Genomic DNA, 72,089 nt, shown 5'->3' on the forward strand with positions numbered 1-72,089 from the left:
CCCACCCCCACTACTAACTTGGTCGCCCAGATAGCGGAAGCTATCGACTACCTCTAGTTTTTCACCCTGGAATGAGATAGAAGTTGTTTCCTGTTTGTTTACAGTCTTTATTGCACCTGAACATCTGCCACAAACAAAAACTAACTTGCTAGTTAACCTGCCTTTGATGTTGCTGCACCTCTTATGTGTCCATAGCTTGCACCGGGTACATATTATAGAGTTACTACTTACTCCTTTTCTACATACTGAGCAGGGCCATCTACCTGAAGGGGTTTGTGTTTTATCTACCTTCCTACTTATTAGGATTTTGGTTTTAGCTAGGTTGATTCTAAGGCCCTTCAATTCTAGACCTTGCTTCCACACTTGAAACTTCTCCTCTAGTTCTGATAGTGACTCCGCAATTAGTGCAAGGTCATCAGCATAGAGGAGCTCCCAGGGGCAACCTGTCTTGAACTCCTCTGTGATTGCCTGGAGGACTATGATAAATAGGAGGGGGCTGAGGACGGAACCTTGGTGGACCCCTACCTCTACCCGGAATTCATTGCTGTACTCATTTCCAACCCTCACCTTACTGGCAGCATCTCTGTACATGGCTCGCACAGCTCTCACTAACCATTCTTCTATCCCAAGTTTCCTCATTGACTACCAGATAAGGGATCGGGGGACCCTGTCAAAGGCTTTCTCCATGTCAACAAAAGCCAGGTACAGAGGTTTATCCTTGGCTAGATATTTCTCCTGCAGCTGTCTTACTAGAAACATGGCATCAGTAGTGCTTTTACCTGATACAAAATAAAATTAAAATAAAATAAAAATACAAAGGACCCATGTCCTTCAGTTTCTTCTTTCCTTTCTTCTTGTGATGCTGACCACTAGCTGTCTATTACTATTTTTACTTAATGTTTTTTTTACTACCTTTGGTTCTGGTCTTATTAAATAAAAAAAAAAACAGTACAGTTAAATCAATAGTTATAATCTTCGGGAAAAATGAAAATACAAAGAAAAAAATAGACATATTAAATCAGTGTACCTTACATCACACTTGGTTTCCACTTTAAAACTTCTTCAGAAGTAAATGAGAAAAGTAGATTTTTAACAGTACTGCCAAGAGAGACTGACAGATATACAGGGTGTTCAGGATAAATCTTACAATTTTTTATGTCTCCTTTTTACAGAAACAGTTTGATGTATTGGAAGATCAATGGCATCGGAAAGCATAAAGATAAATGTTGAGGTTGAGAAAAAGTTAGCTGACCTGGAGGATTGGAAACCATCTGAGTCAATTACTCAGAGCTACTTGTATTGTGACGATATGCACCAGGTATCCAAATGCTGACATCACGATTGCTGCTCAATTCCCTATGAACTTTGTAAAGGCTGTAAAATGTGACATGGATAGCTGCAACGGAGACTGTGAAGCTGTAGCCAGCATGAAGGGACACAGCAAGTGTTCTGTGTCTGTACACCAGAATTCATCTCCACATCTTTGAACAGGGGCTTGACTCAATTCAGTTGGGTATGTGAAGCTGCTGGAGATTGTAGTCAATCCCTGACTTGAAAGGATTGCTGCTGGAAGGCCAAATGTGTGGCAGCATGATTCAGTTCCTTGCCATGCCTCCAGAAAGTGTCAGAAGCGGTTGTCAGTGAATTTTTACGACTTTACCAACCCCAATTTTTGGCCTCTTAATTCTACCGATTGTAATCCCATACTATGGGATTTCATGTGAGGGGCATAGTTGAGAAAGGCAACAACTGTTCTTCCTGAAACACAAAGAACAAGCTGGTGGCCAAGATCAAGAAGGTGTTTGAAGATCTTCCCAGAGACACAGAGAGAAAGGCATGTGCCAGATTCCAGAGCCGTCCTGAAGCCATGGTGGGAGTTGAGAGCAGCTACTTAGAGTAAATTATCTCCCAGCAATAATCTAGTCAACATTTTAATAATATTTTTTTTAATACTTTTATTTTTGAATGGGATATTATGTTTTCTGTTCTTTTTATCCAAACTGTTGAACTTAGCCTGAACACACTATAGTAGTAAGAATAAGATATGGCAAGAAGATATGGTAATGAGACTATATAGAGGTGAAATTGTTGCAGGTGGATGAAAAAGGAGAGTATCAGATTAAATATAATTATTCACTTCCCGTTTTAAGTTGGTACATTTCCGTACTGTTTCTGAAATTAAAAGTATCTACTACTCATAGACGCACAATTTTAATTCTTTTGTTCTGTAAATGAATGCGGCCATGCTGGGATTTTATCGTCGTAAAAGGTTTATTTGATCAAATCGACTAAAGTAAGGGTAAGTTTTTCGCCTAGTTTTTTTATTATTACACCGCCTGTGTTCAGCGGGCTTTCGGAATAATTATTGCGACCTCATGGAGAAGGAAAAGGGCAAGGGTGGTGGTTTCCTTCTGTGAAAATTTTTTTGTTCAAAATATTTTGAAAACCCATACCCTAATTTCGTGTACTTTTCAGATAAGTTTTACTATTACACCCGTCACTTTAAAAATACGTAGTGGGGTCGATTTGATTGACTAAACCCTTTAAGGCAATGCCCAGTTTGGCCAAGTCAATTACTAAAGAATGAAAGAAATGTGTGTGTGTAAGAGATGTGACAGTTTCAGAAAGTAAAAATGTACCAACTTAAAGAGGTGGGAAGTATGCGTATTCTCTAGAGAAAATATTGGGTATCTCAAATAAATCAAAGCTATCTCATAATATACAGGAAACGCAGTGACGAGGTGACGTCGGTTAAGCCTACATTTAGACTCTTTTGTCAGTTTCAACGAACGCCTTTAGTCGCTCCAACGAAAGAAGTCTGAATTGTGTGCAAATAATTGGGTCTTATACTCTTAGCGTAAATTCCAGGTAAACTAACTGTGAAATAGTTACAACCATTGCTCAAACTGCTCGAAATAGCAGCCGAATTCCCTCAGATACACTATTCTTAATATAGAAATAGGAGAAAAACTACCCATTGCATACAGATTGTTTAATAGAATTCGAAGCTGAGAATTCGCTCTGTCGATACTAGAGTTCCTCATTAAGTGCGAACTGTCTGCAGATAACACGTAGCGAGAAAATGTAGCAGTAGACTGCATCAGAAGTATTGAACGAGTGTGTACGTTTATACTCATACACTATATATACATCACAGTATAGATATGATATAGCTATCGTCAGGCAAATGAAATTTATACGAATTCAATGAAAATAATTATGCGAATAGGTCTTATTCATGTACATCCGTTAAAACAAATTTTGGTGCTTATAAATGAAGTGCTTGCACACGAATTTGATTTTACCAGCAGAAGTAATGTGTTTATGATTTTTTTTTCTATCAATTATTGTGATCGTTAATGATTAATATGAAAAATATTAAATAAGGTGATTGCGTTTGTCTTACTTAGTCTAAAACGAAGTTACAGAGCGTTCATCCCAGTAGACTTATTTCACAGCAAAGGAATATGAGAATCGGTAGAGCATCGAATCAAATATTTTACAGTACGTAGTTTACATCTTTTTATATTCCGAGTTCAAATCCGACCTAGCCCTAAACACCAGGTGTGCGTATTTTTTTCCTTTCGCCAAATACTGAGTTAGAATCAACTGTTCCCTCCCCCCAAACGGATAGTGTGCTTATGCTAAAAAAAAATTAATTATTTATTGTATATGTAATAACAGTTGCAGAAAAAGTCTACTTACTTTATCAGTGACTTTAGGTCCTTTAGGTTTGGCTGTAGTAGACAAGAAAACCGGAATTAGAGAGAGAAACAACACAAACGACAACAACTTCATCATGATGTAGAAATATCGCCGACGCCGGTGTGAAATGTTACAATAGTCAAGCACTCGTTCCATAAATAAGTAGCACGGTGCTGTATGAATAGCGCGGTAGTCGGATCAAATAATCTAAATACTAAATTAGCTGTTATTACATTTTAATTCTCCATTAGAACGATTAGAGAAAACTTGGTTTCAATTCCTATATTTTATAAAACTTATGCTTCTGCATATGTTAACAACTTTTAAAGCGGAATTTTAGTGAAACGGTACATTTTTCTAGCTGCGTTTGCTGTAAGAAGATCTGTTACTTTTCGATTGGACGAAATTAACTTTCCTGTAACAGAGACACGTGTATGTTTGTCAGTGTCTCTTCTTGTTACTTATTCCTGTATCTACATGTCTAGTCTTATATATAGATAGAGAGGGAGATTAGATTTGTTTATATATAGGGATCAGTCTTCATTAGTGTATGTATGTGTGCTTGTCTATCTGTATTAACTATGTACCTATCTATCTATCTATTTATTTATCTGTTTACTTACATATCCATTTACCTACACACATATATGTATATACTTCTACATAACAGCCTATTATCAGCTCTAACTGTATATATATATAAACTTTTTTTTCGCTCCCCTGTATACCTTAGGGTTTGGGTATACAGGGGAGCTAGAAACAAGTTAGATGGCATTGTATGTAATGAAACCAATGGTACCTGCCCTAGATGTAGAAGTAAAAACTGGAACAGGATACAAAGAGTTTGTGACAAAGCAAACAGGGTACAAGACCAACAAATATCAAGGAGCAGCGTTTGTAGAGGTCAAAACCTATGGAGAACTAGCCCAAAGATTTAGGAAAGCTCTGGAGGAGGCCAAACTCAACATTAAGATCGTTGAAAAGCCAGAGAGCCCCATCAGATCACAACTTTGAGAATATGATTGATTATATGGGTGACTAGACTATAGCCAACACTGCCAGATATTTTAAGCGATGATTCCTGTCTTCATACCCTTAATTGTTTTATCTACCAAGGTACTGTCAATTCGGATAGCTGGTCCCTCTGTTGGGTCGACATTTGGTAGACTCTCTTTCTCCCATTCATTCTCTTCATTTAGCAATCTTTCATAGTGGTGTCTCCAAGTCTCTCTCTTTGCAGCCTCATTAAATGCAAGTGAGCCGTCATCCATGCAGACACATTTCTCTCCCATGACATCACAATTCTCTCTCACACACTGTCTTGTGACATGAAACGCTTCAAGTCCTTGGTCCTTACGGCGCAGAACATTGGCAAATTTTCTAATCTACTTCCCCTCTGGCTAAATAAACCTGTCACCTAGCTTCCTTTCTGACAATCTGATACAATTCCCTGCTATCACCCTTCCAGTCCTTCCATGCCAGTTTCTTTTCCCTAATGGTCCTGTCAACTACATTGTTCTGCCACCACATTACCTTGGGTCGAGAGGAGACTTTGCACCATCCACAGATCTGGTCAGTAGCCCTCAACAGGTGTCCCATAGGACTCTCCAGTTGTCTTCCACATCATGTGATGCTATATCCTCCTCTATTTCATCAAAAGCTTCGAGTCTCTAAATCTCTGTCCATTTGCAAGATCTTTAAGTTTCCAGACTTTCTTTTCCATGATGGTCGTCTTCTGGCCATCCGTTTAGCACTGATCCTGAAGTCGCTAACTACTAATCTATGTTATGGGTGCATTCTTCACCTAGGAAGGCTTTGGCATTTATAAGTAGCCATGTACATATATGTATATATGTATGTGTATCTATATGTATATATATAGGTATGTATGTATATATATATATATATATATATATATATATATAAAAAAATAAGCAACACGGATTTCAAAGGTGATTGCAGTATGCACGTTTCATGCTACTCCAATTTATTTAAGTAATGCGAGCATTACATTAAATGCAATATGAAGAGCAATCTTCAGCTGCACGAAAATGCAGAAAATTACAGTAGAAAAGACATATTATAAATGTGGCAACATTTCAAATCCAAGTGGGAGAGAGAATACATAAAAATCCAAGTGGGAGGAAGAATACATAAATCCATCTTGACATAGCCGAGTCTATCAGGCTAGTAATTGATTCTAGACAAAAGTTTTAACTGTCTCAGATTTTATTGTTTTTTATCTAGTGGTGATAGTATAAGGGACAATTACTTCTAAAGAGAGGGAAGGTGTAAGCAGTATGCATGGACAAGGCTATAAAATGTATTAGAATATAAAGGTTTCACTGGTCAGAGTAGTATCAGGTCATTTTACTACTATCAAAATGTTGAGGAATTAAAACCCTAGGTATATGGGTCAAATAGGTTTTTTTCTTTTAGTCTGAATAGAGTAACAGTATAGTGGTACAGATAACAATAATACTTTAACCAATATTTTCACAATAAGAGGTATGTTAATAAAATAAATAAAATGAGATGTAATTATTTTCTACAAAAATCATGAAATAATGTCAGTATTGAATTCAGGGGCTCTAGATAGGGTGTAAAGTTTAAGGATATTAAGTATATTGGGTTCATGGAAACTATTTTGAATTATCTTAAAAAAATTATAGCTGAAAATAAGATAATGATACTATTTAGGAGACACATAGGTAAGCTTTATTTATATAATGTGAATAAAAAATAAAAATTATTATCGGATTTATATTAGTTTATAATAATGTGTTTACTAAGGTTTAAGGGACTGAAAAAAGAAAGGATGTTAGGAATACAGGAATCTGATGATTGATTTAAGTAGATTAGATGTTAAGGTGAGAGATCAGGAATATATGTTATAAAGGTTCAATTACCAATATAAATATGTGCTAATTGATAGTCCTAGATGACCATAATAGAAGTAAAGTACTATAATTTGATAACTTTAGTTACTTAATAAAGGCCTATTTTTTTAAAAATTTAAAAGTGCGAGTAGAGCAGTGTACACATGATACCCTAAGGTCTAATCTATTATTGATTAGATTAGGATTATTTCTAAGTTTAAAAATTTCATATATTTCCATAGAACACAATTCACATCCATATCTATTATTTCTATAAGGTTGAGCTTTTCTTATAATTTCCCATTTAAGGCTAAAATTAATACCATTATCTTTTAACTCCCAAATTTTACTTGCCAATGTCGTACTATTTGCCTTATGTCTAAGTCTAAACGAAGACCTATGGTTATATATTCTCTGTTTCAGGTTAATACTACATCCTATATAAATATAATTCTCGGTTATAGTACTAATGATGCATCTGTACACTACGTTACGGGTGCAACAAACTCCAAATAAAGGACAATGGGACTTTTTTCTACAGTTGCACATGATGGGGTTATTTCTAATATCTCTATTATTATTATTACTACAATTATTTATACTAATATCATTTATCAATTCTTCAGTTCTATTATTAGGTATATATTGATTATTACCATCATTATATATATATATATGTATATATATATAGATAGATAGATAGATAAATATGTATGCCCGTATATATGTGTATAGATGTATGCGTATAGATGTATATGTATAGATTTATATATATAGATTTATATATATAGATTTATATGTATATATATATATATATATATATATATATATATATATATATACTACATATGTGGGAAATTGGTGTGTGTTTGTTTGTGGCTTTGTTAGCTAACTCCTCCTATATCGTTTTATTGATTTTAATGAAACTTAACACGTGAGTAGAACTCATGTCAGAAAACCTTGTGACATACTTAGATTGTTGAAAAGATTGATAATACAGCCTTTGGAAAGGACCTTTATATCTCTCGTATATAACTAATTTTTGTTTTTAAACACCCAAGGGAAGTAAGTCATACCACCTACAGAATATTTTTTTAAACACTCAAGGGAAATAACCCATTTCATTGTTTATTTTTGATTACTTTGAACCAACGATCGGCCAACCTAATTCGCATTTCACTACTCACAGTTTTGAACTGCTAAACATCATTATTGCACTTCCTTAATTTGAATCTCTTCATTCATACATTTCTATACATACAAACTTTTTTGAATGCCCATTACTCCAATAATTCTGCATTTTTAGGGTTACACTTTCTCCATGACAGTAGATAAATTTTTTTCCACAACGTATCTGTAGCAGCTTCATACAGACATAACGTGGATTCGATCCTCGATTGCCAAATTTCACTTAACACTTCAACAGTGCTTTTCTCATGGTAAAACAATAGTTTTTCTATGAATAACAGCAGTTATACCAGATGCCTCCACTAAGCAGAATAATGTCTTTGCCACTTGACCCTTCTAATCTCTTCTAGGCCACCAGGGGCTGAAATGGAGATAACAGATCTCCAACGAAATCTTTTGTTCTCAACAATATGTGTATCCTTCTTGCTGCTTTTCAATAGTTATAAAAACAAGAACTCCGTAAGCTAAAGGCAGTTACTGAGAGCGACCATCAGTGAGCGTGAACGTTATTATCGCACTTTCTTCTGACACTTTAGTCATATATTTCTATACACATATACTACATTCATAAATTAGCCTTCATAAAGTTCACCTTTAAAATGCCACGACGAGTCAGAGTACGACTGGGTGCTTCTACTTCACAAGCTGTGCTAATGTGACTACAGCGATCTCAAGTAAGTCTCTAATTCGTTATGTTTCATATTTACAAATTAAAACAATTATTTTTCGTCTATTCTAATTCAGTATCTAAACAGTTATATACATATTGCTGTAATTAATTTGCACATTGTGTTAATAGACATTTTTTCAACATCTCCAAATAACTAAATGCTGCCAATGCATGCAGGATTTTCAATTAAATTTCATTACACTATAAATGCCCATAACTCTGACGTCAAACATACAAATCAATTGATGTTGTTCATTACCCTGTTGAATTCCTCAATAGCCTTGCACCTTCAGGTCTACCTACCACCACATGAATTGCATCTAAAGGTTGGAGCCCCAATTATGCTTTTAAGAAACCTCGATCCTCCAAAGTTATGCAATGGCACAAGACTTATCAAAAAAATTGATGCAGACAATGTTGGAGGCAACAATACTGACAGGGAAAGCAAGTGGTGAAGATGTTTCCATTCTAAAGATTCCTTTGATTCCTTCCAATACACAAATTGATTTCAAAAGGCTACAATTCCCACTGAGATTAAACTTTGCAATGAGCATCAACAAAGCACAGGGTCCGACATTGGAAGTGGTAGGCTTTAATCTTGCAGGACCTGCTTTTTCTCACGGACAGCTCTATGTTGGACGCTCTAGAGTAGGAAATCTGGAAACTTTATTCATCTATGCACCCAACGGCAAAACCAAAAACATTGTGTATCACGAAGCCCTGCAAGACTGAAGTTTTGGAACGATGATGCCTCTCCCTCAGACAACCTCTCTTGCCAACCTCCGACAACCTCTCACCCCAACCCCTGAAAACCTCTCTCGAGAACCTCTCTAGACAACTTCCGATGACCTCTCTTGCCAGCCTCCAACAATCTCTCCCTCCTCTAGCTGACAGTTTTTGTATCTTTCTGAGACGGAAAATACACCTTTTGTGACAGTTATAATGAAATTGCTTTTTTTATATCAGAGTAATAAGACATTTCAATACAACATCTTTACCCCCAGAAATTACCGGGTACACCAGCTAGTGTATATATATGTGTATATATATATATATGTATGTGTATATATATATATATATATATATATATATATATATATATATATATATATATATATATATATATATACATCAATATATTATAAATTAACTACCAACAAAAATAATTGGTAAGCTAACTCAAAAAATCATCACCAAAATAGCAGAAAAAAACGACAGTGAAGGTATGCAGACTCTTCAAGAATCGATCCTTTTGGTTATATTAATAATAATAAAGGAGTTACGACGCAAAAACGTATAAATTCAAATGAACATATTTATCTTCTTCAATATATATTTCAGTATAAAGAATTCATTAAGAAGCTTAAATCAAAATTGCTTTACACATCATTCGGGAATAAATATAACATCAGAAAAAATACATTCCGTTTAAAAACACAAACCGTTCATGGCGAAAAAATTTCACAATTACAAAAAAAAAAACCGAACAAAATTTTTACAGTTTTAGCAAAAAGAACGCTATTACCTACATACAGGCATCCGCGTGTGCGCCCGTACACACACGCACACACGTTCATACGCGCACACACGTTCATGCACGCACACACGTGCACTCTCACATGTATATGTATGCATACACAAAGAAGCAAAGTTCACAAATCATAAACACATACACACACACACATACATACACACACACACAAATACATCCACATATATATATATATATATATATATATATATATATATATATATATATATATATATATATATATATATATATATATATATATAAATATGTTAAAAAAACCTCAGGATCTTGTTCAAAACGGGGGCACCAGTTTTCATTTATGTTTTATGTAGTGTTTTTGGTACCGAAAGATTTTCAAACTTCGTATACTTATCTATTTTGTGTTATAGAACAGAAAAAAATTTTTGTATTCGGATTTATTTCATGTAAAAAATTGTCTTATTTCGATAATTTCAACCAATCACTGACAAGTATTCAGCTGTTTATACTTACTCCTTTTGGCACTTTAAGCGGCGTAAAGCGTATTTAATCTCCATTACTTCTGACATTTTGCAGAGCCAACACACGTCTTTTTCTTGTGCTAAGGAGGATATGTAGTGAAACTACCTCCCGCCATTAGATACAAACTACTATCGCCATTACATACAATCTTCTCATTTAAATATAAATAAATGCGAGCGTAGTAGAGAACCCATTCCTTGTCATCACGTGACTGATTATTATTCGAATCGGCAACTTCTTCGAACCTTTCCCGCCAGAACGCAAACTGACCAATCACGGCCCCTAATAAGGTCACGTGATAGAGTAAAATTCTGAAGCCATCTGGGAGCCCTCTTAACGCCATATATAGATCAACTCATACCCCACAATTTGTCTCGGTCCAGTTTCTCTTTGAGAACTGTTCCGTGTACCACACGACAGCAGCAGCAGCCAGCGACCACTTCAGCAGCTTCGTCCAGCCACGATGACCTCCGCCGTCTCCACATCAGCAACAAGAGTCTACTACTACTATCCAGCATCATCATCATGACCAACACGATTCTACGATTACTACTAACCAGCAACAATCTCCACCAGCGTCTACACGACCTTCTATGTACACCAAACCTCCGCGGCACATCTCTCTCTTCGATTCTGTTAGGTGACTCAGTTTCACCACGGTAAATAAACAGACAAGAGTTCTTAAACAGACAAGAAATTCTCAGCCAGCGACGAACATCTGTATAACAAGAATCACGGCCCGGCATCGATGCCACGACATCACAACTAGTGATCAGCTCTGCCAAACTCAGCCAACTCACTTCACATACAGATTCATATTATTGTGTACCCAAGAACTGGTATAATTGTTCACGTGTTATTGACTCTCTTTTTCTCTGCTGTAATATTTCTCATACACACATGTATCACTCACATACACACTTTTCTTTGTATGACGGCCTGTCTTTGATTATGTTATTATATGTCGCATTCACACTCTCACACAAACATACATCTTTAACGCTACAATAAATATCTCTGTTATCCATCTAATACGGTTGTGGTCTTTCATTACTGGTCATCTATGTTATCGTCGCATAACATATCATGTATATCATCTTTGATATATATATTTGTATGTTCGACCGTGTGACGCGTTTAAATAAAAGGAGTCCTCTGTTTTTCCATTCGTCACCATTTCTCCTTTTTGAGTTCGCACGGTCGTCCCTTACAGATATATTAATTTTTCCATCGAGATTTTGTTTGCTGTTGCGGTGTGAGTTCGTGTCTGTCTAACTCTCTGTATTGTATAACTGTTTAAATAACTGTTGGTATACAGTTATTTTCGCCCTACGGGGCGAAAAATTCCCTGTAAAAACTTTATTTGTGTTTTTGTCTTTTGACAAATATGGCTACTCTAATTGTAGCAGAAAGTGTCCTTCCCATGGAGGAAGAAAGTGTATGTAAAAGTGTTTCCAAAGGAAAACCAAGTTTTGCACAGGCCGTTGGAGGTGACTCCATTGAAATAAAAATGACAAAAGAAAGTCTATATACATACCGGAAATATGTACAAAAGGTGGATGGTGAAACGAAGCTAATTCCACCACCCGAGGCAGTCAACGCAATTAAGGAAAAAATTGTGGTGTACAAGGTATTCAACATTAAAGAAAAAAAAATTGCAGAGGCGCGTAATGAACTGGTGGAGCTGTGTTTGGCGCCAATTTGGTCGAAAGTCATTCACGTAAACCGCGGTACAAGAAGTGCAACTATCGAAGTTCACTTCGAGTCGGCGGAAGTGGCAAAGGAGGTATCGACAGAAACCTTGAAAACAGACCTAATTATGCTGCTGCCCACTTACATGGGAAAACGAACAGCACGTGTAACTGTAGAAGACATACCATTTAGGTATGACGTAATGTGGGCGGCAGCGGCCGTAATCTTCGACGTGGAAGAAAATATAGAAATTTTAAGCACAAGGAGAAGGAAAGCAACCTGTTGGAAAGGTCAGGTGCTTGAGATGATAGTCCAAGCGGAGAACAATACTCTGGAAAATTTGCCCGACAGGGTGTCTGTGGGGGAGGGACATACCATTCGCGTGTCAGTTGAGGGACGGAGACCCAGATGTTTCAAGTGTGGACAGAAGGGTCACGTTCGCTCGGCTTGCACAAAAAATAAACAAAACACCATTAAAGCGAGTGGCGACGCTCCTGCGAAAGTGGACGAGGGAAGAAGAGAGTCAACAGTCACAGTTGCAGTGGAAAGCAGGAAGACGGAAGAAAGTGGAAAGCAGCAGGAGCGAGTAGGCGTCAGGACGTCTGAGAAAATGGTTACGGAGGAGGAAAACGAACTAACACAAACGGCATTTAAAACTGTTACAAACAAAAGGAAGACGCAATCCACTCCAGACTCCCCTCCCCAAACACACAAAAAAAAAGCTGCAAACTTGCAGACAGAGAAAAAAAAAAAAACCTCCCACACCTATCCCGCTGGTACAACACTCATAGGGCAGAATTTTAAGACCCCCCCCCCCTAACCCTGTTTTGAAAGGTTGTAAAAAAAACGACAGGATAGTAGCCATAAACATGAAGAACGAGAAGGTGGTGAAATACACAAAGGCCCACCCTCGCATAAAGTTCTTCAAAAGTGGTACGGAGGACGATAAATACCGCTACGCGAGAGTGGCCGAAGAGAATTATAAAGAAAGACTATTTCAAGAACATGTTTTAAACAGTTTTATAATAGACGTCTCCAATGACGTCAAGGAAGGCAGATTGATTGTCAGCCCGGCAGCCACCCCAACCCAGAGCCCGGTGGCAACCCCGAAAAAGGGCCCAGTAGAAGCGGAAGGAGTAGGGGAGGATGGCAAACAAAAAGTGCCATGCTCCCTCTCACAACCGTAAGTGCTTACTTTTACCCTTATTTTTTCCGATGATTAAGTTGGGTAGTTTAAATGTGCGTGGAATGAGGTCGAAATGGAAACGAGCTTGTTTTCTGGACGACCTCATTTCACATAGAATAGATGTGGCTGCGATCACCGAGTCCAAGTTGGAAGGACCTGGGGCGTTCTTGCCCCTCCTCAATGGCTACGAGAAATTTATTTCGCCGTGCCGGAGGGGAGGTGCAGGCGTGGTGGTTCTTTTTAAGGAGGACTTGGAGTTACAGATTCGTACTGTCTTTCTGGACCCAGAAGGTAGGCTGGTCGTCCTAGATGTGACACATGAAAGTAAGCAGTCCTTCAGGTTGGTGGCTGCCTATGCTCGTAACGGACAAGGGCAGTCGGTTTTTTTTCGGAACCTGGAGTACTTCTTATTGACGTCTAAAACCATAGTTTTGCTAGGGGACTTCAACACTATTCTCGATGCGCGCGTCGATAGTGTGGGCTCCACCGATAGGAAAGGGAATCCTTGCCTCAAGGGTCTACTAGAGAGTTTTAATCTAGTAGACCGCTTCCGACTGGATGAGCCGAGCGTTCCACAGTGGACGTGGAGTAATAACGACGGCTCACTCAGATCGTACATAGACAGAATTTTTGTTAGGGAAAGAGATAAGAATAGTTTTAGCTGTCCACATTTTTGTATTGTGCCTTACTCGGATCATAAACTTGTGACGTGTAAGGTGCATATAGATAAGTGTCATAAACAGGGACCCGGGTATTGGAAAATGAACAAGTCTATTTTGACTTGTTTAGCTTTTCGTACCCGGATTAAGGAGTTAGTGCAGAGGGCATTATGTGGCACCATCATTAATAATAGATGGTGGCACGCCCTCAAGAGAGCCATCCGTCTTGAGTCCATTAGATTTAGCAATCAGCTAAGTTTAGACAGGAATAGAATAGGGGGTGACTTAGTCAAGAGTCTAGATGAGGCAATAGAAGCTGGCTCCGCATCCAAAGTGACAGCAGCGAGAACGGTCTTGTACCGTCACCTCAATGCCAAACACGAAGGGTGCCGAGTCAGAGCTAAAGTACGCGCTGGGAAACGAGAAGGTATCAACGTAGCCAGATGGGCTCGTCGTGTGGAGAGTCAGAAGGGCAAGAAGTCCTGCATTAAGTCTTTAACTGACGAGCAGGGGCGCAGGGTCTATGGACAGGAGGAGATGCAAAAGGCACTTCACCAGCATTTCGCTCGGGTGTTCGGGGAGAGCGGTTCGCTTGAGCGCGGGGAGCCCTTAAGGGATTTCCTAGCTGGCGGGCCTCGACTCTCGGCGCGTGAGACGGAATGCTGTGAGGGCCCGATCACTCCCGCGGAGGTAAGAGAGGTGCTGGCCGGATGCGTCGCGGAAAATGCTCCGGGACTGGATGGTCTGCCCTATGAGTTCTATCGTTTAATGCCGGACTTGTTTGGGGAGGTCCTGGCAGGCGTCTATGCAAACTGGCAGCAGAATGGGAGGATTCCCAGTTCTGTAAGCTGGGGAGTTGTGACGCTGATCCAGAAGGACCCAAGCAAGGGGGATAGCATTAGTAATTACAGGCCCATAACTCTACTAAACGTAGAGTTAAAGATTTTGGCCAAGGTGTTAGCTAAAAGGTTGACGGCTGTCGCGGAGAAGCTTGTCGGGAAGGCACAAACCTGTGCAATCCCAGGCAGGTCGATCCAGGACAACCTTCACCTTCTTCGCTACACCTTAGACAGGGTTGGGAAATTAACCGGTAAAGGAGGGGCATTGGTCCACTTAGACCAAAGTAAAGCTTTCGATAGGGTAGACCATCGGTACCTGGGGGCCGTCCTCGAAGCAGCTGGGCTGGGCCCAGGCTTTCGCGGGTGGATCTCCGCTATGTACAGCGGCATCAAGTCCACCGTCCAGATAAACGGTTACCTAACGGAGCCGTTTTCGATCATGCGGTCTGTTCGTCAGGGGTGTCCCCTATCCCCGGTCCTGTACGTCTTGGCCCTGGAGCCATTGTTGCGGAGGCTGGAGAAGTTGGGTGACATCCCTAATGAGATTGGATGCGGTAAGTTCACTTCTGCTTATGCGGACTACGTCACTCTCATCGTGTCTAAAGAAGCACAACTACCTCGTGTAGAAGAGGCTCTCCGAAGATACGAAGCGGTGGCAGGAGCAAAAGTTAACAAGGACAAGTCCATCGGTTTGCGCCTCGGCACCTGGAGGAACAAGCCGTTATCGTCCAGTGTCGTTGGACACTGGACAGATGGTCCTGTTAAGTTGCTTGGAGTCTGGTTTGGTTCAGACTCCCAGACGGAGAAGAATTGGAGCGAGGTAGTGAACAAGGTGGAGGCCATAGTTCGGAAGTGGTCCGAAAGGTTTCTGTCCTTGAAGGTTAGAGTGGAGGTGGTGCAGGTGTTTATAGCATCTGTAATCACCTACCGCCTGTCCGTTGTGCCTTGCCCCGATTGTTGGCTAAACAAGCTGGTAAGACTCCTCTTCCGCTTTTTGTGGAGGGGGGGAAAGCCACTTGTGAGGCGCTCCGTGTGCTGCCAGGAACCGCTAAAGGGTGGTTTGGGGATGCCCTGGCTAATGATGCGCAGACATGCGTTGAGGCTGAGACATCTCTGGTGCCACCTGGAGGGTGATAAGGTGTGGAGTCCGTTGGCGGAGGAGTTCTTGCCGCGACCGGCCTCGCTGGAAAGATTTAAACCCGGTCTCATTAAAAGACGTAATTTGACTTTATGGCAGAAGGCACTCTGGTTTATCCACAAGACGGGCAAGGCTGGCTGCGGGAATACCACCTCGGTGTTCTACAGAGGGCTAGTGGAGGGCAAAAACGATGACGTCCTAGGAGAGGCTCTGGGGTTCGACGAGAACCAACTTACTGCACTGTTTAGTAAAACCTTCAAGTCGGAGTACATGGATAATTTCCAAATATCTCTGACTTGGCAGTGTTACAGGAATGCTCTACCTGTTCGCGAGAAGTTATCCAGGCACGGTTTAGCAGTGCCACCGACATGTCCAAGATGCGAGCGGGACAGTGAAACTGTTCTACACGCTTTTGTACATTGCCAGCAGCTCTCCAGCTTGATAATTTATGTAGAACACGTGTTGTCGCATCTGGGACGAGTACAGCTGTCGGCTGGGTCTATGATAAAGATGATACCGCCAACTGGACTCTCAAAGGAAGGTGAGGCTTGTTTTTTCTGCACGGTAGCAGTATTGAAAGAGTGCATATGGAGGACAAGAATGGAAGGTTTGGGGACAGGGTCCTACATGTCCGGCCCTGGATTGCTGAATTACTTCAAATACCATCTGAAGAGCAAGATAGGGCTGGAAAAGAGAACCCTGTCAGCCAGAGTATATGAGCAGAGATGGAAGGAAGTGGTGAAAAAGGTGGGTGTAAGTCACCCAAACTAATCATCGAAAATAATAAAAGGCAAGCTGCTGGGCCTTATAGGCTGCCGGGTTGAAAAACCCAATCTTTTTGTTATTTTATATACGTGTTTAGGTATATGCGTGTGTATGTGTGGGTATGGATATGTGTGTGTATGTATGTATATGTATGTGTGGGTGTATATATATGTGTGTATATGTGTATGTATATATATATATATATATATATATATATATATATATATATATATATATATATATATATATATGTATGTGTGTATGGATGTGTGTGTGTGTATACGGATATGTATGCCTGTATAATTGAAATAGAAAAAAAAAAAAGTCAAAGAACATATATTGTACATATTAAGACCATCGTAATTTTTAAAAAATAATATCATAGAACTCGCACATTTTGTTTATTTGTTTGTCCTGTATTGTACCCATCTGTGTTTTCGATCCTTCGTGATCATAATAAAAATATTCAGAGGCAACACACGTCTTTTTCTTGTGCTAAGGAGGATATATTAATTTTTCCATCGAGATTTTGTTTGCTGTTGCGGTGTGAGTTCGTGTCTGTCTAACTCTCTGTATTGTATAACTGTTTAAATAACTGTTGGTATACAGTTATTTTCGCCCTACGGGGCGAAAAATTCCCTGTAAAAACTTTATTTGTGTTTTTGTCTTTTGACAAATATGGCTACTCTAATTGTAGCAGAAAGTGTCCTTCCCATGGAGGAAGAAAGTGTATGTAAAAGTGTTTCCAAAGGAAAACCAAGTTTTGCACAGGCCGTTGGAGGTGACTCCATTGAAATAAAAATGACAAAAGAAAGTCTATATACATACCGGAAATATGTACAAAAGGTGGATGGTGAAACGAAGCTAATTCCACCACCCGAGGCAGTCAACGCAATTAAGGAAAAAATTGTGGTGTACAAGGTGTTCAACACTAAGGAAAAAAAAATTGCAGAGGCGCGTAATGAACTGGTGGAGCTGTGTTTGGCGCCAATTTGGTCGAAAGTCATTCACGTAAACCGCGGTCCAAGAAGTGCAACTATTGAAGTTCACTTCGAGTCGGCGGAAGTGGCAAAGGAGGTATCGACAGAAACCTTGAAAACAGACCTAATTATGCTGCTGCCCACTTACATGGGAAAACGAACAGCACGTGTAACTGTAGAAGACATACCATTTAGGTATGACGTAATGTGGGCGGCAGCGGCCGTAATCTTCGACGTGGAAGAAAATATAGAAATTTTAAGCACAAGGAGAAGGAAAGCAACCGGTTGGAAAGGTCAGGCGCTTGAGATGATAGTCCAAGCGGAGAACAATAGCCTGGAAAATTTGCCCGACAGGGTGTCTGTGGGGGAGGGACATACCATTCGCGTGTCAGTTGAGGGACGGAGACCCAGATGTTTCAAGTGTGGACAGAAGGGTCACGTTCGCTCGGCTTGCACAAAAAATAAACAAAACACCATTAAAGCGAGTGGCGACGCTCCTGCGAAAGTGGACGAGGGAAGAAGAGAGTCAACAGTCACAGTTGCAGTGGAAAGCAGGAAGACGGAAGAAAGTGGAAAGCAGCAGGAGCGAGTAGGCGTGAGGACGTCTGAGAAAATGGTTACGGAGGAGGAAATCGAACTAACACAAACGGCATTCAAAACTGTTACAAACAAAAGGAAGACGCAATCCACTCCAGACTCCCCTCCCCAAACACACACAAAAAAGCTGCAAACTTGCAGACAGAGGGAAAAAAAAAACCTCCCACACCTATCCCGCTGGTACAACACTCATAGGGCAGAATTTTAAGACCCCCCCCCCCTAACCCTGTTTTGAAAGGTTGTAAAAAAAACGACAGGATAGTAGCCATAAACATGAAGAACGAGAAGGTGGTGAAATACACAAAGGCCCACCCTCGCATAAAGTTCTTCAAAAGTGGTACGGAGGACGATAAATACCGCTACGCGAAGGTAGCCGAAGAGGATTATAAAGAAAGACTATTTCAAGAACATGTTTTAAACAAATTTATAATAGACGTCTCCAATGACGTCAAGGAAGGCAGATTGATTGTCAGCCCGGCAGCCACCCCAACCCAGAGCCCGGTGGCAACCCCGAAAAAGGGCCCAGTAGAAGCGGAAGGAGTAGGGGAGGGTGGCAAACAAAAAGTGCCATGCTCCCTCTCACAACCGTAAGTGCTTACTTTTACCCTTATTTTTTCCGATGATTAAGTTGGGTAGTTTAAATGTGCGTGGAATGAGGTCGAAATGGAAACAAGCTTGTTTTCTGGACGACCTCATTTCACATAGAATAGATGTGGCTGCGATCACCGAGTCCAAGTTGGAAGGACCTGGGGCGTTCTTGCCCCTCCTCAATGGCTACGAGAAATTTATTTCGCCGTGCCGGAGGGGAGGTGCAGGCGTGGTGGTTCTTTTAAAGGAGGACTTGGAGTTACAGATTCGTACTGTCTTTCTGGACCCAGAAGGTAGGCTGGTCGTCCTAGATGTGACACATGAAAGTAAGCAGTCCTTCAGGTTGGTGGCTGCCTATGCTCCTAACGGACAAGGGCAATCGGTTTTTTTTCGGAACCTGGAGTACTTCTTATTGACGTCTAAAACCATAGTTTTGCTAGGGGACTTCAACACTATTCTCGATGCGCGCGTCGATAGTGTGGGCTCCACCGATAGGAAAGGGAATCCTTGCCTCAAGGGTCTACTAGAGAGTTTTAATCTAGTAGACCGCTTCCGACTGGATGAGCCGAGCGTTCCACAGTGGACGTGGAGTAATAACGACGGCTCACTCAGATCGTACATAGACAGAATTTTTGTTAGGGAAAGAGATAAGAATAGTTTTAGCTGTCCACATTTTTGTATTGTGCCTTACTCGGATCATAAACTTGTGACGTGTGAGGTGCATATAGATAAGTGTCATAAACAGGGACCCGGGTATTGGAAAATGAACAAGTCTATTTTGACTTGTTTAGCTTTTCGTACCCGGATTAAGGAGTTAGTGCAGAGGGCATTATGTGGCACCATCATTAATAATAGATGGTGGCACGCCCTCAAGAGAGCCATCCGTCTTGAGTCCATTAGATTTAGCAATCAGCTAAGTTTAGACAGGAATAGAATAGAGGGTGACTTAGTCAAGAGTCTAGATGAGGCAATAGAAGCTGGCTCCGCATCCAAAGTGACAGCAGCGAGAACGGTCTTGTACCGTCACCTCAATGCCAAACACGAAGGGTGCCGAGTCAGAGCTAAAGTACGCGCTGGGAAACGAGAAGGTATCAACGTAGCCAGATGGGCTCGTCGTGTGGAGAGTCAGAAGGGCAAGAAGTCCTGCATTAAGTCTTTAACTGACGAGCAGGGGCGCAGGGTCTATGGACAGGAGGAGATGCAAAAGGCACTTCACCAGCATTTCGCTCGGGTGTTCGGGGAGAGCGGTTCGCTTGAGCGCGGGGAGCCCTTAAGGGATTTCCTAGCTGGCGGGCCTCGACTCTCGGCGCGTGAGACGGAATGCTGTGAGGGCCCGATCACTCCCGCGGAGGTAAGAGAGGTGCTGGCCGGATGCGTCGCGGAAAATGCTCCGGGACTGGATGGTCTGCCCTATGAGTTCTATCGTTTAATGCCGGACTTGTTTGGGGAGGTCCTGGCAGGCGTCTATGCAAACTGGCAGCAGAATGGGAGGATTCCCAGTTCTGTAAGCCGGGGAGTTGTGACGCTGATCCAGAAGGACCCAAGCAAGGGGGATAGCATTAGTAATTACAGGCCCATAACTCTACTAAACGTAGAGTTAAAGATTTTGGCCAAGGTGTTAGCTAAAAGGTTGACGGCTGTCGCGGAGAAGCTTGTCGGAAAGGCACAAACCTGTGCAATCCCAGGCAGGTCGATCCAAGACAACCTTCACCTTCTTCGCTACACCTTAGACAGGGTTGGGAAATTAACCGGTAAAGGAGGGGCATTGGTCCACTTAGATCAAAGTAAAGCTTTCGATAGGGTAGACCATCGGTACCTGGGGGCCGTCCTCGAAGCAGCTGGGCTGGGCCCAGGCTTTCGCGGGTGGATCTCCGCTATGTACAGCGGCATCAAGTCCACCGTCCAGATAAACGGTTACCTAACGGAGCCGTTTTCGATCATGCGGTCTGTTCGTCAGGGGTGTCCCCTATCCCCGGTCCTGTACGTCTTGGCCCTGGAGCCATTGTTGCGGAGGCTGGAGAAGTTGGGTGACATCCCTAATGAGATTGGATGCGGTAAGTTCACTTCTGCTTATGCGGACGACGTCACTCTCATCGTGTCTAAAGAAGTACAACTACCTCGTATAGAAGAGGCTCTCCGAAGATACGAAGCGGTGGCAGGAGCAAAAGTTAACAAGGACAAGTCCATCAGTTTGCGCCTCGGCACCTGGAGGAACAAGCCGTTATCGTCCAGTGTCGTTGGACACTGGACAGATGGTCCTGTTAAGTTGCTTGGAGTCTGGTTTGGTTCAGACTCCCAGACGGAGAAGAATTGGAGCGAGGTAGTGAACAAGGTGGAGGCCATAGTTCGGAAGTGGTCCGAAAGGTTTCTGTCCTTGAAGGGTAGAGTGGAGGTGGTGCAGGTGTTTATAGCATCTGTAATCACCTACCGCCTGTCCGTTGTGCCTTGCCCCGATTGTTGGCTAAACAAGCTGGTAAGACTCCTCTTCCGCTTTTTGTGGAGGGGGGGGGGCCACTTGTGAGGCGCTCCGTGTGCTGCCAGGAACCGCTAAAGGGTGGTTTGGGGATGACCTGGCTAATGATGCGCAGACATGCGTTGAGGCTGAGACATCTCTGGTGCCACCTGGAGGGTGATAAGGTGTGGAGTCCGTTGGCGGAGGAGTTCTTGCCGCGACCGGCCTCGCTGGAAAGATTTAAACCGGTCTCATTAAAAGACGTAATTTGACTTTATGGCAGAAGGAGTGCCGTCAGGCACTCTGGTTTATCCACAAGACGGGCAAGGCTGGCTGCGGGAATACCACCTCGGTGTTCTACAGAGGGCTAGTGGAGGGCAAAAACGATGACGTCCTAGGAGAGGCTCTGGGGTTCGACGAGAACCAACTTACTGCACTGTTTAGTAAAACCTTCAAGTCGGAGTACATGGATAATTTCCAAATATCTCTGACTTGGCAGTGTTACAGGAATGCTCTACCTGTTCGCGAGAAGTTATCCAGGCACGGTTTAGCAGTGCCACCGACATGTCCAAGATGCGAGCGGGACAGTGAAACTGTTCTACACGCTTTTGTACATTGTCGGCAGCTCTCCAGCTTGATAATTTATGTAGAACACGTGTTGTCGCATCTGGGACGAGTACAGCTGTCGGCTGGGTCTATGATAAAGATGATACCGCCAACTGGACTCTCAAAGGAAGGTGAGGCTTGTTTTTTCTGTACGGTAGCAGTATTGAAAGAGTGCATATGGAGGACAAGAATGGAAGGTTTGGGGACAGGGTCCTACATGTCCGGCCCTGGATTGCTGAATTACTTCAAATACCATCTGAAGAGCAAGATAGGGCTGGAAAAGAGAACCCTGTCAGCCAGAGTATATGAGCAGAGATGGAAGGAAGTGGTGAAAAAGGTGGGTGTAAGTCACCCAAACTAATCATCGAAAATAATAAAAGGCAAGCTGCTGGGCCTTATAGGCTGCCGGGTTGAAAAACCCAATCTTTTTGTTATTTTATATACGTGTTTAGGTATATGCGTGTGTATGTGTGGGTATGGATATGTGTGTGTATGTATGTATATGTATGTGTGGGTGTATATATATGTGTGTATATGTGTATGTATGTGTATATATATATATATATATATATATATATATATATATATATATATATGTATATGTATGTATGTGTGTATGGATGTGTATGTGTATACGCATATGTATGCCAGTATAATTGAAAGGGGAAAAAAAAAAAGTCAATGAACATATATTGTACATATAAAGACTATCGTAATTTTTAAAAAATCATAGAACTCGCACATTTTGTTTATTTGTTTGTCCTGTATTGTACCCATCTGTGTTTTCGATCCTTCGTGATCATAATAAAAATATTCAGAGGCAACACACGTGTGTTCGTTTTCCCTAACACTAACCCTAACCTTAATTGACTTGCTCCTTCCCTCAAAAACCATGCCTTGTGCCTATAATAGAAAGGTTTATTAGCTACTGCCAATATGCTTCAGCCATTTTTTGACAAGGAAATAATAATTTTATCACCGCCGAGAATCGTTTGTTTACGTAGTCAGCACTTAATTTTCACGGCTGAATGGACGTCAGTCATTGGTTGAAATTACAGAAATACGACAACTTTAACATGAAATAACTTGCGATGTACCTTTTTTTGTTAAGAAGACTAAGAGAAAAAGATGTTTTATATGACACATTCTACCAGTGTCCCAAGTTTCAAAGTGTTTAGTTAAGAAAATACTGGTGCTCCCGTTTTGAACAAGATCCAAACCTCATTTTAAAATATATTATAAAATTATATATACATATACAAAAAAAACACCCTATACACATACAAACCACCATACACACACATATACGCATACATACATATATACATATATATACATGTACATATACATATACACACACACACATATACATACATACACACATATATGCATATATATATATATATATATATACATATATATATACATATATACACACACATACAAAACATCACACACACACATATACACATATATTTATATATATATATACACATATACATACATAAACATACATATATGTACATATACATACATATACATATATATATACATATACATATACATACATATGCATACACATACACACACATACATACATATATATATACACACATATACACATACATATATACACACATACAAAACATTACCCACACACATACACACATACACACACACACACACACACACACACACACACACACACACACACACACACACACACACACACACATATATATATATATATATATATATATATATATATATATATATATATATATATATATATATATATATATATATAACGTGAGAGAGTTAGGGGTTGGAGGTTCAACCCACTAAGGGATAGTATCTATCCAGTATACTGCTGGGAGGGTACCCAATTATTGCTACACTAGTGCTATACTAGGTGCAATCAATGGGAGCGGGTAAAAGTGGAGGTTTTACCCAAAATTTGTGTAACAATTAGAAAATGGAGGATAATATGCTGAACCCAACTACTTGCAGACGGTGTATCCCGTTGAATTCATTAATTTAATTCATAGCAAAAGTGGCAAAAAAAGGGAGAAAAGAAAAAGAAAGAAAGAACCAAAGCACAGGTGTCTATGGCAGACTATGTTATTTTGCCAACATGGTTTACATATAGAAGTACAAAATACATAAGGAATTAGAGGATGAACAGAAGTTTAATCTTACAGCTGTTTCGGCCTAGTTTTAGCAAGCCCCATTCTATCCGAATATTCCTTTCCGGAGTGATTATCGGATGACATTTTGAAATGGGGTTACATGCCCGAACCTCTAGGCCTCTTCAGAGATTCACAAAGGGTTACATACAAATGTAGAGCAAGAGGTAAAAACAGAGGTGTGGTAGAGACCAGAAGAAAAACAACAGCAAAAATAAGATAGAAATAAAAATAAAAAATAAAATTGAAATCAAAATATAAATGAAAATAAAAATAAAAATAAGGGTACAGCAGGAAAAAAAATAATAATAAAGAATACATAAATGAAGGTATAGCATGTGGGGCATGCAAAAATATAAAATAGATATATGTAAAAAAAACCCTTAAAAATACAAGGCACCCAAAAAGCCTACAAACATTATAGATAGGTCGCTATAGGCACTCCAATGCACATCTATATGTGTGGGTCCGTGTGCACAGCCTTACTCGGATGTCCCCTTACTCTCATGTGTGCATATACAAGTTTTTATAAGCAAACATTCCACCACATACGTTGTTTGTGGTATCAGCTCTATTAGCCGTATCTAGAAAGCTGTAAGTGATTTTTAGAAAGGAAGTTTTGTTGAGTGTGTGTGTGTCATTTCTGTATATATTGGAAGGTTCTATGTAGAAGTTCATTTTATACAAGTTATTAATGTTCTAGTAGCAATAACAGTGATGGTGACGATGATGGTGATATATATATATATATATATATATATATATATATATATATATATATATATATATATATATATATAAAATATAGCAGCATACCAAAAACGTGAGCGGGCAAGGCATTTAAAATCACAAGCATTATTAAACAGGAACTAGTTTCGGATTTAACAAATTCTTACCATTTGTCTATTCCTCATCAGCCTGATTTGTAATGAACCGTAATCATCAGAATCGTATACACAGTTGCCCACCGCCATGGGTGCGTGTGCATATGGTTCTGCTAATTACAGCTTAATGGTAAAATTCAAAAGTCTTCGTTTTGGCGCGCTAATTCCAGGAATATATCCGCAGAAAATATTTACTGCGTCTTTTATAATCAGTATGAGAACATGGGCAATGGGCTAGTTCCTGTTTAATAATGCTTGTTTAGGTGATTTTAAATGTCTTGACCGCTCACGTTTTTGGTATGCTGCTATATTTCATGTTGAGAACAATTTAGGTTTTAATAGACACAAGATGTGATCTATTTCTAGCGCATTAATTGTCCACGTTAGTGGTCGACGTTATTTTTTAAAATGTACCTTAATCCCCTGAGATTGCAGATAATATTTCTGAATCTCTTTGATTCTTTAGATGTGCTGGCCTACTGATAATTAATCGATATTAATTAATATATGACTAATTACCAGATTTTATAATAATAATATATATATATATATATATATATATATATATATATATATATATATATATATATATATACATATAAGTATATATACACATATACATACATACACACATACATATACATACACATACCCATATACATATATACACACACATACATACACATATATACACACATTTTTCCACGTATACCTATGCATATGTATATACACTTGCACATGTATATGAACAGATGTACGAATAAGTAAATAGAGCAATAGCAGAACTAAAAATACTAAAACCCAGACCTTAATACCCGATCATAACAAAGTTCTGCTATAGGAGAAATAAACAATGAAATTATCTAAACCAAAAATAAGTATGTTTGCGAACGTGAACACATCTGAACCCATTATATGTTAGTTTATTAATTAGTTTATGCTTAGAAAATAGAATAAAAAACAACTCAAGATTGCACAAGTTGCAATACCTCCTACCCTTATCGTATGGGAAATTCCTCCCTATAATAGACCATTCTAACGAAAAGTTCTTATTTTGTTCTTTTAACCACCAAATAAACCTACTAAGACTAGTACTAGCTATTTTACTCCTATCTCTAAACGTATTAAAGTGACAAGAAATTCTACAAATCTTATCCGAAGAACAACCCACATAAACACTAACATCTGTATCACTCTTAACCTTACACTGATACACTATATTCCTTAATCTCACGTTCGGACCCTCAAACTTTAACCTCCTGGGATTAATCTCAGTTACCTCAATCTTAGAACCTATAATATTATTACCTAAGTGAGGGTCCTCATCCCTATTCTTTCCATTCATGCCTGTCTTAAGAACTTTAGAATTATGTGCTGCAATAATCTGCTCTAGGTTCTTAGTATTGGAAAAACCAAACCTAACACTATGCGTATTAATAATTTTACCGTAACGCGAATTTGCAGGGAAATGCTTACTAATTACCTCCCTAAACTGAGCTACCAAATTCGACTTAACATTTTTACCAAATGGTAAAATAAACCAAAGATAACCATCATTAATATTATTAAAGCCTTTTGCAAAATACCTAAAACATTTAGAATTACGCATGACATTATTACGATTATATCTATGATCATAAATTTTTTTATTATTATTACTCCTAATCAACCTAAGCTTATTATTCCTAACATCCCTATCTACTCTAACCTCACCAGATTCAGGTTCAACATAATAAACCTTATCTTTAAAACCAGCCCTATTTAGAGCTTCATTATAAAAAGGAGCTTCATTATCGAAAACAACACGATTAGCTGATAACTTAGAAAGCCTAATCGAAATATTTCTAACTAAATTATCAATAATACTTCTAGGGTGGGTACTCCATCTACTTATATATTTCAAATTAGTAGACGGTTTATGGTACGGTCTATACGTATCGTTTTTTATATCAAGTGTCACATCTAAATAATTAGCTAGCGAAATATCATCATCGTAAGTGACACTCATTCCCATCCTACTAAAAAATCTAGATAACCTACCTTTAAGTCTCTGCAAACATTGGGTAGAATAATTCCTAATATAAATAAGACAATCGTCCCTATATAAACCGCCCCTAACCATAGGGAATTGATCAGCCAATTCATACAAAATATTGGAAGTCTTAGTTTAGGCTAAGATGATAAACTTACTACTAATTAATTTAGTGTTAAAAAAGGTATTGACTAAATTATCATTAAAAATTAATTGAATTAATATAAAAATACATATTTTTTTCAAACAATGATATAAAGTCATTTAACAAAGGTAAAACGATACTTATCGCTACGCTGCTGCAGTTTAAACTAAAATTTAGACGTTAAACTCAGAACTAGAGCGTTTATTAGAAAGAGGTCATGTGAAGATATTACGTTAAGAATAGAATAAAGAGATATAAAAACATGAAAGAAAGAATTATTTATAAAATCATGAATGAAAGATTTAAACTTTATATAACTTACATCATAATAAAACAATTAGCTATATTGTAAAACATTTTAATGAACATTTTAATGAACTTTAAATTCTAAGTAATTATAAATTTTAAATAATAAGACTAAGAAACATAACTTAAATAACATATATGAAATAAGCTAAGAGAGTATATCCACTGACAGCTTTTCGGTGCATTCAAAAATCACATAACCCCCTCAGGTTTGGGTCTAGAATGCTCCAAACGGATGCATAGCATGTTGCTTAGTTGAATTAGCCCATCATTTACTCCACAAATGTTTTGTTGTCAATGCTGCACTTTCCCATATCACCTGTTTCAACATAACTGTAATATATTATATACAAACTATGTCATTTTAATCCCGAGCAACGCCGGGTGTCTCTGCTAGTTTATATATATACATTCGTATATATATATATATATATATATATATATATATATATATATATATACATACGTATATATATATATATATATAGTTGAAAAATAAACTGGTAAATTGACATAATACAATGTCTGCAAGTTGATGAATACAACATATTCCCTTCTATTTTCTTATTGCTATATAAATTAAGGGTAAAATTACCTTTTACCCGCACCCATTTATTGCACTTGGTAAAAACACTAGTGTAATAGTTATTGGGTATCCTTCCGGCAGTATATTGGATAGATATTATCACTTAGTGGGTTGGATTCACATCCCCTAACTTTCTTGGATTATATAGAAAGTTAGGGGATGTGAATCCAACCCACTAAGGGATAATATCTATTCAATATACTGCCGGAAGGATACCCAATAACTATTACACTAGTGTTTTTACCAAGTGCAATAAATGGGTGCGGGTAAAAGGTAATTTTACCCTTAATTTATATAGCAATAAGAAAATGGAAGGGAATATGTTGTACTCATCAACTTGCAGACATTGTATTATGTCAATTTACCAGTTTATTTTTCAACTAAGAGGACAATAAAAACAATATACAAACGCATATGACATATTGTGTCATATCAGTAATTAAAATTAAAAAGGACATCTAGTGACCGAAGAAGGGATAATGTCTTACAGCTTTAGTTGCGTTTGGAAAGGAGGACCAGAGCATTGGTTCCTATCGCTATATTTCCAGCAGTCCTGTTTATGATGGAGGAATTTATATAAAAGGATATTTCATGAGCATTATGATAATAATAATAATAATAATAATAATAATAATAATAATAATAATAATAATAATAATAATAGGACCTTTTGAGCGGAATGGGCTACTCGACCTGAAGAAAATTCTAACTAGGCCCCCACATGCGAGGTCATGCGCTGTTTATCTTGATATGAGATCACCATATCGCGCACATATGGTTGTGATGCATGTGCCTGGTGTACCCTTATCAGACGGGTAGTCATGATGAGTATACTGGCTTCGTATATTTTACCCCAGTGTCACTTTGATGGCATGCACTGCTCTCTCACTCAATAATAATAATAATAATGTCCAGACTTCTATAACCTGCGATGAGATACTCCGTTATTTTCTGCCTATGGATAAGTTAGAATCCTGTTGGTAATGGGGAGGGATAATTTTTGCTGTTCAGTCCCCTCAACTGTCTTGGCTTAGCTACGGTTGGACAACCATTAACCGGTCAAATGAATTAGGCATGAGTATATATATACATACATATACACATACATGTGCGCTTATATATTTATATACGCGCACACATACATACACACATACACACATACATACACACATACACACATACATACTCACATGCCTGTATATACTTATATAAATGGAGTGTATATAAATAATACAAACACTAAATAAATTATCAAGTTCATATTCGGATATAAACAAATATCCGTGTGTATGTATACACACATACACGACCACACTATAATAAGGAGTAAAGTGACAAAGCAATAACACAGCAATACTATAAGACTGCTCGTATGCATAAACTGGTAAATTGACATAATACAATGTCTGCAAGTTGATGAGTACCACATATTCCCCTCCATTTTCTTATTGCTATATATATATATATATATATATATATATATATATATATATATATATATATATATATATATATATATATATATATATATATATATATATATATATATATTTATATACACATGTATATATATGTATATATACATGTGTGTATATATATCCTATATGGATCTTTTTGGTTTGACGGGAAACACTTGTTTTCTTAACGAAACACTTTCAAACTTGGGATACTGGTAGAATGTATCATATAAAACATCTTTTTCTCTTAGCCTTCTTAACAAAAATTAGTTCTTAATAAGTTATTTCATGTTAAAATTGGCGTATTTCTGTAATTTCAACCAATCACTGACGTCTATTCAGCTGAATACAGTTAGTGCTCTTTTTATAAACAATAATTTTTACCGGTGTCAAGAGTGTTATTCCCTGTTTAATTATATCATTATTCCCTAGTAAGAATTTAGGGTTTTAGGGTTAGGGTTCGGGTTTTAGAGTTAGGGTTAGGGTTTTAGGGTTGGGGTTAGGGTTAGGGTTAGGGTTATGGTTATGAGTTTTAGGGTTAGGGTTATGAGTGAGAAACTAACCCGAACTCTAAAACCCGAACCCTAACCCTAAAACCTTAAAGCTAAAACCAGTACAAACACACGAACGATGTCACAAATAAGAGTAACACGGGTAGTTGTTGTTGACAAACAACGGCACAAATTTTATTCAAGGGAAAAGATCCCATGACACCGTTGTTTACATTCCACGGCAGTAATTGTTTTCACCTCAATAGACGTCAGTGATTGGTTGAAATTACCGAAATACGACAACTTTTTACATGAAATAACTTCGAATGCAAAAATTTTTATCTGTTCTATAATACAAAATATACAAGTATACGAAGTTTGAAAGTGTTTCGGTACCAAAAACACTACATAAAACATTAATGAAAAATGTTGCCCGTCAAACCAAAAAGATCCCTATATATATATATATATATATATATATATATATATATATATATATATATATATATATTGGGTTGGCAACTAAGTTCCCGCCATTTTTAAAAATTTTGGAATTTATTGTGTTTTTAAATTTTGGAATCTATATTTTTCGAGAATTCTATTTTTGAACCATTTTCGAATCTATTTCGTTTCTTTTTTCTAGTTGATTTTAGTTAAATTTTGTTTATTTTCAGATCATTAAAATGGAATGTCGAGCATTTTTGACACCTCCTTTTTGCTTTTAATCAATGTTCTAAGGACGCAAAAGCTGCTTGCAACATTTGTGCTGTGTATGGGGAGGCTGCCATAGCTGAAAGAACCACTCATGATTGATATGCCAAGTTAAAAAAATGGAAATTTTGACCTCAAAGACTCACCTCGTTCTGGCCGTCCAGTTGAGTTCGAAGAAGAGCGATTAAACCAACTTTTGCATGAAAATTCTCGTCAAACAACAAGGGAACTGCAGAGAAAATGGAATGCTCTCACACTGTTATACAGAAACATCTTCACTCTATGGGAAAGGTTCATAAGTATGGGTTCCGCATGCTTTAAGTGACAACAACAAAAATCAACAAGCCACAATCTCCGCTGGTTGGCTTGTTCGTCACCGCTCAACTCATGGACACAAGCAATGATTTCTTTACTGAATCGTTACTGGTGACGAAAAATGGTGCCTGTACATCAATATGAAGCAGTGTAGGGAATGGCTCAGCCTCAGTAAACAAGCGATACCACGCGTGAAATAAGATCTTCATCCATGTAAAACGATGTTGTGCGTATGGTGGGACTGGGAAGGGATTATCCAATACGAATTGCTTGAACGGAACCAGCCATTCGTATGTTCAACAGATGGAATGACTCTCAACATTGCTATTCAAGAGAAAAGACCTAATTGGCAGTATAGAGTTCTTCTGCTGCACGACAATGCCTGCCCTCATATCGCCAATATGACCAAAGAAGCCATTCAAACGCATGACTGGGAAGATTTCTACCAATGAGGTATTGAAAATCTTGTTGAACGTTGGGCAGAAGTTGTAAACAACAAGGGTGAATACATTATTGATTAATTAGTTGTTATTTTTTATTAAACCTTTTAAAAAAATCTACATTTAAAAAAATGGTGGGAACTTAGTTGCCAACCCAATATATATATATATATATAAGGATTTACTTTTCATAATGTGATAAAAAAACCAAAGCTGTGTATAATATAGAACATTTATAAATAGAAGGTCTTATATATATATATAAAACAAATAATAAATAAGTATATGCATATATACGTACAAGTATGTGCATACCTACATCTACCTGTATATATAGGTGCACATCTGGGTACAGGACGTTGCAAACAAAACGTAGACAAAAAAATAATAATAACCAGAGTACAGAAAACACACAGGCCACATAGAGAACATTTTCCTTCATCAACTGCCACCATTCAAAGACAGGCGTTTCAAAGAGTTAGGGCAGGACGCATCGTTAAAATGGCTCTTCCCACAGACCACAAATTAAATTTGTACCATGGAGGAATGTAGTGGCGGACAGAAAACAAGACAGGAAAGCAAACGGAAAAGGCTATACGACTAGACGTGAAAAATTATGTGTATATTGAATGCTGTGAAGCAACGAACTGGAAGGAAGTGGGATGAAGTAGGTTTGTATGTTTGCTTAGCGATAGCCAAGGAAGAAAAGAATTAGTAGCTGGACACATGTGACCAGCGAGGGGTAAGGAGAAAGAGTGGTAGAGGGATAAAAAAGAGGAGGAAGTAGAAAATAGGTGAGCAACGAGAGAAAGAGAGGAAGAGAGATATATATATAGTGAGGTCGTTGCCAGTGCCGTTGGACCGGCACCTGTGCAGGTGGCATGTAAAAAACACCAATTTGAGCGTGGCCATTGCCAGTACCGCGTGACTGACCCTCGTGCCGGTGACACGTAAAAGCACCCACTACACTCTCGGAGTGGTTGGCATTAGGAAGGGCATCCAGCTGTAGAAACTCTACCAGATCAGATTGGAGCCTGGTGCAGCCATCGGGTTCACCAATCTTCAGCAAAATCGTCCAACCCATGCTAGCATGGAAAGTGGACGTTAAACGATGATGATGATGATGCATATATATATATATATATATATATATATATATATATATATATATATATATATATATATATATATATATATATATATATATATACATATATATATATATACATATATATATATATACATATATATATATATATACATATATATATATTATTTAAAAGAGTTCCAACTCTGTTTTTTATGTTTTATTTATATTCTTATAAAATTAATGTGGGATATAGAATATGGAATATATAATACTAGCAGTATAACCCGACCTTGTCCCGGTGTGACTTATTACGCCATCTACAATAAGTCTTGCTAGGTGAAAATCAACTAAAAAAGAAAGCCTTACAACGAAAAAATCCTTATGATGTAAATTTGTTCATAATTCAAAAGACGATGAAATTAATAGGGAAAGTCTGAAGGCTGTTTTGCGTAACATTATTAAGTGTACGTAAATTTCATCTGTCTAATTGGCTATAGAAATGCTTGTGCAAAACAACTTTTTGCGCTGCCCTGATTATACATAGCAGGGTAATCCCTTTTAGCAGGAGCTAGGACAGCAATTTGTGATGAAGCAATTGCTGGCGATCTGTTGCTGCCCTAACCCTAAAACCCTAAACCTGACCCTAAAATCGTAACCGTAACACTAACCCTAATCGTAACCCTAACCCTAACCGTAACCCTAAAACCCTAACCCTGACCCTAAAACCTTAACCCTAACACCCTAGTGAAAATCGTGGTATATTTACAAAACATTGACGAACATGAGTTATATTTTAGTGAATGATTGTGTACTTGCACGTGTATGTGTTTGAGAGAGCGAGAGAGGAGGAGAAAGGAATAGAGAACAGAAGAGAGAGAAAGAGAGGAAGAGAGAACGGAAGACAGTTATAAAATAGCAATGCGTGCGTGTTTATATAAGAAACACACAGAACGTAAATCTTATATCTATAATGTTAATGTGTGTATGTGTTTATGTGTATGTTGTCACAGATTACGTATGTGTGGTTGTCTGTGTTTTTACGTTTCTATGTTATGAAAAATATGTTAGAGGTAGAGGGATACAAGAAAACTATTAAATGGGAGAGAGGAAGAAGAAAGAAGACTTTGTATGTATCACTTTCTCTCTCTCTCTCTCTCTCTCTCTCTCACTCTTACTCTCTATATTTTATGTTGAACGCGTGATATATGTGTATAAGAACGCTGTTACAGGTAGAAGGGAAGAAATATAAAAGTTGCTAGAAACAACAGCCAAATCTCCCTTAAATCACACAAAGTAAACGGAATTTAAAAAATCTAATTGCTGCACTGGAAAGTTCACATCGAGAAAATTCCATTGATGTAAAAGATTTTACGAAAAAGTGGAAAATTTGGATTTCTATACACCTTTAAAAAGGCTTTACACAGACACACAACTTCAGCTTTAATATATTAAGATATACATACATATATACATATGTGTGTGTGTGTGTGTTTGTACCCCCACCATCGCTTGACAACTGATGTTGCTGTGTTTACATCCCTGTAACCTAGCTGTTTGGCAAAACACATTGATAGGCTTACAAAGAATAAATCCTGGAGTTGAGCTCTTCGACTAAAAGCGGTTCTCCAGCATGGTCGCAGTCACATGACCGAAACAAGTAAGACAATAAAAAACTATGCCATTTTAACCCCGAGCAATGCTGGGTATCTCTGCTAGTAATTTATAAAAGTGAATGCAAGTATGTTCCTGGTTGTAGACCACCATTTTGTACCTACATAGTAGCTGAAATTTTGCATAAGAGTACAACTTTTCAAAGAGAAGTTTATAGTCTTTGTGACATTTTTTCTGAAATTTGTTCTTAGCCCTTAACTGAAAATCTAAGAATATTGCATACTCCAAGCATTGCAATAGATATTGGAGAAAGTTACTGATTAGAAGAACAATTCATTATTTATAGTTATATTAATGAGTACAATATTTTTTTTTTAAAGTGCATGATTTCACAGATATTTTATAAAATGAGTTATATTTTTCGTTTATTTTTTACACAGTTTCATGATAATAAGTTGAAACATCTGGATGGCTTGAATGTAACAATTCTGAGTAAATTAACATTCCCAGATCAAATGCAACTGAAAATTGCTCAGCTGCTTTTTCGAACAATATTTTTAGAAAATGTAGGGAATTCATGTGTTTATATATTTGGTCTAAATAAACCCAAACTGCTACTACTAGGATTAATTCTTCACTTTCTCCCACTCTTTCTTTGTGTTTGTCTGCCGAGGTTGATTTTTGCCAGAAATAGGGAAAGAGGGCGGCTTATAAATGCCAAAACCTACCCTGGCGAAGAATGTACCCCACAACATAGATTAGTAGTTAGCGACTTTGGGATCAAGGCAAAATGGGAGCTCAGAATTAGACCGGCTTGGAGGAGAAGGGTGTGGAAGCTTAAAGACCCTGAAAATGGACAGAGACTTAGAGACAAGTTACTTGAAGCATTTAACGAAATAGAAGGGGATATAGCATCATACAACGTGGAAGACAATTGGAGATTTCTGCGGGACAACCTGTTGAAAGCCACCGACCAGATCTGTGGGTGGTGTAAGGTCCCCTCTTGACCCAGAGTAATGTGGTGGTGGAACAAGGAGGTAGACAGGGCTATTAGACAAAAGAAACAGGCTTGAAGGACTGGAAGAACGGTGGTAGCAGGGAATTGTACCAATGTGCCAGAAGGGAGGCTAGGCGACAGGTTTATTTAGCCAGAGGGGAAGCAGATAAGAAAAGATTTGCCAATGTTCTGCGCCGTGAGGACCAAAGACTCGAGGTATTTCATGTTGCAAGACAGTGTAGGAGAGAGAATAGTGATGTTGTAGGAGAGAAATGTGTTCGCATGGATGATGGTACGCTTGCACTAAATGAGGATGCAAAGAAAGAGGTCTGGAGATGCCACTACGATAGATTGCTTAATAAAGAGAATGAATGGGAGGAAGAGAGCCTGCCGTATGTCGACCCAATAGAGGGACCAGCTATCCGAGTTGATAGTACCAGGGTAGATAAAGCAATTAAGGGTATGAAGACCGGGAAAGCCCCCGACCCATCAGGAATCACTGCAGAGATGCTCAAAATATCTGGCAGTGTTGGCTATAGCCTAGTCACCCGTATTACGAACCAGGTGATACACGAAGGAGTCATACCCAATGACTGGTGTAGCAGCATCATAGTCAACTGCCACAAAGGTAAAGGTGATGCTTTAGATACAAATAATTACAGAGGCATCAAGCTGTTAGATCAGGTTATGAAAGTTACAGAGAGGGTCATAGCCCAACTAATTAGGGAGCGAATCAATTTAGATGAGATGCAGTTTGGGTTCGTGCCAGGTAAAAGCACTACTGATGCCTTATTTCTAGTAAGACAGCTGCAGGAGAAATACCTAGCCAAGGATAAACCTCTGTACCTGGCTTTCGTTGACATGGAGAAAGCCTTTGACAGGGTCCTCCGATCCCTTATCTGGTGGTCAATGAGGAAACTTGGGATAGAAGAATGGTTAGTGAGAGCTGTGCGAGCCATGTACAGAGATGCTGCCAGTAAGGTGAGGGTTGGAAATGAGTACAGCAATGAATTCCGGGTAGAGGTAGGGGTCCACCAAGGTTCTGTCCTCAGCCCCTTCTTATTTATCATAGTCCTCCAGGCAATCACAGAGGAGTTCAAGACAGGTTGCCCCTGGGAGCTCCTCTATGCTGATGACCTTGCCCTAATTGCGGAGTCACTATCAGAACTAGAGGAGAAGTTTCAGGTGTGGAAGCAAGGTCTAGAATTGAAGGGCCTTAGAGTCAACCTAGCTAAAACCAAAATCCTAATAAGTAGGAAGGTAGATAAAACACAACCCCCTTCAGGTAGATGGCCCTGCTCAGTATGTAGAAAAGGAGTAGGTAGTAACTCTATAAGATGTACCCGGTGCAAGCTATGGACACATAAGAGGTGCAGCAACATCAAAGGCAGGTTAACTAGGAAGTTAGTTTTTGTTTGTGGCAGATGTTCAGGTGCAATAAAAACTGTAAACAAACAGGAAACAACTTCTATCTCATTCCAGGGTGAAAAACTAGAGGTAGTCGATAGCTTCTGCTATCTGGGCGACCAAGTTAGTAGTGGGGGTGGGTGCGCTGAAAGTGTAGCTGCTAGAATAAGAATAGCCTGGGCAAAGTTTAGAGAGCTCTTACCTCTGCTGGCCACAAAGGGACTCTCACTCAGAGTAAAAGGCAGACTGTATGACGCATGTGTACGAACAGCCATGCTACATGGCAGTGAAACATGGGCTGTAACTGCTGAGGACATACGTAAGCTCGCAAGGAATGAAGCCAGTATGCTCCGTTGGATGTGTAATGTCAATGTGAATACCCGTCAGAGTGTAAGTATCTTGAGAGAAAAGCTGAACATTAGAAGCATCAGTTGTGGCGTGCAAGAGAGACGATTGCGCTGGTATGGACATGTGGTGAGAATGGATGAGGATAGCTGCGTGAAAAAGTGCCACACCCTAACAGTTGAGGGAACCCGTGGAAGAGGTAGGCCCAGGAAGACCTGGGCTGAGGTGGTGAGGCAAGACCTTCGTACATTGGGCCTCACCGAGGCGATGACTACTGACCGAGACCTTTGGAAATGTGCTGTGCGTGAGAAGACCCGGCAAGCCAAGTAAGATCGTTGTCAGTGCCCCTGGACTGGCTCTTGTGCGGGTGGCACATTAGATGCACCATTTTGAGCGTGGCCGTTGCCAGTACCGCCTGACTGGCTCCCGTAGGATTTTCGAGCGAGATCGTTGCCAGTGCCCCTGGACTGGCTTGTGCGGGTGGCACATAAAAGACACCATTTCGAGCGTGGGCGTTGCCAGTATCGCCTGACTGGCCTTCATGCAGGTGACACGTAAAAGCACCTACTACACTCTCTGAGTGGTTGGCGTTAGGAAGGGCATCCAGCTGTAGAAACTCTGCCAAATTTAGATTGGAGCCTGGTGTTGCCATCTGGTTTCACCAGTCCTCAGTCAAATCGTCCAACCCATGCTAGCATGGAAAGCGGACGTTAAACGATAATGATGATGATGATGATCCTTTCAGTGTCAATAAAATAAGTACCAATTGCACACTGGGATGGAATTACCCCCACCTCAAAATTACTGGCCTTAGGCCAAAATTTGAAACCATTGTTATTCCCACACCCCATTGTATACTATGTATAGTTTCCTTTCCTTTTTCACCATACACCATGTATACTTACCTTTTGTTTTTATTTATTTTACCATTTCATTATAATTAAATGCCAACACTTTATGTCTTTTGTATTTCCCCCACCTCCATCCTTGGCCCTGATGGCAAATAAACAAAATCATCATCATCATCATTATTATTAAGGTGGTGAGCTAGCAGAATCATTAGCACACCAGGCAAAATGCTTAGCAGTATTTTGTCTGTCACTACATTCTGAGTTCAAATTTCATCGAGGTTGGCTTTGCCTTTCATTCTTTCAGGGTAAATAAAATAAGTACCAGTTGAACACTGGGGTTGATGTAATTGACTTATCCTCTCCCTCAAAATTTGAAACCTATTATTATTATTATTATTATTATTATTATTATTATTATTATTATTATTGTTGTTAAGGCAGCGATCTGGTAGAATTGTTAGCACGCTGGATGAAATGCTTAGCAGTATTTCACCCATCGCTACGTTCTGAGTTCAAATTCTGCCAAGGTTGACTTTACCTTTCATTCTTTCAAGGTCAATAGAATAAGTAATCAACTCATCCCCTCTCCCAAAATTGCTGCCCTTGTAGCAAAGTTTGAAACCATTATTATTATTATTATTATTGTTGTTGTTGTTGTTGTTGTTGTTATCATCATCATCATCATCATCATCATCATCATCATCATCATCATCATTATCATTATCATTATTATTATTATTATTATTAGGGTGACAAGCTGGCAGAATTGTTAGCACACTGGACGAAATGCTTAGTGGTATTTTTGCTTGTCACTATGTTCTGAGATCAAATTCTGTCAAGATCAACTTTACCTTTCATCCCTTCGGGGTCAATAAATTAAGTACCAGTGAAGCACTGGGGTTGTAATCGACTTACCTCTCCCGTCAAATCTTCAGGCCTTGTGCCTTTATCAGAAAGAATACAAATAAAGTGAGTAAGATTATGTGGCAAGAAGGAAACAAAGAAATAATGTGTGTATGTGAGTGTTAGCATCTTGTCTTGACGTCATATGATAGTTGTAAACAAGTGTCACCATCATATAAGCAGTTCTTCATTTCCAATATTTTTGTGAAAAACGTCTCAAACCAGGGTAATGAATATTGCCTTACTTAGAAAAGATAAGTATTAGTGACATCCAGTCATAGAAAATCTGCCTCACTGAATTTGAATTCAGTCCAGTCAATGTGAGCATAGAAAAGTGATGATGATGATAATGATGATGGTGTGTGTGTGTGCACGCGTGTGTGTGTATTTGTGTTTGTGTGCATGTGATGTCTGTATATGTATACATGCACATAAATTTAAAACGCAAATCTGCTCAGCACTGGAGCAGGAACCCCATAAAAAGCACCCAGTACACTCTGCAGAATGGTTGGTGTTAGGAAGAGCATCCAATTGTAGAAATCGTGCCAAAACAGACAATGGAGCCTGATGCAGCTCCTGGCCTTATCAGCTCTGGTCAAACCGTCCAACCCATGCCAGCATGGAAAAAAGACGTTAAATGATGATGATGATGATGAGGAGGAGGATGATGATGATGATGATATATACCTAGACAAATGCAGCTATATCAAATACCATAAAACAAATTCTTGCTTTATTAAAATTATCTGTACTTCTACAGAATGTATTATAATCACCAAATGGTAATGAAGACCAGCTCCACTTGAGAAGGAGAGGTTAACTCAAAATTCATGAATTCTCTGTATCTGACATGCCATTTTGAAAAAAGATTAGATTATTGTCAGTAGATAAGAGAAAAATCATGAACACATTTTTCTGATGCTATCTTCAGTAACCAAGGGACTTAGACATATACAAAAAAAAAGTTGAAGACTGTGTGGTAAGAAGCTTGCTTCCGAACCACATGGTTCCAGGTGGGTTCAGTCCCACTGCGTGGCATCCTGGGTGAGCGTCTTCTACAATTGCCTCGGGCTAACCAAAGTCTTGTGAATGGATTTGGTAGACAGAAGCTGGAGCAAAATGATCTGACACATTTGTCGGTTTAATAAAAGTGAAATAGAGAAAAGAATGAAAAAAATGTTTTTATTGTCCAAATGTACACATAATGCCATTTTGTTTCAATTTGTTTTAAAAATTACATCAGTCAAATGTTTGCCGTTATTGTCCACACACTGAACAAGTTCGCGAAAGTTGTCCATAACTCAACAGGTCATTTCATGTGGAATGGCAACAATTTCTTGACAAATGGCATCTTTTAATTGTTCAATAGATAGAGGGCGATGAGCGTATACTTTTGATTTCAAATATCCCCACAGAAAAAATCACACAGGTTCAAATCAGGTGATCGGGCAGACTAACTAATATCACCATGCAATGAGATCAAATGACTGGGGAACATCTCCCTCAAAATTCCCATCGAACGTCTAGAAGTGTGGGCTGTTGTTCCATTTTGTTGAAACCAAACATTGTTTCTATCATCAAGGTCATTCAATCTGGGTCTCAAAAAAGTGTCTAGCAACATACAATAACAGTCAGAGTTAACAGTCACTGTAACATTGTTTTCTTCAAGAAAGTATGGACCCAAATGCCAAATTCTGCTGCCGCACACTATATTGGAAATTTTGCTTCTTTATGCTTCCACACAGGTGAGAATGGGCCTCGTCACTGTTGTTGAATTTCCAAACACAATATTCTGTGACTCTTATGGTCTCTTTTGCTGAGTTCCTGTACCAACAGCATTTTGTATAGATGCATTTGCAGATCCTTGTGAAGAATTCTTCTCAAACCTCTATTGAGAAGCCCAAGAGCAGTGGCGTGTTTCCATGCTGAACGTCATGGAGACTGTTGAATTGAAGCTCTTACCGCCGCCACATTTTCTGGAGTTCTGGCGGTCATCGACCGGCCGGTTGATGTTCGTTTCAATGCTGAACCACTAGGTCTGACGTTTGTAACCCTTAATAAAATCCTGTTTCAAGCAGGTACGGAATCATGTCTACCAAGCCTAAAGTGCGCTTTGCGCTGCAGTTACTGATTCATTGTTCTTGATAAATGTTTCCACAATGAAAGCGTTATGCTCACCTGTCCAATTCATATGGGTAATCTGAAACAAAATGGCATTATATGTACCTTTGGAAAATAAAAACACTTTTTTCATTATTTATTTTATTTCACTTTTATTAAACCTACAAATGTGTCAAATCATTTTGCCCCACCCTGTATATATAGAATTGATGAAGGAACAGCTAACACTCTGGAATTCTTGACATAGATCCAGAGGAAATATATCCCAACTGTGGACGACACCAGGTAGCCCAAACTATGAATGTGCTTTATTCAACACACTAATTGACATATACCCATTAGTCAAAAAAGTTACACACACACACACACACACGCACAAGCGCGCGTGCACACACACACGTGTATACGTGTCTTTGTGAATGTGTTTGTCCCCCACTATCACTTGACAACTGGCATTGGTGTGTTTACCTAACAGTTCAGCAAAAGAGACCAATAGAATAAGTACCAGGCTTTAAAAAAAAATAAGTTCCTGGGGTCAATTTGTTCAACTTAGAAACCCTTCACTCAGCATGATCACTAAGAACTCAGCATGATCACAATTAAATGTCTGAAACAAGTAAAAGATAAAAGAGGAAAGTTATATAATTGGGTTAATTTAAACAAAAAATGAGCCAAGTGAAATAACCCAGACTGGCCAGTGACATGTATTTAAACGATATAGACCAGGGGTTCTCAACCCCTTTTTTTTACTTATGAACTCCTTTGATTCCTATTTTATTTAAGTGGACTCCTATAGCCTTTCAATGTTTAAAAAATCCTATTGCATTTTTATAATTAAATGTTATTAGGACTTGTATAAAAATTGTTAAGATATTTTGTGTATAGTATAAGTATAACCAGTTTATTGCATATAAACTTTACTTCTGAAGCACAATTTCTTCATGGCCCCTGAAAAATTACCATGGACCCCCAATTTTCTATATTGCTTTTATCGGCCCCCTTCTATGGACCCTGGTTGAGAAACCCTAATAGAGACAATTACCCAGGTCATAAATGTGTTCTTTTTATATAAGCTGAAGTCCTCTGGCTACTGGAGATAAAGTAAGACAATTATCATATTGATTATAGCTATTGAGCCAGAAACTCGTGTCCACCACTGCCCTCTTTTCTTCAGACAATAAACCTGTTCTTTTTCTTAAAGGCATGTTAGTTTCTGGAGAATTCTTGATTCTTGAGATTTTTTTCCCCATTCTCAAGTAGAGCTGGTCTTTTTTGCCATTTGGTAATTAAAATACATCTTCTAGAAATGGGGATAATTTTAATAAATCAAGATTTTATGCTGTATGATATTTGATATACCTGTATTTGTGTATGTTATTCAAATACATACCAGTGGCATATATTTGAAGTTATTTCTCAGCTTATTTTTGTATAAATACCTAGCTAGTCTACTAGAGAGAGAAGAAGAAGGGGAAGGAGAGAAAGAGAGAGAGGGAGAACTGTCATGTACATTTGTTTATGTTTCAAATAAATCACTTAAGTTTAGATATACAGACATGTAGATTTATGTATGTATGTGAAATAGATAAGAGAGAGATAACTGCACACTAAATCACAGTATTAAACAGTCATGTTACCTTCCTCTCTTCCTTCCTCATTATTCTCACCACATCATTGCCATTAATATCATTATCATCATTACTACCATTATCATTGCTTCACTCCTTACCACATGCATAAGTGATGCCACAAAATGACGTGGCAGTACTTGTAGTTCCTGCTGCTGCTGTTTAGCACCAGAGCAGTCCTGTTGAAGAGACATAATCAAATATGTTTCATTTATGATCAGTTCATCTTTTGATTCAAACCATGTGTTTAGGGCAACATTATTCAACATGATTTTGTTTAAAAAATTTTTTGGGAAGATAATAAAGTGGAATTTAAAGCAAATTTGGCTGCTATTTCTACCAGAACAAGCTACCGCATAGAGGTCCTCTCTGCTACTTAGTTCCAAGTCATCTCTGATGAAGCAAATCTATGATCAATGTAGTCCAGCCATACCCATATTGCTGTGAGAAGTGGAAAAATTTGATGATTGGGAGATAATTTTGACAACAAATAAAATAATAGAGAGGAGACTGTAAATGCAGCAGAACTGGTATGGCAATCATTATCATCATCATCATTGTTTAACGTCTGCTTTCCATGCTAGCATGGGTTAGATGATTTGACTGAGGACTGGTAAACTGGATGGCTGCACCAGGCTCCAATCTGATCTGGCAGAGTTCCTACAGCTGGATGCCCTTCCTAACACCAACCACTCCGAGAGTGTTGTGGGTGCTTTTACGTGCCACCAACACAAGGGCCAGTCACACGGTACTGGCAATGGCCATGCTTAAAATGGTGTTTTTCATGTGCCACCTGCACAGGAGCCAGTCCAGCGGCACTGGTGACAACCTCACTCGAATGATTTTCTAATGTGCCACCGGCACAAGTGCCAGTAAGGCAACGCTGGTAATGATTACGCTCAAATGGTGCTATTTACGGGCCACTAGCACAGAAGCCAGACAGCTGCTCTGGCAATGATCACGCTCGGACAGTGCTGTTAGTGCTCCACAGGCACAGGTGCCAGTCATCAAACATGGTTCAATTACGGTTTCGATTTCACTTTCCTTACCAGGTCTTCACAAGCAGAGTTTAGTGTCCAATGAAGGAGAGGTTGGTATGGGTGCCAGTTGTCGAATTTGGTTTGATTTCGATTTCAAATTCACTTGCCTCAACAGGTCTTCGCAAGCAGAGTTTAGTGTCCAATGGAGTAGAGATACGAAGAAGTGAGCTGGCTACACTTCTGGCAGAGGCCACAGATTATGCTCTCATTTGGCTTGCCGGGTCTTCTCACGTACTGCATATTTCCAAAGATCCCGGTCACTAGTCATTGCCTTGGTGAAGCCTAAAGTTCGAAGGTCATGCTTCACCACCTCATTCCAGGTCTTCCTGGGTCTACCTCTTCCACAGGTTCCCTCAACCGCTAGGCTGTGGCACTTTTTCACACAGCTATCCTCATCCATTCTTGCCACATGTCCATACCAGCGCAATCGTCTCTCTTGCACACCACAACTGATGCTTCTTAGGTCTAACTTTTCTCTCAAGGTACTTACACTCTGTTGAGTATACACACTGACATTACACATCCATCAGAGCATACTGGCTTCGTTTCTTGCAAATTTACGCATGTCCTCAGCAGTCACGGCCCATGTTTCACTGCCATGTAGCATGGCGGTTTGTACACATGCATCATACAGTCTGCCTTTTACTCTGATGTTTCACTGCCATGTAGCATGGTGGTTCGTGCACATGTGTTTCACTGCCATGTAGCATGTTTCACTGCCGTGTAGCAACAGATGTAACAATTGAAATATGAAAGAAGTAAAATACAGGGGCAGTGATAGGTGTAACAATAGAAAGGTAGTAGATGTGTCAGTAGAAAGTGATAGTCATCATCTTCACCATCGTCATTATTATCATCATCATTTAATATCATGGGTTGGATTGTTTGACAGGAGCTGGTAAACCAGAGAACTGCACCAAGCTCCACTGTAAAATTTGGCAAGGTTATTATGGCTGGATGCCTTTCCTCACACTAACTACTTTACAGAGTGAACTGGGTGCTTTTTACATAGCACCAACACCAGCGAGGTCTGCTCTGATGTGGTTTTTATGGATGGATGCCCTTCCTAATGCCAACCACTTTACAGAGTGAACTGAGTGCTTTTTACGTGGCACCAGCATCAGCAAGGTCTTCTTTGACATGGTTTTTATGGTTGGATGACCTTCCTAATACTAACTACTTTATAGAGTGTACTGGGTGCTTTTTACATGGTATCAGCACTGACAAGGTCTTCATCAGAATGGTTTTCAAGGCTGAATGCCCTTCCTAATGCCAAACACTTTACATAGTGGACTGGGTGCTTTTTACATAGTACCAGTGCCAGCACCAGCAAGGTCTTCTTTGGTATGTTTTTAAGGCTGGATGTCCTTCTTAACAGCACCAAGGAGGTCACCAAGCAACTTGCAAGACAAAGATAGAGGCCAGGTGATGAGAGGTTAGAGTATAAGAGAGGAACAGAAATGGGTGTTTTCCTGTAGAGGAGATACATTGTTACCCCGGCTGAAAAGGAGAAAAAGAGAGAGAGAGAGAGAGAGTGAGAGCAAAAGTAAGAGAAATGGTGGCACTGTGCCAGGGCATACTTTCAAGGTAGAAGGTGAATATAAATGGAATGGTAGAACTCTTTTTCCACAACTCTTTTTCACTTGCGGTACACTTATATTCTTAGAGAAATTCAGCAGCACACCTGAACTAAAAACATAACTAAAAATATAGGGGAAAACATTATATTCAGGTTACACTGCAGTACACCTAGCATCATCACATGATACACCAGTGTGCTGTGTCATACCGGTTCTGGAACACTGTGGTACAGGACTGCCCAGAGTGCATGAGTAGAGAGTTCACAAAAGTGTAAAAAGAGGGGGAGAAAGGTGGGAAAGGGTGAAATGCAAGTGAGTGGTGAAACATGGATATATGGAAGGGGGGCAACAAGATAGCAATGATACTGTTGGCTGTGAGGAGGACAAGATTAACTGCTGGATTGGGGAGATGATGAGATGTAACAGTAGAGAGATGGTGATATGTTTGCCAATAGAGAAATGATGTGATAGATGTGACAACAGAGAGATGATTCTAGATACCATGATGGGCGGGGGGGGGGGGAGAATAGAGAGGAGGTGGTACATGTGACAGCCAACTATCCATGTAACAGTAAGGAGATGGTTCTAGATGTAACGGTAGAGAAGAGGTAAGAAATGAGAGTAGGTGGTGGTAGAAAAATGAATAGAAAGGTAACAGACAATATTAAATTGAAGAGATTGTGGTAGATGTGATATTAGAGTAGCAGTAATAGTTATAACAATAAAGAGGTTGTTATTGACATAACAGTAGAGAGGTGGTAATAGAGTTGTCAATAGAAAGGTTGTTGGAAAAATGTCAATACAGATAGAGCTCTAGATATTACAATAGAAAATAACTGTAGAGGAGACAATTGTTAGTCGGTTCTCTATGTGACAATAGAATATGGTGATAGATATACCAATAGAGAAGTTAAAGCTGTAGATGTGACAACAGAGAGATGATAATAGATGAGACAATGTAGAGACTAAAGTAGATGTTACAATATAGAGACTGGACTAGATGTGATATTAGAGAGGTGGCTATTTGATGTGACAATAGAGAATAATGATGTGATAATAGGAGAATGGTTAGATGTGACAATAGAGAGATGACAAAAGATGTCTGTACACATGTGGAGATAGATAAGCCAATAGATAGATGGCAGTAGATATGAATAGAGAGAGTGATGGATGCAACAATAGAGAAGTAGTGATAGAATACAGAGGTGGTGACCATGAGTGTCAGATGGGGTTGGATAAACAACTCAGTTGCTTCATTCTGGATCAAGCTTTCTAACATAAAGAAGACTTTAAGAAGAGCCAGGAATTTCAGGTCTCTATCCAACTCAGTAGTATGGCAAATTACTTAACGTAAACTAGTATCACAATACTCTTAACATAAACTAGTATCACAATAACCCTTTACTCTGGTTTCTTAAACCAGAGTAAAGGGTTATTGTGATCAGTGACAATTTATGATGAGTTACAACACATGGACTGTTATGACCTGAGAATCTTGGATCATAACTACCTAATCAATCAGTAGCAAGTAATTCACTTCACTTCTGTACAAATTCCATTGTAACAAGATGACTTCTATTTTAGATCCAGATATTTCTTCTGATGAAAGATAATGCTATAAGATAAGAAATTTAAAAATACTAATTCACATTCATATACATAAGTGCATACATGAACAAAGCATTACAAAGGAGGTGACAGAAGACTGAGATATGTGGTGCATTGCTGTACTCAAGGTGATCCACCCACCACAACAAAACTGTGATCTTAGAAACAAGGTGCCATGTAAAAAGTACTGGTGATGGTGCACGTAAAAAGCACCCAGTACACTCTGTAAAGTGGTTGGCATTCAGAGGGGCATCCAGATTTAGAAACCAAGCCTGAACACACTATGGAACTTGGTACAACCTCTGGCTTTTCCAGTTCCTGTCAAGCCATCCAACCCACACCAGCATGGAAAATGGATGTTAAATGTTGCTGATGATGATGATGAATTCAAAAATATCTATGTGACTTTTGCTGCAGTACAGGGATTTTAAGATTTTTCACTGTAGCATTAGGATTTTATTTTAAAATACTATTTTCACTGTTCTGGGAAATTGCTAATGGTTTTTTACATTGCCATGCATTACATTGATATATGGTGAGGTGGTGAGCTGGCAGAATCATTAGCATGCTGGATGAAATGCTTAGCAGTATTTCACCCATTGCTACATTCTGAGTTCAAAATCCACTGAGGTTAACTTTGCCGTTTGTCCTTTTGGGGTTGATGAAATAAAGTACCAGTTAAACACTGGGTTTGATGTAATCAATTGTACTCCTCCCCAAAAATTTCAGGCCTTGTGTCTTTAATAAAAAGGATTATTATAATATGGCTTATCTCAAGGCTTTTTCATTTTTATGTATATGGCTTTCATTTGAAACTGGACCGAAGGGTTAAGAATTTTTGTTTATCAACAGAAGCCACCCAAGTTACTTGTTGCATTACTGATTGCAAGGATGAGATAGAGAGAAAGCCATGTGTGCTCTCCCTCAACAGATGAGATGCCAACAAAGTCAAGAACTTAATAGTTATCAACACAGCTCCTCCAAACATCACATGGAACAAAGCATAATTTACTTGTAATTGATGATAGTTTGTGAGTTTAGACCAAGTTGTTTTTACATTGTACAGTATTACATTGATACTAGTGCCACCAGAACATGATTTTAGATCAAGTTGTTTTTAGATCACAAGTGAAAAACTTGCAATTCATATATCCTCAAACTGCTTCTGAAATTGATTTAACTTCAAAATTTTCTTTCTCGGAGAAAGAGGGTTTATAGCACCTTTAGACCATTAGAGGAATTCTGTGTGTTCATATGAGAAGTACCATCAGGGCTGGATTCATGTATGAGCCCTGTTAGCCTAGAGAGCCACTTTAACTCAGAGAAGCCTAAAGCATGGAGTTAATTAAAAAATATATCTACAACAAACAGATAAATAATTTGTAAATTTTTTTACTTGTTTAAATATTTTAAAATCCAATATAATTTTTTTAGAATTTTTGAGCTTTCTTTGATTTAATGGGTCCTTTTAAGCTTAAAAAGCCTTTAAACTCAAAAAGCCTTTAGATCCTTCTGAATCTACAAGGCTCTTTTAAAATTTTGGGGTTTCTTTAAACTGTTTAGGAGCCCTAGATTCATTAGGACCCTCTTTATTATCTTATTATGCTTTGAATTAGCAAAACCGCTGGGACCCTAATACCTATTGACCCAGAGATCCCATGAGTCTAAATCTTGCAACAATTTTAACTTCCACCACCTTTTCAAAACTACAGAGAACATCTACATGGGGATAGATGTAATGAGAGAGTTGGTAGTAGATTGTAGAGTAGATTGGTGATACTAGATGTGATAATATATAGGTAGTCCCAGGCATGGTTAGAAAATGGTGGCGAGTGTGACAAAAGACAGGTGAATGAATATGAATATGACAATAAAGAGGTAGTGATAAATATTACAGTAAACATGCTACTGTCTAGCAGTCTACTGTATGACACTGTATACTCTAGGATTCTGCAGTCTGACACTCTGCCGTTTGACAATTTATAGTCAACATTCTACAGAGTGATAATCAACAGACTTACATAAGTAGTATTTATAGGAAACTAGCAGCTAAGCCCGGTTTCACCTGGTCGGTTTGGATGATGTAGCTGTAAAACCTGCTCTGTGTAAGCATTCGACTTGTTTGGGCATGCAGAATGACTTTTTTCTGTCAAAACACTAAAAATAACTAACCAACAACAACAAAAAAAAAACCAACCAAGATTCAACCAAATCAAAAAATAAAGCCAAATACTAAGCGAACAAAGATGAACCATCCTACTTCCATTGCGTGCGCAGATGCACACACATTCACATACCCTACTTTTACATACACACACATATATTCACACAGAGTTGAAAGGCTGTTTGATTTATTTTTTCAGTATACAATTTTCATCATCTCACTACCAAGTATGACATCACCCCTTCCTTCCTTATTCATGTATCACCCCTTCTTTTCTCATTCATAAACACAAGAGTATTATTATAGTAGATTATCTCAGTAACCAGGGGAGCTATGAAAAATACAAAGCCCAGCAACACCACCAGATCATTCTACACATCTGTGGAATTATTCACGCAATTCCACCCAGCCATTTGACCGTGAATCCCAAAGCAAGAAAGAATCGCCCATGTCAAATTTATATGTATAGATGGGTAAGCTTGATTAAATTAACATTGGTTCACTACAAACACTTATTTTAAATATTTTAAAATAATATAAAGCAATTTCAGTCACAGCAAAGTTCATATTAATATGTTGAGGAACCAAACTGAATATTATAACCTACTTAGGTCTCTGTTTTAGACATTTCTATCCAATTTAGCTTGCTTCATTATATAGCTGTAAGCCTAGTCTTTAGCTAGTTGTATACCTCCTACATGCTAGCTCCTATGTCTCTCTATCTTCCCTTACTGTGTCTCAGATATAAGACCTTAAACAAAACACTTTTCTCATTTTTCACTGGAAGCAAATAAATCTATTGACTATATATATTCAAATAGTCTTTGGAATACTATTGGCAATAGTCTTTGGAACACTATGTTAGTGACAGTTTCTTGAGAATGGTTCCTGTCAAGTTAATTCTTCTATGCACATAATCATGAAGTATTGTCTATCAAGACAGTCTAGTAGTTTTCTAATAACTCCATCCTCAATTTTTCATTTCAAGCAATTACAGTTGGAGGTCATGTTCAAGAAAGTATATCATGTTGTTCCATTAAAATTTTTTTTCTATTTCAGCATTTTCTTCCTCAGCTGAGTCCCAAACAGCTTTTGAGATCTCTATTAATGTTCAAATATGTTTTGAGGCTTGCAATTTTATTAAATTAAAGCATTGTAAAGACATTTCTAAACAATTCTTTTCATAATTCTTTGTAAGGGCATGCTTTCATAAATTCATTTAGGATAATTGTCAAAAGATGACATGAAATAAAATCCCACAATAGAAATATAGCTTGGAGACAGATCAAAACGATCCGAAGACAGTGCATAAAGGCCAAGTCTTCATCGGCATGGAAATACACCAACCAGTATGTTTTTTGGATGTTTCCTTTCTTTTTTTAATTTGTCTGAGAGATTGGATCAGTGGTTATAATATATGCAGGCTTTCCCAGACTGATGCAGTCAATGCAATTGATACCTAGATTGAGCTTCTACTGATCAAAACTTATTGAAGCAACATGGATAGAGGTAAACATTTAGGAGAGTTGGAGAGAGAAAGTCAATAGAAATACAGAAAGGAAATTTGATAAAACCAACAGGTCTGTTCAAAGGAACTGGAACTGACATGATGTATCTATTGACTCTGTGAGGTTGTTAATGAGAGGTCAACAGAGATTGTGAAGGCTAATATTTGTAATTTGTTTTATCAGCGATTGATAACTCGAAGTTACCAGGTAACTATAAAATTTGGTGCTTGCAGTTCGGTTTGTTCCCGCGACTTTCGTGGCCACTCTTAATATACGCGGTAGCCTTGTCACGAGTTCAAATCATTGAACAAAAATGTAATGTGTTCATTAGAAAGTGGCTAGACCTACCTCGGATGTTGAACAGTTCAGCTCTTTATCGTAAAAGAGGTTCGTTGCAGTTACCACTAGCATCAATAGTCGAAATATACAAACTAGGGAAGATACGGACGGTGATGATGCTGAGAGAATCGAAGGATACGGAAATCAGGCAGAACCCACCAGAGGTGAAAACAGCAAGGAAGTGGAAAGCAGAAGCAGAGGCTGATGTCATCTTGTCTTCTCTTATACACAGAGATATAGTGGGTGCAACACAGAACCATCGGAGAGGACTTGGCTTTGGCGCAAATCAGTTCAAACCGTTTGCAGATATGATGCGGAGCGAATGCAGATCTGTTGTTAGCAACAGCGTCAAAACAAGAGAAGCAGAGAGAAGAGAGCTTCATTTGATCCGATGTAGTCAACAAGGACAGATAAAGAGATGGGAAGAACATGTTGTTGAGAGGAAGATACGTTGGGATGAAATATGGAAGTGGACGACATCTCGGCTAAGTTTTCTGATTCGTTCATCCTATGATGTTTTGCCATCACCTAGGAATCTCGTAAGATGGAACGTCTCAGAGAATGAAATATGCAAATGCGGAAAGGACGGAACACTGAAACATATTCTTTCCAACTGTTCCTTAGCATTGAATAGATATACATGGAGACACAACCTGGTCTTGAAGGTTATCTTCAATGCTATGAAGAACCAAATTCATCTCAACAACACTGAGAAAAAACCGTTGAAAGAACCATCTAAAGATTTTATTACCTTCGTGCGCTCAGGTCAGCGGATCCGCTTCAAGAAAAAGAACAAGAAACTTCTTGTGAGAAATGAAAAGTGGAACGACTATTGGGAAGTGACTGCAGATTTGCCTGGATGCCAGGGATTCTTTCCCATCCCAGTTATGGAAAAACCTGACATTTTAATGTGGTGTGAAAGAAGAAAAGTTGTAAATCTAGTTGAGTTAACGGTTCCTCATGAAGATAATATGGACGCCGCGCGGGCTCGAAAGATGGACCGTTATGAAAACCTCCTCGAGAAATGTGAAGACGCAGGCTGGAAAGCGGAGCATTTTCCAATCGAAGTCGGATGTAGAGGATTTGTAGGAAACAGTGTGAAACGACTGCTGTTATCGTTAGGCCTAACTCATCGGAAGGTAAATACCACCATTACCGATATCCAAACTACAGTGGAGAAGGCTAGCCACTGGATTTGGTTAAAAAGAGACGATGAGCGATGGCTAGAGAAATATTGAGCTTTGTTTAATAATCAGTTGATCTAGCAAGCGGGGCTTCATATCAGTGAGGGGAGCCGGTGCGCATTGATGCCGTCGAGAGGTAGGCCCCGAAACGGCGCGCATTCTCTCCTGATGACCCCATACACTTGCTGGCTTCCGGTATGCGGAATTCTTGACTGGTAGCACTTGCATGTGCAAGTTGTTTGCAAGACACATAAGACAGGGTATGATGTCAGTTATATTTGCATGTGGCTTTACTCTTGAATGAAACTAAGTTTGTCTCTGAGAAAACATTTTTGCAATCTCTGCTCTTTGAAGTTAAATAAATATATATATATATATATATATATATATAGTGAAAGATGTCCCCAGATTGTATGTAGATGGGACATTAATATTCCAATGTTTTGAGTATCCATGCGCATATTTTTATAACAGCAAAAATTTTACTTTTTGTGTAAGAATGTAAAATTTCCAATCTAGGTTTTTATCATAGAGATATATATGATAGATATATTGTATATATCATATGTTATCCTTCTCAAATATATACAAGGATATCTAACCCTTTAGTATTCAGTTTTTGGTCAAATGTATTGTTTATTTATTCACATTGTCTTGAATTAATCATGCATTATCTTGTAGCTTCAAGATTTCAATGATGTGTTGTATATTTTTATAATGACATTGTAAGGTAAAAAGAGATTGGATCTGCTCAGTTTTAATATCAAACAGGTAGAATATTTGGGGTGGATATGGCTGGATTAAATGCTAAAGGGTTAATTCTCTGGGAGATTTACTTGCGAGAAGAGAGTATGGTTCTCTTCTTTTGTTCTGTAATGGCATATAGCATCAGAAGGAAGTTCTTTCGAGTTGGGTGTTGCTGTTGCAAATGTGCAAGATGGAAGAAGAACAGTGACCGAAGTTGTAAAGAAATATTTAGTTACCGTTACTTAATATAATGCCATACCTTGACAGGCAGGTGTGATATAAGTAAAAGAGCATGCGAGGTTAAGAAAGTTAATTTTGGTGAAGGCCACAATTCTTTAGCTCGGGTTCACCAATTGTAACGAGATGTGTTATAGGCATTGTTTGCCACTTGTAAGATGAAAGAAGAAAAGTGATCAATGCTGTAAAGAAATATTTATTTACCATTACTTAACATAATGCCATGCATCGACAGGTGTGATATAATTGAAAGAGCATGCAAGATTAAGAAAGTTAATTTCGGCCAGTATGTGTGTACATGTTCTTGTAGTAGTAATCCACAGATAGAGATAGAATGATGTTGTAAGAGAAAAGAAATTGAGCTAGTGAAAGTTATAGAGTCGAGGTAAGTTGTGTCTCATAGTTGCTGATTGTTTTCCTTCTTTCTCCCTCTGGCCGTTTGTCCTTAGTGGCTGCCTGCTTGTGGCCATGGTTCTAGTTGTCTCGGTTCACTAACTGATTTTGCCTTACCAAATTCTAGTATTTATAACTATGCAAAACCAGCCAGAAGGAGAGACATATTGTTGAGAACAATAGATTTCGTTGGAGGTCTGTTATGGCCTAGCAGAGGTTAGAAGGGTCAAGTGGCAAAGACATTATTCTGCTTAGTGAAGACATCTGGTAAATTGTAACTGCTATCACTTACAGAAAAACTATTGTTTTACCATGAGAAATGTGTTGAACTGTTAAGTGAAATTTGGCAATCAAGGATCAAATCCATGCCATGCCTGCCTGCATGAAGCCACTACATCACTCCCCCTCCAGAGAGGTTCCAGGAAAAGAAAACGAACAAACAAGGAAGAGAGGAAAAGAAAGAAATGCATGGCTGAGGTAAAATTTGCATATCAGATTAGAGGATCATTAAAGTGTATATGGGACAATTTTCTATTCGGATAAGTCTGAATAGCGGTGTTGCTTTGCATGCCAAAATGTGCAGTCGGTGACTGGGCAGTACAGGAAATGAATTAGCACTGCATGTGCGTGAGGGCATATACACGAGTGCAGGTGCACATATCAAAATTCACTATAAAATAAGCTCAGGTGAGCGAGTGAGTATATTCTCAATCTATGACATCGTAGATCTTCCCGCAGGATTTCAAAAATCGCATTTTCAAAATTTCAATTCCCCCCCACCCCACCCCCCCACCTTCTCATACCCCCTCCCCTCTTCATTTTTCACTTTTTCCGGATTTTTTTTTTTTTTTTTGCGAAATATGTAGAAAAATACAAAGATTACGATTCTGAAATAAAATTTGTTTGTAAAATTTCAACTTTTCAACAATATATATATATATATATATATATAATCTCAGGCTGACCAAAGCCTTGTGAGTGGATTTGATAGAGGGAAACTGGAAGAAGCCCATCGTATATGTGTGTGTGTGTGTGTGTGTGTGTGTGTGTGTGTATGTTTGTGTGTCTGTTTGTCCCCCCAGCATCGCTTGACAACTGATGCTGGTGTGTTTGCGTCCTCATAACTTAGCGGTTCGGCAAAACAGACCGATAGAATAAGTACTAGGCTTACAAAGAATAAGCTCTGGGGTCGATTTGCTCGACTATAAAGGCGGTGCTCCAGCATGGCTGCAGTCAAATGACTGAAACAAGTAAAAGAGTGAAAAGAAAAAGAGTATACCCTAGGCCTTCAAGCAGGCTAGAAATAACAGGCAAATCTCACAAAACTACAATAACATAACCTACTCACTTTTCTGCTAAGATTTCTTTCAGAATAATTTCCATAAAAATTTCAAATTAAAATTTGAATTTGTGTTTATTTTTTCCATATTCTTAATCTCTGGATTTTCCCACGTAGATTGATTGAAAAAAAAAAAATTCGAAAAAAAAAAAAAAAGTTAAAAAAAAAAACAAAACTTTAATTTCACATGAATTACTTTGTCATATTACTGCAGGAAATTACTCCGAAAGAAATCTTTGCAGAAAGGTGAGTAGATTGATTGCATTATGTTATCGCAGTTTTGTGAGATTTGGCTATTATTTTTAGCATGTGGCTAGCCTACTTGAAGGCCTGGGGGTATATATATATATATATGGGAGAATATACAAATAATAACAACAGACGAGGACAGGTGGTGTAAATAACAAAAGTATATATTAGTATGACGCTCGGGAATACGGAAAGTCTTTGACGTTTCGAGCTACGCTCTTCAACAGAAAGAATACGGAGACAAGGAGAAAAACACGGAGAAAAAAAATTGAATAGTGTTCAGTCAACGGTCAATCATATATATATATATATAAATTAGAAATGATCTAATTATAAATCTCACAGAGAGACTTAAGCAGTAGTGTTACGATAAAGCTTAATGTGACAGTCCCAATAAGGGAATCATACTGCTGCTATTTAGCCCTAGGATATTAAGTTGACAGTATACAACTGCTTTATCGTAAAACTGCTGCTTAAGTCTCTCTGTGAGATTTATAATTAGATCATTTCTAATTTTTGTAATCAGTGAATGTGTTTTCACTAGAAATATATAAATTTGTGAAAGGTTGAGGGTCATCTTCAGCCAGCTGGTCTTTTTTTCCTTGTGCTAGAGAGAATATTTTGATTTTTGAATCAACATTTTTGTTGCTGCTACTGTGTGAGTTCGTTTCCATTCTTGTCTTTAGTGTATTTGAACTGTAATTTTGTTAACTGTTTGTATAACAGTTATTTTCGCCCTACGGGGCTGAAAATTGCCTGTAAAAAAAATTTTTCTTGTCTTAGTGACAAGAATGACTGCGAAATTGTCATCTGAAGGCGACCTTCCCATGGAGGGAGAACGTAACCAAAAGGGAAAACCAAGTTTCTCACAGGCCGTAGGAGGAAATACTATCGAGTTGAAAGTGGCTAAGGAAAATCTATATGCGTTTGTATATTCAGAAGGTGGATGGTGAAACAAAGCTGATTCTGCCCCCTGAGACAGTCAACGCATTAAAAGAAAAAATTGTAGTGTATAAAGTATATTATGTCAAGGAGAGAAAAATCGCAGAGGTTCGTAACGAACTTGTAGAGATGTGTTTGGCACCAATTTGGCCAAAAATTCACCACGTCAGCAATTGAAGTTCACTTCAACTCGGCTGAAGTGGCGAAAGAAGTTTCAACAGAAACTTTGAAAAATGAAGCAATTATGTTGCTGCCCACTTACATGGGGAAAAGAATGGCACGAGTGACAGTGGGGGATATTCCAGTTGGATACGACGTGATGTGGGTAGCAGCAGCCATAATTTTCGATGTGGAGGAGACTATCAACATTCTGAGCATGAGGAGAAAAGAAGCAACTAATTGGCGAGGGCAGACGCTTGAAATGGTAGTCCAAGCGGAAAATAATACGTTTGAAAATTTTCCCGACAGGGTGTTTGTGGCGGAGGGGCATACCATTTGTGTGTCAGTGGGAGGGGCGTCGACCCAGATGTTTTAAGTGTGGACAAAAGGGTCACGTTCGCTCGACCTGCATGAAAAAGCAAAACACCGCTAACGCGAGTGATGCCCCTCCTTCGAAAGCGGACGAGGAAAAAAAAAAGCAACAACAGTCACTGTGGCAGTTGAAGGTAAAAAGACTGAAGGAAAAAAACAAGAACAAGAAAATGTGAGGACAACTGGGAAAATAGTTCCCGAGAAGGAAAGTGAACCAACAGAAATGGAATTCACATCAGTCTCAAATAAAAAGAAGAAACAACACACACCAGATTCCCCTCCCCAAACAAAACAAAAAATCATCATCAGCAAACCTACAGATAGAAGAAAAAAAACCTCCCACTCCTACCCTGCTGGTACAACTCTCATTGGACAGAACTTCAGGACGCCCCCTCACCCTGCATTGAAAGGCTTCAAAAAAACAGATAGAATAGTGGCAATTAATATGAAAAATGAGAAAGTTGTGAAATACACCAAAGCCCACCCACGCATAAAATTCTTCAAGAGCAGCACGGATGATGCTCAGTACCGCTACGCGAAGGTGGGCGAAGAAGATTACAAAGAAAGACTCTTTCAAGACCATGTGATAAATAAATTGATAATAGATGTCTCCAACGACGTCAAGGAAGGCAAATTGATAGTCAGCCCGGCAGCCACCCCAACCCAGAGCCCGGTGGCAACCCCAAGAAAGAGCCCAGTAGAAGCGGAAGGAGTGGGGGAGGATGGCAAACAAAAAGTGCCATGCTCCCTCTCACAACCATAAGTGTTTATTTTTACTTTTATTTTTTCGATGATTAACTTAGGTAGTTTAAATGTGCGTGGAATGAGGTCGAAATGGAAACAAGCTTGTTTTCTGGACAACCTCATTTCACATAGAATAGATGTGGCTGTGATCACCGAGTCCAAGATGAAGGGACCTGAAGCGTTCTCGCCCCTCCTCAATGGTTACGAGAAATTTATTTCTCCGAGCCGGAGGGGAGGTGCAGGTGTAGCAGTCCTTATCAGGAAGAACTTGGACTTACAGATACGTACTGTCTTTCTGGACCCAGAAGGTAGGCTGGTCGTCCTAGATGTAACACATGAAAGTAAGCAGTCCTTCAGGTTGGTAGCTGCCTATGCTCCTAATGGACAGGGGCAGTCGGTTTTTTTTCGGAACGTGGAGTACTTTTTATTGATCTCTAAAACGATAGTTTTGCTAGGGGACTTCAACACTATTCTCGATGTACGCGTCAAGGGTCTACTAGAGAGCTTTAATCTAGTAGACCGCTACCGACTGGATGAGCCGAGCGTTCCACAGTGGACGTGGAGTAATAACGACGGCTCACACAGATCGTACATAGATAGAATATTTGTTAAGGAAAGAGATAAGCATAGCTTTAGCTGTCCACATTTTTGTATTGTGCCTTACATGAATCACAAACTTGTGACGTGTGAGGTTCATATAGATAAGTATCATAGACAGGGACCCAGGTATTGGAAAATGAACAAGTCTATTTTGGCTTGTGAAGCTGTCCGTACCCAGATTAAGGAGTTAGTGCAGAGGGCATTATGTGGCACCATCATTAATAATAGATGGTGACACGCCCTCAAGAGAGTCATCCGTCTTAAGTCCATTAGATTTAGCAATCAGCTAAGTTTAGATAGGACTAGAATAGAGGGTGACTTAGTCAAGAGTCTAGATGAGGCAATGGAATCTGGCTCCGCATCCAGAGTGACGGCGGCGAGAACGGTCTTGTACCGTCACCTCAATGCCAAACATGAAGGGTGCTGAGTCACAGCTAAATTACACGCTGGGAAACAAGAGGGTATTAACGTAGCCAGATGGGCACGTCATGTGGAGATTCAGAAGGGCAAGAAGTCCTGTATTAAGTCTTTAACTGACGAGCAGGGCCGCAGGATCTATAGACAGGAGGAGATGCAAAAAGCTTTCCACCAGTATTTTGCTCGGGTGTTCGGGGAGAGCGGTCCACTTGAGCGCGAGGAGCCCTTAAGGGACTTCCAAGCTGGCGGGCCTCGACTCTCGGCACGTGAGGCTGAACGCTGTGAAGGCCCGATCACTCCCATGGAGGTAAGAGGGTGCTGGCTGAGTGCGATGGAGAAAAGTCTCCGGGACTGGATAGTCTGCCTTACAAGTTTTATCGTTTAATGCCGGACTTGTTTGGGGATGTCCTGGCAGCAGAATGGGAGAATTCCCAGTTCTGTAAGCCGGGGAGTTGTGACGCTGATCAAGAAGGACCCAAGAAAGGGGGATAGCATTAGTAACTACAGGCCCATAACTCTACTTAACGTAGAGTTAAAGATTTTGGCCAAGGTGTTAGCTAAAAGGTTGACGGCTGTCGTGGAGAAGCTTGTTAGGAAGGCACAAACTTGTGCAATCCCAGGCAGGTCGATCCAGGACAATCTTCACCTTCTCCGCTACAGCTTAGACAGGGTTGGGAAATTAGCTGGCAAAGGAGGGGCATTGGTCCACTTAGACCAAAGTAAAGCATTCGATAGGGTAGACCATCGGTACCTGGAGGCCGTCCTCGAAGCAGCTGGGATAGGCCCTGGCTTTCGCGGGTGGATCTCCGCTATGTACAGCGACATCAGGTCCACCGTCCAGATAAATGGTTACCTTACGGAGCCGTTTTCGATCAAGCGGTCTGTTTGTCAAGGGTGTCCCTTGTCTCCGGTCCTGTACGTTTTGGCCCTAGAACCATTGCTGCAGAGGCTGGAGAAGTTGGGCGGCAACCCTAATGAGATCGGATGCGGTAAGTTCACTTCTGCTTATGACGTCACTCTCATCGTGTCTAAAGAAGCACAACTACCTCGTGTAGAAGATGCTCTCTGAAGATACGAAGCGGTGGCAGGAGCAAAAGTTAACAAGGACAAGTCCATCGGTTTGCGCCTCGGCACCTGGAGGAACAAGCCGTTATCATCCAGTGTCGTTGGACACTGGACAGATGGTCATGTTAAGTTGCTTGGAGTTTGGTTTGGTTCAGACTCCCAGACAGAGAAGAATTGGAGCGAGGTAGTGAACAAGGTGAACAAGGTGGAGGCCACAGTACGGAAGTGGTCCGGAAGGTCTCTGTCCTTGAAGGGTAGAGCGGAGGTGGTGCAGGTGTTTATAGCATCTGTAATCACCTACCGCCTGTCTGTTGTGCCTTGCCCCAATTTTTGGCTAAACAAGCTGGTACGACTCCTCTTCCGCTTTTTGTGGAGGGGGGGAAAGCTACTTGTGAGGCGCTCCGTGTGCTGCCAGGAACCGCTAAAGGGTGGTTTGGTGATGCCCTAGCTAATGATGCGCAGACATGCATTGAGGCTGAGATATTTCTGGTGTCACCTGGAGGGTGATAAGGTGTGGAGTCCGTTGGCGGAGGAGTTCTTGCCACGACCGGCCTCGCTGGAAAGATTTAAACCGGTTTCATTAAAAGACATAAACTGACTTTATGGCAGAAGGAGTGCCGTCAGGCACTCTGGCTTATCCACAAGACGGGCAAGGCTGGCTGCGGGAATACCACCTCGGTATTCTATAGAGGGCTAGTGGAGGGGAAAAACGATGACGTCCTAGGACGGGGTCTGGGGTTCGACGAGAACCAACTTACCAACCTGTTTTAGAAAACCTTCAAGCCGGAGTATTTGGATAATTTCCAAAAATCTCTGACTTGGCAGTGTTACAGGAATGCCCTACCTGTTCACGAGAAGTTATCCAGGCATGGTTTAGCAGTGCCACCGACATGTTCAAGATGCGAGCAGGACAACTGTCCAACACGCTTTTGTACATTGTCAGCAGCTCTCCAGCTTGATGATTTACGTAGAACACGTGTTGTCGCATCTGGGACGAGTACAGCTGTCGGCTGGGTCTATGATAAAGATGATACCGCCAACTGGACTCTCGAAGGAAGGTGAGGCTTGTTTTTTCTGTACAGTAGCAGTGTTGAAAGAGTGTATATGGAGGACAAGAATAGAAGGTTTTGTGATAGGGTCCTACATATCCGGCCCTGGATTGCTGCTTTACTTCAGATACCATCTGAAGAGCAAGATAAGGCTGGAAAAGAGGACCCTGTCAGCTAGAGTATATGAACAAAGATGGAAGGAAGTGGTGAAAAAGGTGGGTGTGAGTAACCCAAATTAATCATCAGAGAAATAAAAGGCGATCTGCTAGGCCTTATAGGCTGTCAGGTTGAAGAATCAATTGCTTTATTTAATATATATATGTGTGTGTGTGTGTGTGTGTGTGTGTGTGTGTGTGTGTGTGTGTGTGTGTGTGTGTGTGTGTGTGTATTAGAAAGGAAAAAAAAGGGAAGAAAAAAGTCAACGAAGATATAAACTTTAAATTTTGATAAAATGTGTATTCCTTATATATAAAGACAATCGTAAATTTTTAAAAAACATCGAACTCATGCATTTTGTATATTTGTTTGTCCTGTATTGTACCCATTTCTGTATTTGATCCATAGTGATCCTAATAAAAATTTTTCAGCCAGCTGGTCATGCTACTTCAGGGTGATGACGAGCAATGACTCAGAAACATTCCCTGAATGCAGACTAGGCTAGGTGCTTGTCACCCCCTCACAAATATAAGGACACAGGAAATGTGTCAAGGCCGACAGGAAACGGTCCAGCTTACTAGGGCTAAATAGCAGCAGTATGATTCCTTATTGGGACTGTCACATTAAGTTGACAGTATACAACTGCTTTCTATACCTATATATATATATATATATATATATATACATAGGAGCTCCTCTATGCTGATGACCTTGCACTACTTGCTGAGTCACTATCAGAACTAGAGAAGTTTCAGGTGTGGAAGCAGGAACTAGAATCGAAGGGCCTTAGAGTCAACCTAGCTAAAACCAAAGTCCTAATAAGTAGAAAGATAGACAAAACACAAACCACTTCAGGTAGATGGCCCTGCTCGATTTGTAGAAAAGGTGTAGGTAGAAACTCTATAAGATGTACCCAGTGCAAGCTATGGACACATAAGAGGTGCAGCAATATCAAAGGCAGGTTAACTAGGAAGTTAGTTTTTATTATATGTGGAAGATGTTCAGGTGCAATAAACACTCTAAATATGTAGAAAACAACTTCTGTCTCATTCCAGAGAGAAAAACTAGACGTAGTTGATAGCTTCCGCTATCTGGGTGACCAAACTTAGTAGTGGGGGTGGGTGCGCTGAAAGTATAGCTGCTAGAATAAGAATAGCCTGGGCAAAGTTCAGAGAGCTCTTACCTCTGCTGGTGTCAAAGGGCCTCTCACTCAGAGTAAAAGGCAGACTGTATGATGCATGTGCACTAACAGCCATGCTACATAGCAGTGAAACATGGGCCGTGACTGCTGAGGACATGCATAAGCTCGCAAGGAATGAAGCCAGTATGCTCTGATGGATGAGTAATGTCAGTGTGCATACCCGACATAGTGTAAGTATCGTGAGAGAAAAGTTGAACATAAGAAGCATCAGTTGTGGTGTGCAAGAGAGACAATTGCGCTGTTATGGACATGTGGTGAGAATGGATGAGGATAGCTGCATGAAAAAGTGCCACACCTTAGCGGTTGAGGCAAGCCTAAGAAGACCAGGGATGAGGCGGTGAAGCACGACCTCCGAACATTAGGCCTCACCGGAGCAATGACTTGTGACCGTGAACTTTGGAAATATGCTGTGCGTGAGAAGACCAAGTGAGACCAAAATCCAAGGCCTCTGCTAGGGATGTAGCCAGCCCACTTACGCGTAACATTCCTTTATTGGACACTAAACCCCGCTTGCAAAGACATGGTGAGGCAAGTGAAATCGAAATCGAACTAAATTTGTAGGAACACTAAACTCGGCTTGCGAAAACCTGTTGGGGCAAGCGAAAGCGAAATCATGATGGCACTGTACCAGTGGAGCACTAAGAGCACCGTCCGAGCGCGATCGTTGCCAGAGCAGCTGTCTGGCTTCCGTGCCGGTGGCACATAAACTGCTCCAGCATGATCGTTACCAATGTCGCCTTCCTGGCACTTGTGCCAGTGGCACGTGAAAAGACATTCGAGCGAGATCGTTGCCCGTGCCGATGGACTGGCTCCTGTGCGGGTGGCACGTAAAATACATCATTTCGAACATGGCCGTCGCCAATACCCGCGTGACTGGCCCTCGTGCCGATGGCACATAAAAGCACCCACTACACTCACGGAGTGGTTGGCTTTAGGAAGGGCATCCAGCTGTAGAAACTCTGCCAAATCAGATTGGAGCCTGGTGTCGCCTCCTTGTCCACCAGTCCTCATTCAATCGTCCAACCCATGGTAGCATGGAAAGCGGACGTTAAACGACGATGATGATGATGATGACACAAATATGCATATATATATATATATATATATATATATATATATATATATATATATATACACACACACACACACACATATATATATATATATATATATATATATATATATATATATATATATACACATATACATGTATATATATATATACATGTATATATACATATACATGTATATATATACATATATATATATGTATATTTATATATACATATACATATATACATATGCATATAAATATATATGTATATATATATACATATATACATATATATATATATAGATATATACATATATTACATATATATACATATATATATATTCATAAATATATATTGCAATCCCAGAACCACAGACAGTAAGAGACCTGGGCATCAACATGTGTAGTGATGCATCATTTCACATGCACATTGTCAAGTTGACAGCAAAATGCAGACAACTGGCAGGGTGGATACTGAGGACATTCCGAACAAGAGATCAAAAAGTCATGTTGACTCTATGGAAGACATTTGTTCTGAGCCGCCTAGACTATTGCTCTCAGTTGTGGTCACCACGCAGTGTCAAGCGGACAGCAGAACTCGAGGCAATTCAGCGTCACTATACAAAAAAAGGTGGCCACAGTCCAACAGATGAACTACAGAGAGCGACTGAAGGCACTAGGTCTCTACTCCCTGGAACGCAGGCGGGAGAGATATGTAATAATATACATATGGAAAATACTGGAAGGACTGGTGCCAAACTTTGGCATCAAGTACTACAAGAATGCCCGCACAGGTCGCCACTGCATCTCACATAAAAACGTGGTACTGCAAGAGCCTCGGTTTCAGAGGACCTCAGTTCTTCAATGCCCTGCCAAAACATTTGAGAGACCTGCAAGACATGGATATCGAGGTCTTCAAGACAAAATTCGATGCTTTCCTCTCCACGATACCAGACGAACCAATGGCTCGAAATGAGACACAGTTTAGGGCAGCGATGTCAAATTCTCTTATACACCAAATGTGCCATCAAAACTCTTTGATTGGACTATATAAGGTGGAGGAGAAGAGCCATGCAAGGAACGTGAAGAGAGCACAGCATAAAGACGGAAAGTCACGGTGGTGCTCCAGCATGACGACAGCCACTTGGCTGAAACCCATAAATAAATAAATAAATACTCGGTATTACCTGTATCTTTGGGTTTGGTTAAATCCAATACCCTCCTTAACGTTATATATATACATATATATATTCATATATATATATATATATATATATATATATATATATATATATATATATATATATGTGTGTGTGTGTGTGTAGTGAACACCACTCTTTCCCACTGTTATAAATATTAACAAGTTCGGGCGTAGCAGAGACTAGCCTGCCCTGTCATCACCTGACTGACTATTCTTTGCGCGGGTAAATTATCTCGTACCGTTCCCGCCAGAACGCAAATCGACCAACGTGATAGTGTTTTTCTAATGCTTCTCTGGAGCCTACCTTCAGCTATAAATAGCCTGCTGGATACCCGGCAAATTCGTCGCGGCCCAGATCTTAGATCTGGTCGTTCCAACCACACACGCGTAACACAGCCAGCCAGTTCCAGCGACGACATCAACAACACCATCGTTCAACTACGAACTACAAGCATCGCCCCCGACGTCGCCAGCTGCAACACGACTCTACGACTACCAGTATCGTCCAACAGCGTCAACATGACTCTACACGTACACGAGCTACCAACAGCTAACCGCAGCACTTCTAAGCCCTGTTTGTATGATTTCTTCACCACGAAAACCAACAGCCAGAATCCGACGCCTGCGAAGAACATCTGTATTCAAGAACCCGGCCCGGCATTGAAGCCCTAACATCACGACGAGTGATCGCTCTGCCCCACACGCTTTAACTTCTTATATACAGACACTTACCACTGTGTACTCTAACAAAGAACTGGTATCTTAAATTCTTATCCGTGTTACTGACTCTTTTCTATCCGCTGTATCTTACGCATTCACATGTATTACTCGCACACACTCTTTTGTTTACATGACGGCCTGTCTTTTATTGTGTTTTATTATGTCGCATTCACACACACACAGACATACGATTTAATGCTCCAATAAATCTTACTGTTATTCATCTTCATCGGTTGGTTCAACTGGCAGTTACGAATTTCCTATGTTATAGTATTATAACATATTTATCATTCTATATTTTTGTGTTCGACCGTGTGATACGTTTAATAAAGGAGCCCGTTTTTCCATTCGTCACCATTTCTCCTTTTGGTTCGCACGGTCGTTCTTACATATATATATATATACATATCTATATATCATCATCATCGTTTAACGTCCGCTTTCCATGCTAGCATGGGTTAGAGAATTTGACTGAGGACTGGCGAACCGGATGGCTGCACCAGGCTCCAATCTGATCTGGCAGAGTTTCTAAAGCTGGATGCCCTTCCTAACGCCAACCACTCTGAGTGTGTAGTGGGTGTTTTTACGTGCCACTGGCACGATGGCCAGTCATGCGCTACTGGCAATAACCACGCTCAAAATGGTGCTTTTTACGTGCCACCTGCACATGAGTCAGTCCAGCGACACTGGCAACAATTTCGCTCGAATGTTTTGTTCACATGCCACTGGCATGGAAGCCTGAATGCTGCTCTGGCAGCGATCCCAGTCGGATGGTGTTGTTGGCACTCCACTGGAGCCGGGTGCCAGACATCAAATTTGGTTCAGTTTCGATTTCACTTTCCCCAACAGGTATTCGCAAGCAGAGTTTAGTGTCCAATGAAGGAAGATTGGCACAAGTGCCAGTAAAGCGACACTGGGTACGATCACACTTAAATGGTGCTATTTACGTGCCACTGGCACGGAAGCCACTCAGCTGCTCTGGCAATGATCACGCTTGGAAGGTGCTCTTAGCGCTCCACAGGCACAGGTGCCAGTCATCGAATTTGGTTCCATCACGATTTCGATTTAACTTGCCTAAACAGGTCTTCGCAAGCCGAGTTTAGTGTCCAATGAAGGAGAGGTTAGCATGGGTGCCAGTCGTCTAATTTGGTTCGATTTCAATTTCACTTGCCTCAACAGGTTTTCGCAAGCAGAGTTTAGTGTCCAATGAAGGAAAGGTACACATAAGTGGGCTGGCTAAACCCCTGGCAGAGGCTTCGGATTATGGTCTCGCTTGGCTTGCTGAGTCTTCTCACGCACTGCATATTTCCAAAGGTCTCAGTCACAAGTCATTAGCCCATTTTAATCTCACAATTGTTTTTCTATAAGCGTATAACAATTACTTATTCTATACTTCACTTTTCTTAAATTGGATACGTATAACAATTACTTATTCTATACTTCACTTTTCTTAAATTGGATTCTTACACATGATTTTCCCATTCATTCTTACAGCTTAATTTTCAGTAAAAGCAATTCTTAACATCAACTTCTTAACATAATACGCAGAATTCTCGCATTAATACAGTAGGGTGTTTTGAAGGAGATTTGGCTGCTATTTCTACCAGGTCTACCTACCATGTAGAGGTCTGAACTTATTTTTCATTCACCGATTTGCATTTCAAATGTTATTCTGCCATTAACACCAGTTGCTTTCTCTCTCACCCCCCCCCCCCCCATACACACACACACACACACACACATACACACGCACATCCATTTCATATATCTTTCAATTTCTGCTCTCTGCAAATAAAATTTTTACGGATAAAACTGCTTACAAAAATTGCGATTAATGTATAATTTCTTTCTATGTTCATAATTAAATAGATCTTTTAATGATTAGACAGACGTTCAATAGAATAGCTCTCACAAACAGATTACGTACAAGTTCTTTCTTCACAACTCCTGAAGCCATTTTCTGAGGCTCCAATCGAAACGGGACACGAAATGATCAGGTTGAGAAACGCTGGGTGAAACCGGGTTTATAATATAAATTGAAGTTGGCCGACCGTTGTATTCTTTCTTGTCTTGAGGTTCACGACCAAACGGCTGGGTGGATTCGCGTGAAAAATGGCACACATGTGGAGACGGGTGCATATATTGGAACGCGCTTTCTATTTTTTTCATAGACCCATACTTACAGAGAAAATCGATTAAAACAACTTTCGTGCGTGCGTGTATGTGAGTGTGCGTCACTGAAGTCATTCATACATGTATACATAATAAATAAATAAACTGAATGATAAATTTCATTTATCTCTCTTTCTTTCTCCCTCTCTCTCTCATATACACATACACCAACATTACTCTCTCTGCCATGCACACCCCATCAAACATACACACTCACACGCACACAGACATACGCACGCACATCAATTCTCCCTCTCACCACAACTTCAAAAGAAGTTCAGTCATAAAACTCGCCATGCATCTTCATTCGACTTCAAAAGATTGCCTTCCCTTTTCACTTGTCCGGCCATTGATCGACAGATAAAACAAACCAACTCCTGCTAAAGGCAAAAATCCCGCCAAAAATATACACACATACACACACAAACGGACATTTCATGTCTTTCACTTTCTCTATGATTATACACGCGTCAAAAACATTTTAATCTTCAACAGGTATGTATCAATTTCTATAATATAAATTGTTTTTCTATAAGCGCATAACAATTACTTATTCCATACATCACTTTTCTTACATTGGATACGTCTGCTATTAATTCTTACACACAATTTTCCCATTAATTCTCAGAGCTTCATGTTCTGTTAAAGCAATTCTTAACATCAACTTCTTAACATAATACGCAGAATTCTCGCATTAACACAGTAGGGTGTTTTGAGGGAGATTTGGCTGCTATTTCTACCAGGTCTACCTACCATGGAGAGGTCTGAACTTATTTTTCATTCACAGATTTGCATATCAAATGTTATTCTGCTATTAACACCAGTGTGAGTGAGTGAGTGAGTGAGTGAGTGAGTGAGTGAGAGAGAGAGAGAGAGAGAGAGAGAGAGAGAGAGAAAGAGAGAGAGTGAGTGAGTGAATTTGTGTGTCATTGATTTACATTAGATAAAGTAAACAGTCGTCCCGGTGTAGACCACCCTTTATGGTTGGGAATTGGTCTTCTAATTCATATAGAATGTATGTGCGTGCAGACCAAGTCAGCTATCTGTGCTGAGTCAGAGCTTCCCATAGGGACGTCAAAGCAATCTGGAGTGTCCTTACGTGTCCATAGTTTATTATTAAATTTAATTATAGATTTTCTGGCTGCTAAAACAACATCAATCTCTTCTCTAGAAAGACCCGCCTTATTGTGAGCAAACCCGCCTTATTGTGAGCAAACTATGTGGTTCGTAAGCAAGCTAGTTTATTTCATTTCAATTTGCCATAAAGGCTGTACACAGAGAGTAGCTACGGGCTGGACAAAAACATTAATGAGATGAAATGGATGATAAATATGATGGTATAATGAGAGAAGGCAAAAGCCGCCCGCCGAACTTTGCTTCTCTATAACACTGTTCTTTTTAAAATTAAATTTTCACATTGAGGCTATGAACCTCGTACATAAAAAGTCATAAATTAAGGCATTTGCCTCTTACGATTTTTCATTACACAATATGAGGCACTCGTCCTCTTAGGTTTTTTTCGTCTGATATAGCCTTCGCTTCTCTCAAGCAAAACGATGGGTCTGTGTCGGGCCACTTTGCAATACTGAATTCGTCGAGGGGGAAGGAATTCACCACCGTACTTATGTGTCTACCCGACACGACCTCCGCAGTCACCTGCGGAGGCCAGTCCGGATCCTTAGTACAGGTGAGGACTCCCTCTCTCCGACGCTAAGGTGAGCCCACAGCTTCTACTGTCGGCGGCACAATTCCCGCCGACCTGCTTTCCTCCGTTGGTGGCACAATTCCCACCAACGGAGTGTCGGGACACGCCGGCGGTGCACTATCGAGCACCGGCCGTGCCTCGTTCTTTTTTTCTTTTTCTTTGGGGCCACTGGAGTAGGGCGTACTTCCGCCTTTGCCGGAAGGTCCTCCTCCTCCCCCACGATTTTCGGTGGGCAACCATTGTTGCCCACCTTCTTCCTTTTTTTCCTTTTTTCGAGGAGGTTTCCACCTCTTCGACTTCCTCCGTCTCTCCCTCCACTGGGGGAGCGGGGGGAACAACATTTGTTAACTGTTCCAGGACCTTACTCTGGTCCTGGGGACAGTCTTTCTTGATATGACCGGGTTTCAGACACCGGTGGCACTTCGGTTTACGTCCCTCAAGAATTACCGGATATTTATGGCCGGCCATCCTCAAAAAATCCGGAAATACCAGATCCCTGACTGATTGGGTCCACAGGGTCAAAACCGCTTTTGCCCCAACCCAATCAGCTGTAGGTAAGATTTTCACATTTAAGAGCTTGGCTCCACTTCCACCCAGACCCCGTCGGATAGTATCCTCTATCCAATCAGGTTCTATACCGGGTGGCAGCCCACAGATCCAAGCGCTAGTTAATTTCTTCCCACAGTATGTGGGAAGAAACAAAATCTTTTCCCCGTTCTAAAGGCTGGTTCGCAAACTTGCGAGCCACCTCAGGGGTGTCAAATAGCTACCTAACCGTCGCGTATTTTACACCCCTTGCCATAAACTTAATAGTTGGCAGATATTCTGCCAACTCTTTTTCAATTTCAATTTTGGGAAAGACCGTAATGGTGTCGAGTAACCTAGAGTAGGTCCGTAACACCACCGTTCTTTCCCTGAAATCATTTAACCACTTCTTGGGTGGGATAATCTCCCACTCCACAGCAGTGGCCTTATTTTTCTTTATGTTCTCTGCCATGATAAAATTGTCCACATAAAAATTAAACAACGAAAAATTTTTAAAACAGGCAAAAAGAGAAAACAGTTCAAAAAAAGTGGAAGAAATAAAATAAACAGTTCGTACTAAAAAAGTTCATAAAAGAAGGAGAAAGGAAATACAACAGTTCAGAAAGAATAAATAAAATATAAAGTTCCAGGCAGAATAACAAATTTTCAGGCCACAACGGTACTCCGGCCCGATTTGATCCCAGCTCCGCTGCAGTCGTCTCTTTGCTGGTAAAAATCAAATCCTTTGCGTAGTTCCACGTGGTGTAGTTCAAAGCAAGAGGAAGACTTTTCTTCAAATTTATTAGATTTCAAAACTTGGTTTGAAAACAATAAATTCCTTTTCTTTTTTAAACAAAGTTCACAATATTCATGTGTAGTTCTCAATTCACGGCTTGAAAATAACAAACCTTTACAAACTAAGTTCACAATTTTTGGAGGAGTGATACCTCCAAAACACTCTTCTCACCGCTAAGTGAGACATTAAGCACAACCACAGGCAGACAAATGCGTGGAATTCAGTGGAGACTCCTTGCTCGACATAAATATAAATAAACACGAGCAACAAACCCCCACTAAATCCCCAAAAACACAAAAGTCTTACCTGTAGTTGTATGTCAAAAATTCACGACGCTGGCATTCAGCGACGTGAAGCAGGAGCGACAAAAACCACGTCCGCTTGGTAAGCAAGCTACTTGCCACACAGCCACTCCTACACACACACATATATATATATATATATATGTCGGTATGCACATACCTGTACGTATATATGCATATACTCATTTACTATTTGTTTTTACAAGTAGTTTTTCGTAACTTCATATTTTCCGACGCTACTCTATCTCTTTCTCTTCCTCTATCATTTTCCCCCCTCTCGTTCTTCCTCTTTACTACTACGTATCTCGCTTTACCCCTCTCGTTCTTCCTCTGTTACTACTACGTATCTCTTTTTTCCCCCTCGTACTTCCTCTCTTTCTCTTTTCCTCTCGTTGCTCACCTATTCTTCTACTTCCTCCCTTTGTTTCACCCTCTGCCACTTTCTCTCTTCCCCTTACACCGGCATGGTCACATGCTTCCGGTCAATAATCCTTTTCTTCCTTGGCTGTCGCCGAGCAAACACACGAACCATTTCGTCCTCACTTTCAAGTTCGTGCCTCACAGCGTTCACACACAAACAATTTTTCTCGTCTGGCCGTAAAGCCTTTTCTGTTTGTTTTCCTGTCTTGTTTTTTGTCCGCCACAACATTCCTCCATGGCAAGATTTAATTTGTGTATACAAATTTAATTTGCGGTCCATGGGAAGAGCTGTTTTAACGATGCGTCCTGCCTAGCTCTTCGAAACGCCGGTGTTAAAACGGAGGTAGCTGATAAAGTAGAATGTTCTCTATGTGGCTTGTGTGTTTTCTCGTCTCTGTTTTGTTTGCAATGTCCTGTACCCAGATATGCACCTATACATACAGGTGGATGTCGGTATGCACATACCTGTACGTATATATGCATATACTCATTTACTATTTGTTTATATATATATATATATATATATATATATATATATATACCATATATATATATCATGCACGCACACACACACACATATATATATATATATCTTTTTCTTTTTTTTTTTGTAGTTTCAGCTCAGAGCTGTGGCCATGTTGATGCACCGCCGTTTTGCTACACTGTTATTACTGAGAACCTCCTCCAATATGTGACACTTGGAGAAGAATGGAGTTTAATATAGCTACCCTCATTTGCACCTGTTCTCGTGAGGTAGGTTCATCTGGGATTCTCGAAAGGAAGAGGTCCAGCCTTGACTTAAGAACGTCTGCATCTACTTTGTGCAGGTTCCTCAGGCTCTTTGGGAGAATTATTAAAAAGTTGTGGGCTTCTGACACCCAGGCTGTTGCAGTAGCTGGTCCTGAAGCGCAATGGCATTGCTGAGATTTTTGGTACTATGCAGTGTTGACCTGTTCTGGCATTGGTGTAGCTTTCAATGCCAAAATTTGGCACAATTCATTCCAGGATCTTCCAGATGTATATTACTGCATACCTGTCCCGCCTTTTCTCCAGGGACTAGAGTCTTAGCTGGTTCAGCCTCTCCCAGTACCTGAGCTATTACAATGAGACGATCTTCTTTGTGAAGCTTCACTGGATTGCTTCAATAGCCACTGTTAATTTTACACTGTTTGGTAAGCATAGCTGGGGGCAGTAATCCAGTCGGCTGAGGACGAATGTCCTCCAGAGGACTATCATGGTTTCCTTATCTCTGGTTTTGTATGTTCTTAGGATCCATCCAGCCAGTCATCTGCACTTTGTTGCCATCCTGGTAATGTGCACTTGGAAAGATGTATCATCACTCATGCCGATACCCAGGTCTCTCACTGATTTAGGCTCTGAGATTGTAATTCCCTGTGGATCAGTGTACCCTGTAAGTTTGATATTCAGTTTTGGATGCTGGTAGAGCAGGGCTTGGAATTTTTCAGCATTAAACTGCATATTATTATCCTCATTCCATCTGTAAATTGAGTCCAACTCCTGCTGCAGATGTGCAACATCACTGGTGTTCTGTATTTTCTACGAGACTTTCATATCGTCTGCATAGCTAGCAAGGGTGGCTATCCGGGCAGTTGAAGGCA

The 72,089-nt window shown here is 39.7% G+C and overlaps 1 long non-coding RNA gene across 1 annotated transcript; it reads left to right on the forward strand.

The window, feature by feature from the left end:
- The first annotated feature begins 1,985 nt into the window (after positions 1-1,985).
- LOC149136594 (uncharacterized) lies at positions 1,986-31,604 on the forward strand. The gene is made up of 2 exons (XR_016241094.1): positions 1,986-2,299; positions 30,738-31,604. It is a non-coding gene; the product is annotated as an uncharacterized LOC149136594 (long non-coding RNA).
- Positions 31,605-72,089: the final 40,485 nt, after the last annotated feature.

Source organism: Octopus bimaculoides, chromosome 3, assembly GCF_046866305.1.
Source record: "Octopus bimaculoides isolate indiv1 chromosome 3, ASM4686630v1, whole genome shotgun sequence".
Lineage (NCBI taxonomy): Eukaryota > Metazoa > Mollusca > Cephalopoda > Octopoda > Octopodidae > Octopus > Octopus bimaculoides.